The 72,089-nt window shown below is 36.8% G+C and overlaps 2 protein-coding genes and 3 pseudogenes across 2 annotated transcripts; 1 reads left to right on the forward strand and 4 right to left on the reverse strand.

The window, feature by feature from the left end:
* Positions 1-10,431: 10,431 nt before the first annotated feature.
* LOC149219225 (uncharacterized) lies at positions 10,432-11,547 on the reverse strand. The gene is made up of 2 exons (XM_089384304.1): positions 10,919-11,547; positions 10,432-10,825 (listed from the first exon to the last, which is right to left on the reverse strand). Exons 1-2 carry the CDS (start codon positions 11,351-11,353, stop codon positions 10,475-10,477), a joined length of 786 nt encoding a protein of 261 aa, XP_089240430.1. The 5' UTR covers positions 11,354-11,547; the 3' UTR covers positions 10,432-10,474.
* Positions 11,548-11,878: 331 nt separating this feature from the next.
* Positions 11,879-14,544, forward strand: LOC149219226 (ABC transporter B family member 25-like; annotated as a pseudogene).
* An 11,931-nt stretch (positions 14,545-26,475) lies between these two features.
* LOC149219227 (uncharacterized) lies at positions 26,476-27,528 on the reverse strand. The gene has a single exon (XM_089386754.1). It carries the CDS (start codon positions 27,526-27,528, stop codon positions 26,476-26,478), a length of 1,053 nt encoding a protein of 350 aa, XP_089242880.1.
* A 959-nt stretch (positions 27,529-28,487) lies between these two features.
* Positions 28,488-31,395, reverse strand: LOC149219228 (serine/threonine-protein kinase STY13 pseudogene; annotated as a pseudogene).
* Positions 31,396-70,390: 38,995 nt separating this feature from the next.
* Positions 70,391-72,089, reverse strand: part of LOC149219229 (protein EXORDIUM-like 3 pseudogene) — a 6,907-nt pseudogene continuing 5,208 nt past the window's right edge.

The raw sequence follows: 72,089 nt of genomic DNA on the forward strand, positions 1-72,089 counted from the left end.
TCTCCTCCCTATTTTTTTGTCTTCTTCCTCCTTATCTTTCATGCTGTTGTCCTATCTTGGTGTGGTGAAGTCTTGATCCTTTTCCAGATTCTTATCCCTGTCTCTTGAAGTCCCTCTGACAGATTCTAAAGGTTTCTTGTCTCTGCTAGTCACTGCCTACCTAGAGGAGGGAGTGGAGCTCCCCCCTTTGCACGCTTCCATGGTGCTCAGAAACCTGCAACCCTAGCTATTCTTCCGTTTTTCGCATTCCTCGACCGCCCCTTATACAATAATTCATATTCATATTAATATTAATATTAGTTTTAATATTAATATTAATATAAGCATATTGGCATATATCAGCCACATTTTTTAATCTGGTTGCGCTAATTACATATATTATAGATTTTCTACTAAGTCATAATTACATTGACATATAGAAGATGTTAAGGTAAAGAATTTTGTTCTTGTAAGGTCCAAGTAAGCCCATATTATTACTAAAATTTTCATTTCAGGTTAAACTATCTTACTAAGTTCGTTTCCTTATTGGGAGACTTAAAGCCATATACGTTTTAGTGAAAATAATAATAATGTATGGTCTTTTGAATGTGTAAGTTATTATATATTTGGGAGAAAATATATGTTTTGGTTTAGAATAAGAGATATGTGGTCTCATAACATTACAATAAAGGAAATAAAATAATATCTACATCAAAAAACTACAAAAAAAAATTTCAATATCGAACATAATTAGTAATAATAAAAATAATATTTCAATATCAAGCAGAAATAAAATATTTTAATGTTGATTATAAATAACGTAATTTTGCATGAATAATAAAAAAATATTTGAATATTGGTTATAAATAAAATATTTTAATGTTAATCTCAAATAACATGTTTTTAGATGAACTTTATATATCTAAAGAGATAAAATAATTAATAGAAAAAAAATTGTAATTTTCATTTTATTTTTTGATACAAGGAAGAAGTGTAACATGGAGTTTACATATTGCATGTAAAATTATATTGATATTACAACCTACTACCAAGGAAATGTGTTTCTCTTTCCATAGTCAACATAGACTTGACATGTGTGATTTAAAGAAATATTAATAAGAAAAAAAATATTTTAGTGTGAAACATTAAAACAAATATTTTAATTTTTATATTAATATAAAATTCTAATTTGGTTTTTAGTTTTTCATATCACGGAAAAGTGTAATATCGATTTTACATGTGATATCTAGAATAATTTTGATATTGTGTGATGTTTTCTTCCAGAGTTTTCACATCCATGATTTGTTTGTATCGGCGTTTCAAGCCCTCCACCGTGGCTCATCATCAGGATAGATCAGTAATTGTGTAGGACAGATCTCCTTGAGTTTAATAAATAGGGATGAGAGGTGCACAGGGAATGGAAGCCGACATTGTTTTTTATAAAATAATAATTTTAAATTGATTTAAAATATTTAATTATGTAATTGAATTGAATTGTTTAATTTTTGACTTATGTTTATATAGTTTGATTGATTAATTAATTCATTAATTAATTTTATTTATTTATTCATTTTTAGAAATGTTTAATTATGTAATAGAATTGTTTAATTTTTAATTATAGGTTCAAATAGTTTAATTAATTAAATAATTATTATTTAATTATTTATTTATTTTTAGAATTGAGTTAGTTAATTATGTGATTGAATTGTTTAATTTTTAATTTTATGTTTATATAGTTTGATTAATTAAACAATTAATTAATTAATTAACTAATTAATTAGTTATGTTTATTTATTTATTAGTTAAATAAATAAATAAATAAACATAACTAATTAATTAGTTAATTAGTTAATTAATTGATTAATTAATCAAACTGTATAAACATAAAATTAAAAGTTAAACAATTCAATTCAATTACACAATTAAATATTTTAAATCAATTTAAAATTATTATTTTATAAAAAACAATGTCGGCTTCCATTCCCTGTGCATCTCTCATCCCTATTTATTAAAACTCAAGGAGATCTGTCCTACACAATTACTGATCTATCCTGATGATGAGCCACGGTGGAGGGCTCGAAACATTGATACAAACAAATCATGGAAGCGAAAACTCCGAAAGAAAACAACACACAAAGCACTGATCGTAGAAGCCTCAAAACAATAATTTTGATATTATAACCTATTATGAAGGAGACATGGTACTCCTTCCAAAATGTGAATTTAAAAAATAAATGTTAATAAAAATATATATCCTATTGTTAATGATAAATAAAATATTTTAATTTTCATGTTAATATAATTTTATAGAAAGATAAAGAAATTGAATATACATTTTTTTCATATTTTTTTTTTCTAGTATGAGCTAGATGTGTTGAATGAAACATGTAAATATTCATGTTAACTAATATCTTAATAACAATTTTATTTATAAAGAGAGAAAAATATATTTTAATGTTGGCCATAAATAAAATATTTTCATTTTCATTTTATATAAAATAATTCTATGTATTGTAAAATCAAAGAAAAATAATTTATAGTAAAAAAATTCAATTGAATATGTGTATATATGAGAGAGATCTTGTTCCATGGATATATGTCTTTTACTTCTTGCTCGAGTGATATGTTAATTTAGAAAAATGCTAATATTCAAAAAAAAAATAGTGTCTAGAATGAGATCCATACATAAAAAAATTCAATGGCTATGTTGCATAAAATATTTCAATGTTAATTATGTAACAATTAAAAATTAAAAATATTTTATCACTAAACCATTTCTGTGATGTGTTATTGGAAATTATGGATATTAGGAATTATTTTTATACTTAAGGAGGAATTGACACATGGCACACATATTTTATGATTAAAGCATTTCATCGGTGTGTTACCGGAAATTATGGATAGTTGAATTTTTTTTTATACTTAAGGAGGAGTTGACACATGTCTCACACATGAGACACATATAACCAACATAAAGCCATCATAAGCGAGGCTATCTCAAGTACGGAAAAGGATCAAAACTTTTGAGATGTAAAAGTTTTATCAAATTTTACACTTAAAAAAAAGATTGCACCTTAAAAAATTTAATCCCTCTACTAGTCTAATATCATTTTTTATTTAAATATAATTTAAAAAAAATAAATATAATAAAAAAATAAATTCTACTTTACAAATACAAATATATATCTATATATATATATATATATATATATATATATATATATATATATAGATATATTTTGGGACGTAAGCGTCCACAGGAGATTTGAATGAGTGACCTATCGCAAGGAGTGCCTCAACGGTACACCCATTCACCTATTCCACAAATACTTATAATAATATAAAAATTAATTTGTAAAATGAAAACAATTTCAACCATGACAATTTATTTAATTTTTTATAAATTAATATCAACTCCAATATATATATATATATATATATATATATATATATATATATATATATATATATATATATATATATATATATATATATATATTGGAGTTGATATTAATTTATAAAAAATTAAATAAATTGTCATGGTTGAAATTGTTTTCATTTTACAAATTAATTTTTATATTATTATAAGTATTTGTGGAATAGGTGAATGGGTGTACCGTTGAGGCACTCCTTGCGATAGGTCACTCATTCAAATAGCCCCAAGGGTTAGCTCAGTTGGTCAAAAACCGTGCCTCGCCATCGGGAGGTCATAGGGTCGAATCCACCAGAAGCCCTTGGGGTCAGGTCTTGCAGTAGGCCGAAGGGCGATTTAGCCCAGCTATCGCCTAGATTTTTCCGTGGATGTAGCGATCGCTCACTGACCAGGGTGCTCATGAACCACATGCAAAAATATATATATATATATATATATATATATATATATATATATATATTATATTTCTAATATTATTAAAAAATAAACTTTTAATTTTTTAATATATTTTTAAAATTAGATTTATAAAAATATATATAGTATATATTTTTTTAATTATAAAATATAAACATTATTATAATTTTATTTAAAATTATTATTTTTTTAAAAAATCTGTATCAATTTTAGTAGACGCTAATGTCGTTATCATTATTATCTATATAAATTTTTAATAAGAGATAATTCTATAATCAATATACTTATTATAATCTCATCTTTTATAAACACTCTTTCTTTTTTACTTTTAAATAAAATTATATATTTCTATGTAATATGTAATATTTATTTTAATGGTATATAATTTTCATTTACATAAATTAATAAAACGTTTGGTACTTTGCCGGACTTTTTGTACCGTACTTGGCTCGGGCACGTATATATGATATTGCTATGGTGAGCATTTGCACCAGATGTTGCAAAGGAAACGCTGTAAGGCATAAATTTGAGAAGAATCATCAGATAAAGAAAGTCACTGAATAAAATTTAGTAAACAAAATTTCATTCAAAGCTTGATGATAAAGAGAAATCACTTACATTATACTTTTATACATTCGAGAAGAATAATGAGATATAGAAAATTACTAAATAAAAATTAATAGACAAAATTTCATTCAAAGTTTGAAGATAAAGAGAAATTACTTACATTATACCAACCCGTAATTAGTTAATAATAACGAAGTGAGACTTTAAATACATTCTTGGGTCAAGAATGTTAAAGTATGTTATGAGGGTTAAAAGAGGTTGAAAAATAAAGAAATTAACAAATGCAAACAAATACTTTTCTTTTTATTGAAATGATATAATTCGATAAAACGTGTTAAATTCAAACAAATTCTTTAAACTTTTGAATTCAAAAGATGTAGATATCAATTTCAATGAATATAATGTAATTTTCCTTTTTAGATTTTCGAAAAATAGCCTAGTATCATAAAATAGAAATGTGTCAAAGCAAAAAAGTCCACCTCAGAAACAATAATTTAAATTTTTTCCTATAAATTTTTTCTACTAAAATGTAATAAATAATGCATAAAGTAATGCTCTTTAATTGTTAATGAATGGAAATTTTCCCACCTTTGTTAGATAGATTCTTATATATCGAGAGGAAGGTTTAAAGAGGATGACAGTTTTGACACGAAACCAGAAAAGGTGGCAGCGTATTCGGTACAAGCTGTGATATTGCGCAATAAGCTAGTGAGCTAGTGAATAGATTCGCTCAAATGTTGTACTAGCAAGGCTAAGACATGACAAAAATGGTTGGTTAATGAAGGGCACTCTGCTTTATAGGTTTGATGTAGCTGGTTTTTTTTTATAACTATGACAATGAGAATCAACATGGTCAACAATCTTAGTACCTGTAAGTGTTCCATAACTCGATTTTAGCAGAGCATGGAGTTTTGATCGGTTGTATTAATTATATTTTGGATATTTTTAGTGTCGCATGAATATTTATGATATAATCTCTCCTAAGATCAAATTTTATTCCTATCAACAAATCCGAAACTATCTCCTTCCTCGGGAGAGAGCTTCTAGGACAACTTTTCAGAATTTGAGATATCTAATCTGCACAAATATTTTAAAAATTTGGTCATCTATGTATCCGCGGAAATGGGCGGTTTATATAATAGTTTCCGGCATGGAATTATTTTTTTAAAATATATAATATTTCAAAATATTCTAAGAATTTGGAATTCGTAAACGCAATGAGGAATTTATTTTTCTAAATATATAATATTTCAAAATATTCTAAGAATTTGGAATTCGTAAACGCAGTGAGGAATTTATTTTTCTAAATATATAATATTTCAAAATATTCTAAGAATTTGAAATCTAGTTAAATGCTTGGTAAATACAAAATAAAAAATTATTTTTCTAAATATATAATATTTCAAAATATTCTAAGAATTTCGTCACAAAGAAAATAGAAAACAGAGGAGAATGAAATGGGGGAAAAGAAAAATAGAGAGAGAAGGCAGAACAATATGACGAGAAGCAAATAGAAAACAGAGGAGAATGAAATGGGGAACAGAAAAAGAGAGAGAAAAGGCAGAACAATATGACGAGAAGTAAATAGTAAATAGGAGATAACAGTTGTAAAAGTTCAACTATTTCCCATAAATCTTTCAGAATTCAACTTTTTGAAAAACTTGACAAGTAAAATATACATTTTTTTCTCCAAACAAATTTAAAAATTTTGAACAATAGAGATAAGAATTCTGTACATTCATATTTCAGGGGAGAAATATGTCATTGCTTTAAACAAGGCCAAATATTATTCATAATATCAGTGTACAAAAAGACTGGCAGTCCGAATAATATCTTGGTGACCCAGATTCTCTACCAGAAATACATGTCACCTCTTGTTTGTTATTGACAAGGATTCACTCTGAATATCCAAGTAAAATAAATAGATGAACACTTTGTGGGATAAAAACATGATAAACCAAGGCATTTTTGTGTAGATATAATCCCAAAGATGACTAACACAATGATTTGAACAAAACCCTCCAAACTTCCATGCCCTAACTTCGTCCTTGATATCATTAAATTGTTAAAAAAAAAGCCTTTCAACCCATTAAAGTCAATAGAGCTAGCTCTTTTCTTGGCAAGCTTACCTTCAATTAGGGGCATTAGGTAAGGATGTTTATCAGTTATTAGGGCATATAGAAGGCATCATTAGGTTAAAAGGAAGTGTCCAGTCATGTAACATAATCTGTAAAAGTACTACTTCTTACATAAAACAAGATAATCATAATAGAGTAGTTATTTCCCTATTCCTTCTGCCTGCCACCAATAATAATCCATCAGTGATGGAAAGAAAAACCATCTAGAACTTCGTTGTGGAGGTTCCAGAAAGATTGCATCAGCATCATTACCTTGTATGCAGTATTTTTCCTTCATATAAAACATTCACAGCCGAGGGCAACCAGAATGTTAGAATCCACCAGTGGTCTCTCCCACATAGAAATGAACATGAATCCTCTGAAAGAACACGCAAGAACTTGCCCTATAGTAAATATTGTTGGTTTCCTTAAAGGGTCCATCTACCAAAAATGATATTTCACGTTCAACACTCAAAATGTCTATAAAATAAATTCTCTTTTGGAGAAACCATTGAGAAACCCTTAAGCCATCAAGAAATTGTTTAGCAACAAGAAACTCTAACTATTAATTTTTTCTTAACTATTAACTATTAATCTGACAGCCTCTTCTGATCTTTATACCCTCTTGGATTTCTTCTCTCTTTATGCTATAGGATTCATTTAAAGTTTAAACTTAACCAGTCCATGTGGTTGCTTCATTGGATCCTTGGTGTTAAGTAGAAATTCTGTGATGTAGGTCAAAGTTAATAGTAGCAATGCAGCTCCTCTCTACAAGTTCTTGAAGTTAGGCAAAGGTGGGCTTTTTGGTAATGGAATAAAGTGGAACTTCACTAAGTTTCTGGTGGACAAATATGGGAATGTTGTAGAACGATATGCACCCACTACGTCTCCATTGAGTATCAAAATCTTGGAAAAAATCTCTTTGTTAATTCCATGTATCATATATGAAGATCCTTGTTACCACTAGCTCACTATATAATTACTTTGGTGAAAACTTGTTTTTGTGTGGTCCAATGACACCAAACTTGAACTAAGGACACCCACAGGGAGATATGTTGTGAAGAGCATCACTCCTTGGAAAAAGCAAAGAGATTGTATGCAAATTGGCACACAGAATAAGCCATGACGTTGTCGAGAACAACATGCTGTTAAAAATTAAGTACCTTGTTCTTCAAATCGATGTATTTACATTGATGATGCAATAAACCATGATCTCCAGGGTGATGTAAGGCCTAATACCTATGTTGCATCATATGCAAATGCAGAAGAGAATCATATTTTAATTTGTATTGACCTTGCCAGTCATAAGGCCTATGTTTCAAATAGCTTATATAGATTATAATTGTATTCCACTGAACAAACAATTGTACAACTTGAGTTATGTTTGCCTCACAGCAAGAGCAGCATGGCTTGTTTTCTTGGCCTTTTATCTTCTGGTATTTCTCAGCACTCGTGGAAATACTAAGATGGCATGTATCTAGCAGTGAATAATTTAGTATAATTACTCAAATCCATATTAATGCATGATCTATGATGTGGTTAACGCTATCAAATTCCTTGATGCAACAATTTCAATGTTAAGATGGATGTGTTCTAGCATTCTTCTGAATAACTTCATATGACTGTCAGGTTGGATAACTAATAGGCAAGGTATATTTTTAAATAGTAGATATATAAGCCCTATTTGATAAACCTGACCTGAACTGTAGATGAATCCCCATTGCAAAATAAATTTATTGAAATGAATATCCAATTTTGCAATGACACTGAATTTCTCCCTTACGGTGTTTGTTGATTTTGTTGAATTTTTAGATTGATATTGGGGTTTAAGGAGACCATTTTTCTCCTTTGAATGGATGGGAATGAAAGCGATGCTTATTTTTGTCAGGGCAGCCCAGGCTATATTCCCAGCATTTGTTAATGGATGGTATTACGAAATGCCTAACAATACCTTGGTATGTATCTCTCTATCTTCATCATCGTTGTCACACTCTCTCAAACTCACACATGTCTCTCTTACAATTTCTTTCACTTGTAGCTTGTGCTGGAGAAGGCCAGGGAAACTGTTGCTAGTCAAAATTTGGGTTTTGTTGGACTAGAAGCTGCCAGTGCAGAAATCTCAGAATTGGCTTCAAAAGTGTCCAATGAATGCCTCAACAATGCTTTTTCTAGTTTCCTTGAAATGCCATCATTATACAAGTAGCATCAACATATGGTACATGTTATGCATAGCCTTAATCAGCAATTTCAAGTCACATAGTTTTCAATGGAGAGTTTTTTGACATCAACTGAGAGTTCTGAAAATAATTTAGTTCCGATTATGCAGAATGCTGGCAAGATAAGATTGAGAACATTACAGAATATAAATGTACCTTTTTGGCAGACTGACACTTCAACATCACTGATTGTTTTTAGTGAAGATAAGTACTTGTCTGCTCCTAGTGCAGTCTCTGAAAGAATGGCCTGTTGTAATATCTTGTCCCTCAAAAGCATATATGTTATCTCCCTCCTGATTTACTGTGCAACCATCTTGACTCTCCTTAGATGAGCCATGCATATAATCTGATTTTGTTTTGGGAATTTGCTAAATTTGGGTCCATGGGAGTACAGGTAATTCCGATTTGGGGTTCTGTTAAATTTGGGTCCAATGGAGTATTCGAAATGTTTGATAGTACAAAAGTTTAAAGAATGTATTGTTTTTGTCGTCTACGCATCAACCACGAGCGTGTGGAGGCACTGCTAGGTTGCAGGCAAAGACTATAGACTTGTTTGATGAGCTAGGAGTTGCACCATGTTTCGAATCAACAGTGAACGATGTGTCGATATTATCTACTATTTGTTCATCTATTACACCTGTTAATGCGGGTGCCTACTATAATCAGACATTTTTAGAAGATATAAACAAGGGGCAATCTATTTTCATGTTTACTATACTCGATTTTTCAGGGGAAAGTACCAACCTGGAAGCAAAATTGATTTTCATGAACTCATTTAAAACCAACTGGCAAATTTTGCAAGTAAGTATTGTGAGCCACGAACCTGTTCTTTTCAACTGCTCAGTAGTAGACAATATTCTATATGGACTGAAAGGCAGAGCCAGCACTGTTGACATTGAAAATGCTGCCGTACATTTCAAAAACCTTTAGACATGTTTTAAATCTCGTTTGATTTGAACTAGAAACATGCGACTTGTATTGTCAAATTGAGAGTACAATTAGTTGCTTTATTTGACTATTTCAATGAATATGGAATTCTCCTAAATTTGAAACATTGTCCACTTCTGACTCAACAAATACAGAGAATGGCCATTGCCCATGAGTTTGTATCAAATTTTCTGGAAGGGTACAATACACTTGTTGGACAGCATGGTGTGAAGTTGTCAGGGGGTCAAAAACAGCGGATTGGAATAGCAAGGGCATTACTGAGGAATCCTCGTGTACTTCTTTTGGATGAAGCTACGAGTGCTTTGGATGCAAAGAGTGAATACCTGGTTCAGGTGATACCATGACCCAAACCATGATAGCCTCTTTGTTCTTCTATTACTCTTGATTTTTCGTGTGATCTTATTTTCTTCCTTAACAATGCCCTTGCTTGTATTTAATCAGGATGCCATGGACCAATTGATAAAAGGACAGACGGTTTTAGTTATAGCACATAGACTTTCAGCAGTGTAAAGTGCAACTACCGTGGCAGTTGTGTCAGGCGGTCAGATAGTTGAAAGTGGTACTCATGAGGAATTGTTGAAAAAGAATGGTATCTATGCATCTCTAATTCGAAGGCAACTGCAAGGATCCAAAACTAAAAATTAAGTTTTCTTAGCCCGAACGAACATGGAGCAAACTACCCGAGTTGCGTTTCATAAATCCATACTACATTGATCGCTAATTACATCTAGTCTGAATCTCTGATACCAGAGTCACTAACACAGAAATTTGACGATTAACAATTGTTAGATGATCCTTGCTTATAATTTTATGGAAGGAAATCTTGTTGAGTATTTGCCCGGTGCACAGTACAAATGATAAGCAGAGTATGGAAAATGAGCTGTATCATTTCTGTAGACTTTGCTACCATTGGAATTCATGTGATAAGGTGGACAGACAGCAAGGTTATCAGGTCTACACCAGCTCGTCACCTCAGGATTTATGATCATCTCACTGTATCTAGTAACATCTGTTTCAACCTCACCATCACATGGCTGTCCATCATTCTTCCAGCAGCTACCGATATCAATCAAGTAAAACTGGCTATTTGAACCACCTCCGCATATAACATTGAGTGTCAATCTTACCTTGAAATTTGGTGACTCTGGCAACTAAACGAAAAATATTGAAGTGAGCATATGAAGTATGTTGAATGCATTTTCCTAAATACTAAACAGTAAGACAAATAAGGACTCAGGAAAGACCTTCAACATCATCCCACGAGTGTCGTAATGATATCCCCCAGAAAATCCTTCGGTGGCATCAGCACGCAAATACAGCATCAACCAAGGATATTTCTTGGACGTTTTCAATTTATGGGAAAATATCCATCTGCCTGTGCTAGCTTGCTTCTCCCAAACAACAGAAAAATAAGAAATATTATCAATGTCAGCTCCTAGACTTGCATTCAGATCATAAGTGCCATAGAAGCTTCCCCTTAAACTGGGTGATTGTGAATCACAGGAATAAATTGCATTTTCTTGAGGCTTTGTCCAGTTGTGGTACACAAGAGGCTGATTCATGCAGCCTTTCCCAAAACACGGAAAGGTCCTACTTGTAATGATCGGACTGACTTTTCTACCATTCTCTGGACACAATTCAGATTTAGTATCAAAGTTCCCATTCTTCAACATGATCATCCAAAACTGCCATGGATTTGATGAGTCCCTTACTTCACAGAGGGAACCAAGATATAGCTCTTTCTCCGCAGCATATTTGTCTGGATTACTCTGAGACTCAAAAGAGATATTTGGAAATTGATCCCCACTCCTTAGTTTATTGTCTACCTCAGTGACTTTCTGATTTACTATGCAACCATTTTGTTTTCCATAGAGGCAACCGCCCACAGGATCTGACATGAAATAAAATAAGAGGTTATTAAGCAGATTATAGAGAAAGCTAAAAATTACATAAAAATATCAAACATACTGTTCCTCAAATAAAAGGCCCTCTGTTTTGGCCTGTAAGGGTAGAAAGATAGGTAAGAGTTCACCTTGCTGTCACATTATCGAGACATCAGCTTCCCTGACCAAAGGGGCTGCAGTCTGGGTCCAAGCACGCTATCACCACTTACTGCTGAACTCAACTCATTGTCTTCAGAACAAAAAAGCCCATGATTGTGAATAGTTAAAAATAATTAGTCCTCTGAGAGATCAGATGTAGTCATGGCTGATGAGACAGTTCCAACAGATGTGGAAATTATGGAAATTGTGGGTGTCAAGGAAACCATAATACTAACTGGGTTTTGTGGAAAAATCAGAGAAAAACTAGTGTTGCAACTGTCTGAATACGTATTGACGCTAAGAATGCAGGTACTAGGAAGTAGACAATGTGACAACAGCTGGAACTAATTCTTGCACCAGAAATGGATTCTCCTCTGCTCGATCTGAAATTAACTGGGCTTTATCATTATGGTCATCATTCTGATTATTTTTTCAATTGCCCAGTTGATTTCTTCCATTGAATTCATCTTTTCCTGCTTTCATTTTTGGAATGGTGCATGAGGAAGTTGCAGCTTAAGCTTCTACATTAGCATTACAAGGACCTTCCTTTTGTTGGAAAGCTCACGATCACTTCCAAGATTCTGCAAGATGGTCACATGTATTATGCTTCTTGCTGGTTTCCAATCCAATCTCAATTTCTGAAGCTGGAGAAGATTTTAAGAGCATTCTTATAGGCTAAGTATGGAAGATAATGGGGTTTCTCTTCGCATCTCTGCATCATGCCAAAGCTAGAAGGTTGACAAGGGCTTATTGATATCGAAGATTTTGGCAACAATGTGGGTAGTAAGGAGTCTTGTTGGAGAGCCCCATTTGGAAAGCTTAACTCATCCACAGAGACTATGTAATGCAGTCATATCAGCAAAATTTAGGGTCACTTTTCACTATGTGGAATCATTTGTGCTCCTCAATACTTCAGAATATAGGAATTTCTTGTCCTCAAGAGTGTTTGAACTTTGGGAAGCCTGGAAGCCCATGACTAAGTGTATTTATTGGGACTTTATTGGCAATAGGAGGGGATCAGATCTCACCTTCCATCCTATTTAGATTTTGGAGAATGCAATAACAATGCATTAGAACTCACAAGATTTTAGCCAAGGGAACTCAACAAGAAGGGTGTTTTTCTGTGGCATGGTTTTTGGGATACTGATCAAAGGACATGGACAGAGTAGAGAACCCTTGCCTATTCTAAGAGTTTGTTTTCTTCCAATAGAATGATTATCAGAGAATTACATGCTACTATTGATGTCGAGGATCTGTCCAAAATGATCTTTCTAGAAGGGCAATTGGAGAGATTACGGATGATCTCTCTTTTTTTTAAATTTGAAAAATACTTCTTATATTTACAAAAATAGATATGTCAAGAGAAAACAAAAAATAGAAAGGTACATAAAATGGTATTTACATTACAGAATATAAATGTACCTTTTTGGCAGACTCACACTTCAACATCATTGATTGTTTTTAGTGAAGATAAGTACTTGTTTGCTCCTAGTGCAGTCTCTGAAAGAATGGCCTGTTGTAATATCTTGTCCCTCAAAAGCATATCTGTTATCTCCCTCCTGATTTACTGTGCAACCATCTTGACTCTCCTTGGATGAGCCATGCATATAATCTGATTTTGTTTTGGGAATTTGCTAAATTTGGGTCCATGGGAGTACAGGTAATTCCGATTTGGGGTTCTGTTAAATTTGGGTCCAATGGAGTATTCGAAATGTTTGAGAGTACACAAGTTTAAAGAATGTATTGTTTTTGTCGTCTACGCATCAACCACGAGTGTGTGGAGGCACTGCTGGGTTGCAGGCAATGACTATAGACTTGTTTGATGAGCTAGGAGTTGCACCATGTTTCGAATCAACAATGAACGATGTGTCGATATTATCTAATATTTGTTCATCTATTACACCTGTTAATGTGGGTGCCTACTATAATCAGACATTTTTAGAAGATATAAACAAGAGGCAATCTATTTTCATGTTTACTATACTCGATTTTTCAGGGGAAAGTACCAACCTGGAAGCAAAATTGATTTTCATGCACTCATTTAAAACCAACTGGAAAATTTTGCAAGTATTGTGAGCCACGAACCTGTTCTTTTCAACTGCTCAGTAGTAGACAATATTCTATATGGACTGAAAGGCAGAGCCAGCACTGTTGACATTGAAAATGCTGCCGTTAAATCTCGTTTGATTTGAACTAGAAACATGCGACTTGTATTGTCAAATTGAGAGTACAATTAGTTGCTTCATTTGACTATTTCAATGAATATGGAATTCTCCTAAATTTGAAACATTGTCCACTTCTGACTCAACAAATACAGAGAATGGCCAATGCCCATGAGTTTGTATCAAATTTTTTGGAAGGGTACAATACACTTGTTGGACAGCATGGTGTGAAGTTGTCAGGGGGTCAAAAACAGCGGATTGGAATAGCAAGGGAATTACTGAGGAATCCTCGTGTACTTCTTTTGGATGAAGCTACGAGTGCTTTGGATGCAAAGAGTGAATACCTGGTTCAGGTGATACCATGACCCAAACCATGATATCCTCTTTGTTCTTCTATTACTCTTGATTTTTCGTGTGATCTTATTTTCTTCCTTAACAATGCCCTTGCTTGTATTTAATCAGGATGCCATGGACCAATTGATAAAAGGACAGACGGTTTTAGTTATAGCACATAGACTTTCAGCAGTCTAAAGTGCAACTACCGTGGCAGTTGTGTCAGGCGGTCAGATAGTTGAAAGTGGTACTCATGAGGAATTGTTGAAAAAGAATGGTATCTATGCATCTCTAATTCGAAGGCAACTGCAAGGATCCAAAACTAAAATTTAAGTTTTCTTAGCCCGAACGAACATGGAGCAAACTACCTGAGTTGCGTTTCATAAATCCATACTACATTGATGGCTAATTACATCTAGTCTGAATCTCTGATACCAGAGTCACTCACACAGAAATTTGACGATTAACAATTGTTAGATGATCCTTGCTTATAATTTTATGGAAGGAAATCTTGTTGAGTATTTCATGTGTTTGTGGTTGTCTCCTGGACTTATTGCAAATCCTGCTTAGTATTTATTTTATACTTCTTAAAGAAGATAATGCTCTTAAAAATCATGGGAAACATAAATTGATCTTCTTATGCATGGACTAGTAAGAGATGTAATATATGGTTAATTCAGACTCTCAACTTCTCCATATTCTTTAACCCATCACACTGCATTCCAAAATATCTGAGGAAAAAGTTACCAAAACTTGTTTACAGTGCCACCCAGTGAAAGGCTGATGGAATCAAGGGTAAGAGAAAGTATCACGAGAGAATAACTATCTTGGCTGAAGAGCATGTTGCTAATTGCTTTTAAATTGTTGAATTCATTACAATGTAGTCACTGAAACTAACAGTAAAGTAGTCTGAAATCCTCTAAAAGCGTGTTATTGACAAGGATTCACTCTAAATATCCAAGTAAAATAAATGGATGAACACTTCGTGGAATAACAACATGATAAACCAAGGCATTTTTGTGTAGCTATAATCCCAAAGATGACTAACACAATGATTCGAACAAAACCCTCCAAACTTCCATGCCTTAACTTCTTGATATCATTAAATTGTTTAATAGTCCAGTCATGTAACATACTCTGTAAAAGTACTACTTTTTACATAAAACAAGATAATCATAATAGAGTAGTTATTCCCTTATTCCTTCTGCCTGCCACCAATAATAATCCATCAGTGATGGAAAGAAAAACCATCTGGAACTTCATTGTGGAGGTTCCAGAAAGATTGCATAAGCATCATTACCTTGTATGCAGTATTTTGCCTTCCTTCCGTTCTATGGTATAAAGATCAAAGAACTTGTCCTCCACTTATCACCAGGCGTTCTATTGCACACACAAGGCAAGATTAAAAAATAATAATTGCGCATATTGCAAAAAAACCATCAATATCATTTCCCACAACTTTGGTGAAAATTTGATTATCTCTTACAATATGCCAAAGAAATATGTTACATGCACAACCTTGAAATGAAACTGAGGTTACCCCAATGGAAGTCCTTATGCCCACCTTGCGATGCAAACTGCATGCATGACGCACTCTAAAACCATTAGCCCCGACGAACCAATAAACAAATCCATAACATTTTTTACTTGGTAGCAAAAGCCCAAATTGATTGACTTCCTCCACTTACAAATCTGATCTCGTAAGCTTGCTCATCAACATTATGAACTATTGAACACTCAAAGACAGTTTTTCCTACTCCCAGTGCTGATAATATCTGGCCTTGAAGAGTTTAATCAGAATGATGTCCATTTATACCTCAGGAATCAACACCCTGCCAAAATGCATGCCAATTTCTCCCATAAATGTCTATGTTGGTAATATCAACAAAATAACCCGCCAACACCTACTTCACCTTGTCGCAGCTCCTTTCTCCGCTACTCTTCTAAAGGATCTGGACTCTAAATAATCCGCCGCATTCGCCTAAAACCAAAAGCATATCTGATTATCCATGTAGCTACACAGTATGTTCATGATCTGCATATTGATCCAATAGCAATTTCCTTAATAATGCTAACAAATGACACAGCCATTAACAATTAAAGCATCGTACCTATCATGATCATGTCGAGCTAGATATGTTGGCATAAACTCTTTTGATTTTGGCAATGGAGCCTCCCTAAACCATTAATGCCTGAGGGATTCTTCTGATGTTATTCGTTGCACTTCATTGAACCACAATCAGCTTCAAAACAACATAATACCAAGCACTATTTAGTATTTATAACTAGGATCCCCAGAAGCAGTTAAGTAAATCAAAATAGAACAGAAAAAAACATGTAAAACAAAAATTATATGGGTTTCGAGAACGAGTCTATTGGAGGAATGCCACCATTGAAATCAAACTCCCAATAATTTTGAAAGGTATGTTTCAGAGATTTTCGAGAAAGCAATTAAATATTAACTAAATTTTTTGAGCTTGATGAAGTTTAGGGAAAATCCATATCAAGATAACTATGTGAGGGTCCAGAGGAAGAGGTGAACCTGTAAAGACTAAGCACTATGTTAAAGCCTCACGTAGTTGGAATACGTAGTTGGAATACTTAAGGATCACTAACACTGCGTCTCGTGGTTAGCCATGTGCAAAAAATGTCGTAGAACACGAAATCAAAAGACAGGGTAGCAAATGCTCTGCCATGGAGATGCAAAGGGTTTTCAAATTTCATGCCATGGGTAGCAAACCCTCCACCATGGAAGAAAGAGACAATGGGCAATGACTCTGCAGTCTCGACAGGAATGAAGAGAGGAACCTGCACTCCCGTTGGGGCATGGAGAAGAAATATAACACTACTCGACGCATATCCCATTCGCCTAAAACCAAAAGCATATCTGATTATCCATGTAGCTACACAGTATGTTCATGATCTGCATATTGATCCAATAGCAATTTCCTTAATAATGCTAACAAATGACACAGCCATTAACAATTAAAGCATCGTACCTATCATGATCATGTCGAGCTAGATATGTTGGCATAAACTCTTTTGATTTTGGCAATGGAGCCTCCCTAAACCATTAATGCCTGAGGGCTTCTTCTGATGTTATTCGCTGCACTTCATTGAACCACAATCAGCTTCAAAACAACATAATACCAAGCACTATTTAGTATTTATAACTAGGATCCCCAGAAGCAGTTAAGTAAATCAAAATAGAACATAAAAAAACATGTAAAACAAAAATTATATGGGTTTCCAGAACGAGTCTATTGGAGGAATTCCACCATTGAAATCAAACTCCCAATAATTTTGAAAGGTATGTTTCAGAGATTTTCGAGAAAGCAATTAAATATTAACTAAATTTTTTGAGCTTGATGAAGTTTAGGGAAAATCCGTATCAAGATAACTATGTCAGGGTCCAGAGGAAGAGGTGAACCTGTAAAGACTAAGCACTATGTTAAAGCCTCACGTAGTTGGAATACGTAGTTGGAATACTTAAGGATCACTAACACTGCGTCTCGTGGTTAGCCATGTGCAAAAAATGTCGTAGAACACGAAATCAGAAGACAGGGTAGCAAATGCTCTGCCATGGAGACGCAAAGGGTTTTCAAATTTCATGCCATGGGTAGCAAACCCTCCACCATGGAAGAAAGAGACAATGGGCAATGACTCTGCAGTCTCGAGAGGAATGAAGAGAGGAACTTGCACTCCCGTTGGGGCATGGAGGAGAAATATAACACTACTCGACGCATATCCAATACCAATTGTAGAGGGTACAGGGCTCTGTTGTTGGTAAGAAAAACAACTTAGGGTTAACTGAAAACTCTTACAGAGCATTTATATGGTAGTGAATGGCCCATTTGTCTGCAGAAAATGTCGTAGAACACGAAATCGGAAGACAGGGTAGAAAATGCTCTGCCATGGAGACGCAAAAGGTTTTCTGATTTCGTGCCATGGGCAGCAAACCCTCCACCATGGAAGAAGGATATGATGGGCAATGACTCTGCAACCTTGACATGAATGAAGAGAGGAACAATACCAATCGTAGAGGGTACAGGGCTCTGCCTTTCCGCTCCGCTCCTGTGGTCAAGCACCTGGAAGTAGAGGTGAACAAGAGCGATCCAGATAATGCCGAGAAGGGCAAGGGTCAAATTAATCGAATGGCTCACATTATTTTAATCGTCTAACACTAAAATCAAAGGCCCACAAATGTACACGTATATTGAGAGGAGAGTTGATTTCATAGAGGAACGCCTTACGGCGTAAAAATATTGAAATATAGCGTGTCCAATAAGGTTGTGTTGCGGAAGAGTTCCAACTCCAATAAGAAAACAATATCTCCATTGTGTCAACTTTCCCTCTCCCATGGAAATAAAATGGATTACTAGGCCAGTGTTCCTGAATCTCAGGTCATCCATATGAATTTCCACTTATAATTTGTACGACTCTGCGGACAATATGTGCTCTTAAAAGAGCAAAATTGTAGTTCAACTTTCTTAGATTTATAGATTTTGATTTTTGGGGTTTATTTTCTAGTTCCTTTTATTTGAAATTTGGTATAGTTAATTTTATTTGAAATTTGGCAAAGGTTTATTATATTTATAATGTGTTATTTTTTGTTTTTGTAATTGTAGTTCAGGATGCAATATTTTTTTAAATTAATATTAAGCTCATAATAATATTTTTCATATATTTTTAATTTTTTTTGGGCGTGTGTCAACTCAAAAGCATGTACATTGAGTTATTTGATATTTGAGTAAATATATAAGAAGATAAGGTGAAAATATAATTAAGAAAAAAAAATTCTTTTTTTCTGCAAAAATATTTGGTGACATCATCATTTTGAATCTTATTGAGTATTTTAGACTTTCATTTTATTAGTACCATTTTCGTTTTGAGACCCATTTTCGACCTCAAAATTTCAATAATGAATTTTTAGACCAAAATACACTTTGTTATATCCAAATATTCCTAGGACAAATAAGTGTCATTTTATGATGGTGATTTTAATCTAATTATAGACATTAAATCCATCCATGAACAAAATGATTCACTTCTCACACTCTCGGCAACAATTTAATTAATGAAGGGTGGGGAGAAATTTTCATTTGAAAAATCTTTGTATAGATCTAAAAATTCCATGCATACTCTAATAGTTCCTTGATTTTAATCTATGAGAAACGGATTAGAAACCCATTCAGTAAGAGGAACAACGTTGATGAAGCCTATCTTAAGTGGCTTCTCTACCTCTTTCTTTATCATTGTAGCTTTCTTTAAATTAACCAACCAATTTTTCTCTAGTAATATTTGCATTTTCATATGTCTTAATTTCATGTTGAGCAATTATGGGATGAATTCCATACATTCATTCATATGTCTAAGTAAAACATTATGGAACTCTTTTAAAAAAAGCAATGTAAATTCAAATCCCTTTAGCAAAAAATCCACTCAAATGAAAATGTTCTCCACCACGTAGGAGTTTTGAGAGATGTTGATCAATATTGCCTCGAAAATGTTAGCCGCATTTCCTTTAGAAAACACAAAGGCTACTTCCAATGGATTTGCGGACCAATTCTCACCTTCTAGCATGGTCGGTTGATATTCACTACTTTCTACTTTATTAAGTTTGGGGATGAAATAAGATATATGGCACATATCCTCCAAAGGTCTCTTAGGAAAAGTCATAACTTTGAGAATTGCGTCATTGGAAGGTAAAATTGTATCTAAGTGATCCATCAAGAGGGAAAATTTGGTAGCCCATATGGGAAACAAAAGATGATCTAACTCTTCCAAATGAGAGGAAATGGATCAAGTTATATGGAGGAATTCAAAATAAATTGAGAAGAAACATCAGCTATAGACAAAGGCATAACCCTTCCCACATAGTCACCCTTTTCCATTCAACTAGGAGGTGGTAACAATGATAGATCCTCAAGGTAAAGAATTATAAAATAACACATTCAAAAAACTAGAACTAAGGTTATTAGTGTAGTAGAGCTAGTGGAAATGGTGTTAATGTAAGTCATATGGGGGGAGAAATTATAGCTTCCCATCAATAAAAGATACATGCCAACCCCTAAATTACTTATTCCCTTATGGGATTTATCAACTAAGTGGACCAAAAATCCTATTGATGTAACTAGGTCATTGAGACAATAATCCATGTGCTTTATTATATTTATCTTACCTAATGAGGAATGTAAGGGACCCAAAGCAACATGAAAACCACGACTTTCATAATGTATACTTAGTTATATCCTAGTAGAAGATTATAATGAATCTTAGTGTAAAATATTTCCACTTTAATGGACACAATTTATCCTTCTATCTGAATGTGAAAATAGGAAATAATCTCATGATTGCAAAAAGGATTATCATTGAATGACATTAAAAATGTGGGAAATGGAGCTAACTTAGGAGAGCCAATGGATTTCCAACATGATAATTACATGTCACATGTCTAAGTTACCTCATTGATGACCATTTTGAAAATATACTTCACATGGTAAGTAACATGAATATGAAAGGATACATGATGAGGAAGATGCAATAGAATGTTATATATATATAAATCATAATAATTTGACATATATTTGGATCAACGACTAGAATGGTAAACAATAGTGCACTACTTTTTGTAGGAAATGTCTAGAGTGCTTCTAGGGTAGACATAATGCATAATGTGTAGACCAAATATTTCAAAATGGAAAATATTTGGATGGATCTAGAATTTGGATTACGTGTAAAACTCTTAAGAATATCTTTCTGCATATGTGGCACTGAATCAACCACAAGTTTCTCAATATGAAAAATATTTTATGCTTGTAGAGCATCCTTACCCTTAAAATACTCAAGGGTCTCATAATTATGCTCATGAGTTGAATTACCCACCTTTTATTTGAACATAGAGATGTTCACTAGAATGTACCCTTGATTGGGGCCACCCTGGATGACCTGTTACCTAGATCTACGATTATTTGAAGTACTAACAAATAATTGCTTCCCTTAATGGAAATGTTTATTAAAAACATCTTGTTGGCTCAAAGAGCCTCACCACACCAATAAGTATTGTGCTTCTTGCAACTTAGGGAAAAGGTGAGTCAGATGATATTCCGTACAAAGCTTGCGAGGAAACTTACCCATTTCTTTTCCTTTTTGGCCCCACCAGTAGTAGTACTGGTAATGTTTGCATTATTATTCTTCCCACCACCTTCTTTCTTGTTATATTTATTCTTCTTCTTTCATTTCAATTGTTGATTTCCTTCACAATTTGAAGATTGTATAGTGTTAACAATATAAATTTTTGTGAGGGGTTGCAATTGTCACTTGAGTCTAATTCAAGGTTGGATTATTTAAATAAGTCTAATACAATTCATTTGTAATGAGGTCAATAGTATAGATATTAACCTAAACAATAATATGATAAATGTGTGGTGCTGGCTTTGATGTTGTAAGATCACATTTTCAATCACAGTGTATTGGGAACGATTTCATAAGGGATATTGAGTGAGAATAAATCAAATCTATCTGTTGAGCCCCAAATATAGATTTATCTTTAGTGTACACTGCAAAAAGGTTACAACTTTCAAAATGTAATGCAACAAAGACTTTAGGAACCATTATTGGATAAATTCTTTAGGAATTTATGGAATTTATACCTTTATCATTCACCTTATTCTCCATCATTCTTGGATGTGTTTAAAGATATGGGAAGAATTATATTTATTAATATTTTCTAGGATCTCAATCCCACCATCATAAAAAATGGGTAATTGAAAGTGGTTGAGAAAAATAAATGCCAGAATATTAAAATTCTTAAATAAATCCCCTTTCGACTCAATATACCACTCCGTAGAAATCCTGAAAATGTTGTGTTCAAATAGCCTCAACGTAATGGAATCATGTGTCAGGAAATTTTTGGAACACCAAAGATGAAAAGTTGTAATATGATCAATGTTGTATTCCATAGATTTTCTTTGAAACTTTGGAATGTTCAAGGGAAGCTTGGTGTGGACTATATGCCATTTGGTATTATAAGATATTAAATTATTTGAGAGAGAGAGAGAGAGAGAGAGAGAGAGAGAGAGAGAGAGAGAGAGAGAGAGAGAGAGAGAGAGAGAGAGAGATAGTTGAGTGTTTCTAGAAAAGGTGGAGGAAAATGAGACATAAAATTTCAAATCCCAAAGGGAGGAGCCCCTAGTTGACTAGGATTAGGAAAAGAAAAATATGGTTGTGACTGGAACTAGCTTTCCCAGGATTGTTTATAGAAAAACAAAGTTTCATATTAAAAATTGAGTACCTTGGCCATAAGGAGGGAAACCTACACCTATTTTATTCTTAAAAGGTCATGAGGGGTTGCCCCTTTTTGACATCACATTTTGAGGAATGTTCCTTACATTTGACACTAGAAATTTTAAAAAGGCATGGACCCAAATGACATACCATAAGATGGGAACACATTACTTCCTTACTTGAAAAATAACAAAAAAAGGGATTTTTCTAGTTGATAAACTAGAGGATTGAAAATTTCAACCAATTTGACCCCAAAATTTGGGAAAGGATTCACTCCTGCAAAAGAACCCATAAATTGGAAAGCTCGAATTCTTATCAAGTGATTTGGAGGAACACATCATCTCCAAAATAGGTAACCCTAAAGAGGAGTTACAAAATTCCCAACGTTAGAAACAAAGCTTATGAAGCCATTGTCAAAATTTTAAGAGATAGTTGGATATTGAATTGATGGCATATTGAAAGAAAAATTAATCACCAAATGTGAAGTTGTGGATCAAGTGTCTCCACTATGACAAGGAATGTTGGTAACCCAAAATCATAGATAAAATTAACTACCCATTTGAGTGGTATAGATAGGAGGATTAACTTCCCTTCCAATGATGGAAGTTATGAAGGTTTATTTTCCCCTAATCCCAGTGGTATGACCATGATTGCTAATGTTGTAAAAATAAAAATAACTAGCCCATCAAGAACTTTTAATAAATTATTTGAAGGTGACAAGTCGAAGACCCCCTAAGGTAGATTATAAGTAAAGAGCACACCATTAAAAGGAAGAATCCAAAGAAAAATAAACGAACTACTCTCCTAAATTCTAACTCAGGGTGGCTATGAACTACCACAAGAATAAAGAAGAGTTAGATAAACTTCCTTCTAGAGGAAATCTTGGGATATTTAGGGCCCAAGATATAACAAAAAAGGTGTGAGAAATAGTTACACTAACCTCCAAACACATCCTTTACCGATATGATCTTTCTCACTTTGTGGGGAACCCTATAGGAGCACTATAATGGTGATGTAATTTTTATCTCAAGTAAAATAGTAATTCTCCCCTACAATCCCCTATCAGGAACCTATGACTGGGATATAAGGATTCCAACTCATAATAAACAATCGAGGGGGACAATTATCAACAAAAACCACGCACGTGGGCAAGTTATCCCTACCCAAAACATCACAAAGGGAAAATTCACAAAGGATCAAGCCCAACAGAAGTTGGTTTATGTATAGTAGTCCATAAACATCAATCTAAGCTAGAGAGGGGGTGTCTCCCTTCACATAGCCAAATGTAACCTTGTGTTTTACTTTTCTGTTAGAGGATCTTCCCCAACAACACCTATATGATGTTGGATTTTGACCACTTTTTAATGAAACTATGTTTTAGTTCGGTGGCCTTGGTGAGACTACTCTCTAATATTAGTCTAAAGCCATATAACTTGGACTATAATTTGATGTGTTAACTAATAATGGTCTAGTTAATTTTATATTAAACTACATATGTTTTAGGATTTCTATTACTCAAAGGTACTAGTATTTTTCAGACTCAATAGAATCAATTATAAGAACATTGACCATAAAAGTAAGTAGTTATTCTTAACTTATTAAGTTGATTTTGAACTCTTTAAAATTCTCTACAAACATTTTATAAATGATTTTTTCTTCTCTTTCCTCATAGTCAAATTGTACTTAATTATCTATCCTCGTAACGAAACTTTATAAAAGAAAAACCACATGACTACTAATATGAATGACTTTTTGAACAAACAAATAAGAAATGGGAAGGGAAACAATTCTACTAGGTACTTTTCTATTTTAAATCTGAATGCAAAAACATTGTGAAAAGATATGATTTATTAAAGAAAACATATATATATAAACCAAAACAAATGGAAAGGTAATGACCCCTCATGCAAAAATCAACTTTTTATCTTAAGTTCTTATAAAAACAATAGAAACAAAAAAAAAATAACAATGTTATAAGAGCAATCCTTGAGAACTAAGGAATTTAGAAATAGTAATCCAAAAGACAAAACAAATCAAAACCAAATGAAACCATATTCACAAAAGGAAAGGCTGGAAATTCAAAACCCACCAAAGACAAAAAAAAAAAAAACATTCAAAGCATTCCAATTGAAGACAAACTATTTTTCACACAGTTATAAAGTTCAGTCAAGACAACCACACACTAATCAAATCACTCAAAAGGAGAAACAATATAAACAAATAGGCCTTCAATTTTTTTAAGGTGGAATTTACCACTTACAAGACATATAATTGATCATCACTAAGGCAATATGCATGTGGACATGATATACAAACATATATACTATTATAACAAAAAATATGATTAATTAGACAAAATAATCATGGAAACATTTAGGGGCTAATATTTGCAGGTGAACTAATTTTTCATGATTTTTTGAAAATAAATTGCTAATTTTATTATTTATGAAAATTATTCACCCAAATTTTACAATATAAAATTATTTTACCTTAAACATTACCAACATTATATAGATAGTATATATAAAATCATTATAAATTTGAATAATTTTACAAATACATCAATAAATATTTTATAGTTTTCATATTAGGAGCTAGTGAGATTCGCCAATGTTTTTAAACTTCAAGCTAATTTTCCATATTTCAAATTTTCCCCAGCAAAATTGCTAGGATTATTGAAATACACTATGTTAGAATGAGCTTACCACATTAAAATGAATGTTCACATCAAAAACCCATAAAAATAACCTTATGAACCAAATCTTTTACATTATTTTAATCAATTCTATTCATTCACATAAAATAACCTACAAATTCACCAATCTAATGTTATTTTATTATTCTACCTATTCATGCGAAAGCAATTAACTTTTTTTCACCGAGTTGATAGTTTCACATGGAAGCAATTCAATCAATCATTTATTTATAAACTAATCTCATTAATTAAATTAAGAAAGCATTATTACTGAGTTACTTACCGGTAATAGATATCACTAATGCCAAGGTTATTGGAAACTTATATTAAGGTTTTAATAAACATTCAATATTAATTTATTTGTTATATTAAGATGTAGAGTAGAACCTTTCATTGTAATTGTACCTTTTTGTCTTCTATATATAATAAGGAGAGTTGTATCTTTTTACCGTATATATATATATATATATATATAACTAGTTTTATGGTCATCATAACATGTCTTGTGTATTGAATTTATTATAAAATGATTTTTCTTTTTTAAATAGACTGCAATTTTTTATTTCTTATCAATTTTAAGATGCATGGTTCATAACATTTAGTATTGGGCTTTGCTACTTCAAATTAATCATTGTAATTTTTTTGCTCTAATATTTTCTCCAAAATAGTTTAGGCTTTGAAATTTTAAAAATTTTGAATATAAATAATGAAATATTTTGCTATAATGTTTTCTGTAAAATAATTTAGACTTTGAAACTTTAAAAGATTTGAGTAAATAGAAAGAAATATTAAACATGCAAAGTGTTTTACCAGTTCTTGTGAGTAGTTAATCCTATATCTCTATTTACATTGAAAGTGAAGTTTTTTTCTTGAACTATATCTATCTGTCTATCTATATATATATATAGATATATAATTTATTAAAATAGTTATAAAGAATTAAATTATACAAATTACCGTACTAAAAGTTATAAGCCCAACGCATGTACCCAATTTTGACGAAAATGAACAAAAATGTCTCAGAATCATAGCGACAGAATTCTATTACGGTATTATATGACTTTTGGAAATATCTGTAACTTTGGGCATCCTTGTACAACCATATGGCTCAGCAGACATCTAGCTGCAAAATACAAGGTGATATCAAGACTGCCTCTGCTGACTAATAAAAGGATACGCAAGCTATTACATAAAAAGATCTCATCATATTACAGAAGAAGATGACAGGATACTTCCTACCCTCAAACAAGCCAATTCACGAAAATACCAGCTTATATCCAATCTCATAGCTCTGCATGTAGATGCTCCACTTGAATACCGCTGGTATTCAGAGGATCATACTCTCCCATGTCATGAACTTTGAAAAATGAATAATCATCTACACTCTCATGGTGGTGTAATTTATAGACAAAGTATAATACGCTCTGTGTCAACATCCACATCACATTAACAAAACAATGCAACCTAAGAAGAATTGCTCCATTCACAGCCCTCGTCGCTATCCTCAGTCCATGGCTACGCCCCTCCACGACTGCATACCCGAAAAGCCAAACAATAATTCCGTCAATGATTAAGAAAAATATAAGCAGCACCAAGGCCGTTATCCTCTTTCCTTTAATGAGGTTACTGCTCTTCACAACGGCGGCCGGGTCGTAATATTTGTCCTCCAAAATGGATACGACGCTGGAGAGGTGACACACCATAGTTATATAAATTTGGGGACAGGCGACGATCATAATTACAAGGATTAAATTGAAAACAAATAACCCCAATTTCAATTTATTGTCCGCTTCTACTCCCACAGAGGGACCATAGAGGATGGTGGGGAAGGAAAGGATGAGCAGAAGGCCGCTGGCTATCATGGAGAGCATCATAAAGCCGAAGGAGATTACGTAAAACCAGAGGAATGTTAACATCAGGCGTTTCCACACCCGGGGAACGTTGGTGCTGAAAACCCTCACATTCGACACTTTCAATTCCTTGGTCTTGTCCGTGTACATGGTGGCCACTGTGTACACCATCCACAAAACTAAAATGATGGCTATATCCGCTGCTAGGATCCCAACAAACTCCCTCCATTCCAAGCCCAATTGCTGCCAAGTCGTTTCACCGGGGCGGAGGACGGCATCGATTTGCTTCTGCTGGATCTTAAGGAGAATAGGGCCAAGGATGAAGTTCTGCCCCAAACTTGCAAAAGTGAGGGGGAGAAGCAGGGCAAGAGCGAATGCCCACAAAAGTTTACTACGGGAGCAGTGGAGGAGGATGTTGAAGGCCTCTCTCACCATGCCCATGGCACCTAATAACTGGAGTTCTAATTCTTGGTCCTCTTTCTCCATTTTTCAGAAATCTAAACCTTTCCTCTTCTACTTCTTTACAGGCAATTAAAAAACCTTGCCTGCCAGGTGTAATGTTGTGGGATTGTTATTATTATACACTACAGATGATGTTTTAAAGATGTAGGAATGGCTGGACTTGGTCAAGAGAGTTCCCATTCAAGCAAGATAATGAATGTATTAGCAGGACCTGTTCATTAATCAAATAAGCTTTCTCACACTCCGTTCATTGACCTTCAATGTCTAACGATCCTTTTGGCAAGTACATTCAATGTTGCACGATCCTTTGGGAAAGTACAAGAGCTCATTGTGCCAAAATAATGACATGAGATGGTGACGAGTGAACGTTCGTGAGAGCGACTTGCATAGCACGCTCAAAACGTCAACGACAGGTGTTAGTTTGTTTACGCTTGTGCATTGTTAAATTTCAGAATACGTCAATGTGGAGGATGGTGCTATTTTCAATAGGTTGCGTATGTCATCACATCAAGAAAACAAAAACAAAAACAAGGAAAATAGAAATGTGTAATCCAACATAAAAACATAAGATTACGCCATAGTGGAATATGTCAAATATATATCCAATATATAGCTAGCAATTGTACCGAGAGGTACAGAGGAAGGCAGAGAGGAGTGGAGAATGTGGAAAGCAATAGTTTATATATTATCATTTGTAATATTTTGAGTTTGGAGAAGTCAGAAATTATATATTATTTTATCATCTCAATATAATTATTGAAAATTTGTGAGCAAAGATTATGCATACTACTTTGTACCATTAAATTGACCATTCGATCAAAATGACAAATGCATAGATATAACATACTATCATGATTTAGTCGTATTGCCGTAACTGTGCATAAATTTGATAACAATATGAAATTCAATGAATTTTCCATACACTGCGTAAATGATACGGTCAACCTACTTTCCAATGCAACCCAAACACCTCAAAATTATTTTTAAAAGCCACTAAAAGAAACATATAAACCCTCCCAGCGGTACGTTCTAGTTTATGGAGTCATGCCCTCCATCTACATTTCAATTCTAACAACCTTCAAATCCGCAATCTTGGTAGACTTTTCTGTAGCTATGAGCAGATTACCAGACTTTATATCCCTGTGAATAAACCCAATATTTTGCAGATAATCCATATCCCTTGCCACATACAATGCCTACTTCACTACTAATTTTTAAGGCACTCGGAAGTTTTGTCTCTTACTATTTTTAAAGGCAGTGTGTAGTTTTGTCTCTTTGGCAAAGAGTACCTCACAGAACCCCCTTGGCATACTCCAATACACCAAACCACAGGTTTCTTACAATCCCCTATGAATCTCACAACATTCTCATGCCTTAGAGTGGCCAACATCCTAGTGTGCGAATTGCTAATTCTTGCTCCAAGATTTGGGCTATCTCTGTATTCGTCTCTGATCTCTCAAGGATCTTCACTGCAACATCCTCGCAATTGTACATACCTTTATAAATTTTACCAAATGCCCCCTGTGCAAAAGTAGGACCGGTGTTGAGTTTTTTTAAGTCAATGGTCCACTCATCATATTCCTCAAGGCCATCAGTAGGGCACCTATCATCTATAAATAGCAATGGAAGGCCATCTTCTCCAAGGGTATGAGTGGCTATGTTGTTATGGGCCACATTGTGGGCTATGGATCCTTAATCTAAAAAATAGAGAGAATTATTACAACATTTAAAATGAAAATGGGTGTGCCCTGGTCAGGTTCGGGTTCGAACCCCTGAAGCTTAACTAATTCTTTAAAATAACTTGAAGTAGGCCCTATCAAGAGTTTAAAAGATGGTATGAGCACCTACGTTTAAGAGAGAGCAAGGAATTTTGAGGAGTAGTTTAGTTCTTCTACATAATATTAGTATGCATGTATCCAAACCCTCGCGGAGGCATACCTACACCAAGGAAACAATATAGGATTAGTTTAACCCTTGTAAGAACTAGAATGAGGAATGGAAACTATGCCATAAGGAATTTTCTTTTAGCAATTTAAATAATTAGAAATGAGTAAAGGAGGACACCATACTTACGGGTGAAATCCAACCATTAACCCACAATTAGAATCCCTAAGGAAAGTGGCAAGTGCTAAATATAAAAAAGGTGATCAGAACGATATTGTTGAGCTGGAAGATGGAAGACCAAGCCCAGTGAAGCGAAATGTCTCCAAGTCTATCCTGGATAATGAAATTGTCGTGCAAGAAAATGCGGTTGGTGATGAGCTGAGCACTGAACAATTTTTTTGCCAACAAGCAGGTAAAACAAGAAAAGAGTACAATTCTTTTCTTCTACAAAATCTGTAGCAATGGCTTACAGTCATTAGAACAGTACTATTGAGTTGGAAGACCAGGGCTCGTGAAGCAAAATGTCTGCAAGTCTAGTTTGGAAAATGAAATGGCAGTGCAAGAAAATGTGCTTGGTGATGAGCTGAGCACTGAACAAAATCTAATAATGATTCTGAAGAGTTAATTGTAGTAAGGTTTTGAAAAATTACCCTACTAGGAGTCATGATGGCCATCTTTTGAACAACTTAAAAGATAAATTTTCTTTCTATGGAATCTAGAGAAAGATTCAAGTTGGAGAGTTTACAATACCTGCAAGCGAAATGAAAAGTCTTATAAATTGTTGTGTAAATGACATTAGAAGAAAAATTAAAACCCTCACAAGGCACACGCTGAATCACGCACAACCTTAGTGAATCTTACGAAAAAGAAAATGCACAGGTACATTGTCCTTTGAATGTTGAAACAACTCGTTGGATGTTGAATGTTGAAACAACTCGTTGGATGTTGAAGGTTAGACTACACAGAGCTGTCTAGAAGTATAGTAAAAATGACCAAAAACATGGAAGACTATGACCAACAGGGACCACCCCTGCTCTTGCTACTGTGCCGACTAGGCTCTATGGAACGATGCCGCGTTGAGGGCTTCAAAGGGTAGAGGGTAGATTTTATGCAGGTGGGAGTTGGGAGGCTAGGGCTGGAGAGGTGTCTTGGAGAGGCGGCGATGCTAGAGAGGCGTCAAGTAGAGGCCATGGAAGGTGTGTACATAGGGATGTATGAAAAGTGACCTCCACTCAACTTGTGCCACATGTGATATTTCTATTTTCCTGAGGGACAAAAATGAAATTTTTTTATTGATTGGGGTGAACAATGTTTTCCTACCCCAATCTGGCAAAGAAAACGCGTATGAGCCTAATAAATAAAAATTAATATTATTTTAATTATGATATTCTTAAACATTTTTTTTTATATATATTAACATTTTATTGTTTTTATATTTATTAATATTTTATTATTTTATTAAAATCAAATTATTATGATAAACATGGTTTATATTGGAATTGGGGAGGATGAATTTCGATTCTTTATAAATGAAAAATTGTCTGGATAGTTTTAATCACGTCGATAGGCATTGCCTTTGTTGGCTTTGGGTGGGAAAACATTGTTCACCCAACGAATCAGAATGCTTAGATTTTGCCCTTCTAGCAAATAGAATTGTGACATGTGTTTTCCCTTCATCTTGCCATTATCCAAACTCTCAAACTAGGTTTATGCACCATTTATTTCTCCTACACAGAACACTATCAAACTACGTTTCTGCAAAATTTATTTCTCCTCGAGGATTGTCAAAGAATTAAATTTTAATGATAGGTGATGCAGCCGTAAAATTCACTAAGTGTTTATGGTCTTACCTATTGTATGATATGACATGCCATTGATTCTCACTGTGATAGATATGGGTATATATGGTCCCATTAGCTTTTTCATTCATGTAATATTTGAGAATGGTGAATTAATTGAGAAAAAAAGGAGGTATTTTGGTGCGCATCTACCTTCCTTTACAACCATCCCGTGGAATTAGTGTTAGAGACACTTTATGCACCTTCTATCTTGACAAACATTCCCTACAATGAATGTTGTTTGCTAGGAGTACGCCATCCCAACATGGAGGGTTCTTACAGACATTTAACCAACATGGAACTATGCGTCTCTATCACATATCACCCCGGCATGGAGCTATGCGTCTCTATCACATATCGCACTAGCATGGAGCTATGTGTCTCTATGACACCAACATGGAGGAAAATAATGTCGAAGCAAAGTCTTATCACATGCCATCGAAACTCTTATAATGTAGTCCGTTGTAGCTTGCAAATAGTTTATGACCAAGTGAGTTGATAGGAAGAAGACTAGTTTCACGAAATCAGTCGGACTACTACCTTTCTTGCTTTCTGAAAACAAGTGGTACCTTTTGTCTACTTCCCTTTGTAGTATTTGGATTTCCTTAGTATTTGTTTTTCCTTCTTCTATTTCTTTTGTTTTGGCTTCCTCTATTTCCTTCAATCTTTATAGCATGTTTTATAGCGTTGCTACTTCATGTTTCTTTAAAACATACTCTACGTTGTTGGTTCATGTTTCTATAACCGGGATTTACTAATGCAACGTGTTTCATTCATTCAAGGAATATTATTAAAAAAGCATTTAATTTACATTATTACACAAATCTCATGGACTTGGAAAGCCTTTAGTGCTAGAATCGGGAATTTTGGGTGCTCTAGGAAACTAGAAGAGAATAGACTTCGTTGTCTCTCAGATATTTGAGAATTAGAAAAATAATAAAAAACTCAAATGGAGATCTTAAGGATTCAATCCATTTAGCCATTTAGATATTATATGGCAAACAACTATCCACTATATCTACTAAAACTTTCTGCAGATGTTGAGGGGCTTAAAACACCATTCAAAACAACTAATGCCATTCTTAAATCTTACAAGATGTATCCAAGCCTTGACCAGTAAAAAAGACACAGCATTGCCATAATTCTATAAGCCTAGCCACCATAAATGGAAATTCTAGTAAACATTGATGTGCATATAGAATTACTCCTCTACTTAATCAAAATAGATCTTAAAAATTCAAGAGACATGAATGTTCTCTGCTCGAGATTTCTGTGAATAGTCTAAATAGATAAAGCCATGTAGACAAATTCTCTTTGTTCAATATTTCTCTTAATAGTATAAATAGATAAAGTTTTATAGACACACACAAGCACACAGAGTGGGATGACCGTTAAAAGAAGAACAATCACTACATACTCTCAAGAAATAAAAATGGGATTACAACCTCCAATGTTCTAGAACACTTTTCTGCATTGTTTGGTGCAGTAATCATAAGTCATATTGAGGTCTATACCAATAAATAAGCCATGAATAGGCTATCTAGATCCCACCCACAAATAGAATTTGTGATATTAAGGCTTGAGAAGAACCCTTGAGTCTGACCATAAAACTAGCAAACCCATTTTCCACTAGCAAGAGTACTAGAGAACCTTCAACTGTCCAATGCATTTGGTCCCGAGCAGGCATTCAAAGTACACCGAAGAAATATGTCAATTAAAAGGTTAGTTAACAAAACTACCAAAATATTAACTTGTTATTTTTAGTATTTGTTAACACTCCAAACTAAATATATCGTGTTCCCTAGATTTCATATAAAAAAATTGGCACATCAACGAAAAAGAATTTGACCCAGATAAAAATATTTGCTCTCGAAGTGGTATGCATTCAAGGCTTAATCTGTCCCATGGTAACTCAATTTCATCCTTTGGATCAATTGATGGGTAAAATAGATTAATCTCTTTCATGGTTTCTTGGGGCATTGATGCAGCTAAGATATTTCCCACTTATTATTCTATACTAATTTCGTTGCAGAAATTCTATTGTTGAGTTACTATAGTAAAGGTTGCACCTTTCTTCTTCTTTCATGGTTTCTTGCGGCATTAATGTAGCTAAGATATTCCCCACTTATTACTCTATTCTAAATTCGTGGCATAACTTCTTTTGTTGAGTTACCATAGTAAAGGCTGCACTTTTCTGCCTTCTTGCATTTAATGGTGTTGAAAATAGCAACAATAAATGCTAAAAATAGAATTGCTAAAAGTACCACTGCTATAAATAGCAGTTCAGCCAGTGTTCATCTTAGCAACAATGGATGGAAAAATGGAAGTGCTAAAAATAGCATTCTATAAATAGCATTTCGAGATACCTTCCTATTTTAGTGAGTCCCTAAACTAAAATAGGGAAGTAAAATTCGAATTTGATCTTAGCAGCTGTTTGTAAAATAATTAATTAATTCATCTTGAGTTAATTAGTTAAAGAAAATCAAACATGAATTCTATGTGGGGACATGCAACAATTTCTCCATTAATTGAGGAATTTATCCATCAGTTAAAGAGATAAGGATGAGTTGTAATATTGAGTTGTAATTAGTTGGCTCAATTAACTTAGTCAAGTCCAGTTAGATTAATTCAAAAAAATTATTGAATTAATGTAAGTTCAGTTAGTTAATGCTTGCATGCATGTAACTATTGCACTTCAGGTAACTGAGTATTCTCTCATAAATAACTCATGCATGTCAGTTCAGACAGAGACCCAGTTGAGATCAGATGGAGGGACGGTGTACTATCAGTTGCTAGAATATTCCATTGTGAATATTCCTTGCATGTAGAAGGAATTCTTTCCTTAAGGATTGTGCAGTTACTTCTTCAGGTTTAGTGATTGTGATGAGGCCAATTCACACATGTGACATCATTGGACCCAAAGAAAAATTGCGCAAGGAAATAGGAGGCTTGCAGGGCTTGAGGAGGACATATTCTATGTCTATTCAGTCTGTGAGTTGTATTGTTTGATTGCAGAGAGAGCAGGATAGCTTGAGAGCCGATTCTTTTTGTAACTTGAACAATGTTTCCACTTGTATGATAATACAGAGATTGGGTTTTAGGCTGTTATGAAACCAGCTCACAAAAAGATAGAAAAGATAATTGAATGCCTTAGAATTAAGCCTCTTTCAGGGGAAACCTCCTTTACATTACACAAAAGAACAATTCTTAGATGATTCAAATGACAAAACCTCCTTTCCATATATTGGAGTCTAAGGGGTCACAATATAACCAAGTCGACCTAACAATAATAATATAAAGGCACAAAAATAACGATAGAGGCATTCTATGGGCCATAGTAATAACAATATGGGGACAATAGGGGCACAACAATATGAATAAGGGATACAACTAGAATATTAATGGGGGCATCACTAGCAATATAGGGACCTAACATGCCCCTCTCCTTCAAAAAAGTGTTGTCCTCAATGCTTGAGTAGTTCTGGATGCTTTTGTATAAAATTCTCATCCTCCCATGTGGAATCTTTAGCGGATAAGTTCTTCCCCTTAATGAGATACTCTATGACTGCATTCAGTTCCAATATAATTTTTCCTTCCTCGTCAAGTTATGGCAATATTGTTTGAACTAGGAGCTTGTCACCTATAACCTTCTTTAAACATGAAACATGGAAAACTGGGTGCACTCGAGAAGCTGCATGAAGCTACAATTTGTATGTCATAGTACCAATCTTTTGTGACACCTTGTATGGACCATAATACTTTGGTGACAATTTGTTATCTTTCTTAGCTTGCTTGAGGAACATTTGTTTATATGGTTGTAGCGGTAGGAATACCCAATCACCTACATCAAAACTTCTCTCACTGTGATGTTGATCTGCCTGTTGTTTCATTCTATTGTGTGCCAACATGAGGTTATCCTTTAAGAGTTGGAGAACTTGTTGTTGATGCTCAACGTGATGTTCCACTCCTTGAACCTTAGAATTTTCTCTTAAATATGATGTGATGGATGGTGGCTGATATCCATAAAGTGCCATAAATGGGGTCATTTTTGTTGCAGTATGGAAGGAAGTGTTATACCACCATTCAGCCAGAGGCAACCAATTGACCCATTATGTCTGTTTATCAGATAAAAAGCAACAAAGATATCCTTCCAAACATTTGTTCACTATCTCCATTTGCCCATCAGATTGAGGATGAAAGGATGAGCTATGAGCTAACTGAGTACCAAGACAAGAAAACAATTCTATCTAAAAATTTCTTGTAAAAATGGGATCTTTGTCACTTACAATAATCTTTGGGTTTCCATGTAGCTTTTGAATTGTTTCCATCAATGCCGTAGAAACTGTATTGGCTTTAAATGGATGTGATAATGCACAAAAGTGTGCATACTTGGTAAGTCTCTCAACTACCACCATGATGACTCTCTTTCCCTCAGACTTGGGTAAACCTGTGATAAAATCCATTGAAACCTCCTCCCAATGATGGCTTGGAATGGATAAAGGTTGTAATAGACCTGGTTTCTTAATTGTTTTAGCTTTATTTTTTTGGCATACCAAACATTATGCCACAAACTTTTGAATATCTGATTTAAGGCCATCCCAAAACAATTCCTTCTTAACTGTGTGGTAAGTTTTTAAAAATATTGAGTGCCCTCCTAAGGGAGAAGCATGTAATTCCAGAAGAATCTTTTGGTTCAGTTGGGAATTCTTACATAGGTATAAGCGATCTTTGTACCATAATGAATCATTTTTCTAGCTAAATGTATTAGATGTATTGGAATCTTGTAGTAACTTTCGAATAAGTTCCCACACTTGTTCGTCATTATTCCATTCCTCCCTTGCTTCATTTATTTGATCTAGTTGGATAATAGAAATGGTGCACAACAATGCTTCCACATCCTCATCCTTTCTTGAGAGTGTATCTGCCACAACATTTTGCTTCCCTTTTTTGTATATGATTTCAAAGTCATAACCCAACATCTTTGTGACCCATTTTTGTTGTTCTTCAGAGGATAATCTTTGTTTTAAAAAATATTTAAGGCTATCATGATCCGTTTTTACCCTGAAGTGTCTTCCCATTAGGTAGGGTCACCATTTCTTAAGTGCATGTAGTATTGCCAACATTTCCTTCTCATAAATAGCTTTCTGTAAATACTTTCCCTTGATTGGACGACTTTTGAAAGCAACGGGTCTTTCATCTTGCATTAAAATAGCACCAATTCCATTTCCGGAAACATCACATTCCATAATAAAGGTTTTTGTGAAGTCTGGTGTAGCTAAGACTGGTGCTTTGCACATTGCCTCTCTAAGATATTTGAAGGCCTTTGCTGCTTCTGGAGTCCATGAAAATGCATCTTTCTTCAACAATGTTGTTAGAGGTGCTACTATTTTTCCATAATTCTTAACAAACTTGCGATAATACCTTGTCAACCAGAGAAATCCTCGCAAATGCTTTATGGATGTGGGGATTTCCCATTCCTTAATGGTTTTAATTTTGCTAGGGTCTACGTTAACTCCTTCATGAGATACAATATGACCCAGATATTCCACCTCTTGTACTCCAAAGATGTTGGAAATGATACTGAGAGGGTGGAGGTGAATCATTATTATCAAATCAAATAACTTTTTCATTTCCATATTCAGATTCATATACGCTACTTCAGTTAAGGCAAACCACGTGTATACACAACTGTGTTTAAAGAAACAGGTGTATATCTAGTAAACTTATGATTCATTTAGTTGATCCTTAATGAGTGCATCAGAACATTATTAACCATATGAACATTAAACATGAGTAGTAAAACAAAACAGATCATCACACACAAGAAGCACACATGAACACCATGATATAAGGTGGAAACCCAATGTGGGTGAAAACCACCTGCTGCAAGTTGTCTTTATCTTCTTTTAATAAGAAACTTATTTTTACAATATTTCTGCACTGGTGCAGTCTTATACCAGTACACAGCCTTCTACCTGCAGAAGGCTATGACCTTCTCTCTGTTATAGACATTTTTGTGCCTTACAGCATGAAGCATGAAATTTCAATAATCTAAGGGATCCAAAGTCCCTAAACATGTTGTTCCTACCCCTAGAGGGACAAGGTCAGCAAACCACAGCACTAAAAATCAGTTCTCCACCTGAAAACACTCAAAAACAAGCTAATTCTGGATCATGTCAACTGCTCCACTGAGCATCTGCGCTGAATGTCAACTGCTCCACTCTGTACTTGCGCTGAATGTCAAAAGCAATGAAGGCTACCTACGCTGGGCGAGATTGGCCAAGTGGCACAGTCATTCTACAAGGTGTCAAATGCCCAGGAAGCTTCCAAAATGACACTTGGATCAGGGAATTCGCCTTGTGATGAGTAAGAGGATCTAGATCTCCAAGTGGAAGCAAGAAACTCCAAGTGGACTCAAGAACTGAAGTATAACTGAAGTGGGAGAGGACACTAGTCAGCTTCATGCCAGCCTCAAGCTGACTCATCCTTTCACCAAATCTCCTATATATAGAGCTCTCTGATGAGGTCTAGGGAGGCGGGAATTTTGTGAATGTAAGGAAGTGCTGTTGGTTTGTGCATAGAACTATTGGGTGATTGCTTTGAAGGAGGTGAAGAGGAGATTTCTTTCTGCTGGGAGGTGTTGCTGGATTGGGCCTCTTATGGTTGTAACACTCTCAGAACTGTACTTCTTCCATTAATAAAGCATTTGAGGTTCTTCTATATGCATGTGTCTCTGTGGCGTATTGATGCTTGTATATTTGATTTATTCTAATCCTTGAATCAATTATGGATGTATGCTTTTTGTAGTTTCCTTTTCTTGTGCTTTTGCAGGATCTCTGTGTAGCTGGGCCATTGAAAGAGCAAGGAGCTGGGAGCAAGCAGCAAAGAGGGAAGATTGGATCAACCATTAGCGGAAGATAACGGTTAGTGGATCTCTTTGTCCTCTCTCTTACATCTCATAAAGAAGTAATCTTGATTAGCTTTGCATTCGGTTGTTGCTGAGGTACTATCACCCTTAGAGTGGGATAGGGTCATTCCGTATTGGATACTTTTCCCTACAACAAACTGGCGACTCCGCTGGGGATCGTATCTTGTTGGTTGTTTGTGTTTTTGCTATTCATTTTATAAACACAGGGAGTACCGAATCGAACTGTATTTGAATCTTTCAAATGCAAAGTAGAGGGCAGCTACTCTAGCTCAGTTTCTGGGCAAGTTTATGATTTGAAGAGCTGATCCACAAGGACTCTAATAAGCTCTTAGTGATAGCTTTTCATCCTCCTTGTCATCCCTTAGTGTGTCCTTGACTGATAGCTTCTGATTTGAGCAAAAACTGTGAATTTTTGAGCAATCTGTGACCCGGAAACCAAGAGAAACGAAAGTTTCGTTCTTTAGTGCAGGCTTTACAAAGGTTGTCTCCGTTTCAGCGCAGTTCCCGAAGGGGCTACCTGCACTGAAGGTCAAACAGACAGTGTCCCACCTGCGCTGGACCAGTCTTGCCTTGTGCTACTGGGGTTTCCTGTTGTTTCTTGCCCTGTTTTCACTCTTGTTTTTGCTGCCTGTTACCAGTCAATGTGCCTATCTGAAACCAACTTTCCTTGTCACTATTCCGCCTCGGTTGTATAAAGAAATTGTGTTTGTTCTTTGTGTATTTCTTGTATCATTTACAGTTTCCCATAACGAAAGTGAACCAGTCTTGCTGTGGCCTCTTAGATCTAGACCTGTGATAAAGTGTCGTTTTAATCTTAAGAGTTAGTTTGATTGCTGTTCATAGCTGATTGAGCTTTTGCTTTCGTCATATGGTTTGAGTTTATATATTTCTAGTGTCGAAACAAGTAAATCTTAAGGTGTCTTTTGATTTTGGACAAGCTTGTTTGCTTTCACTTGAAATTGAATTCAAAGTTATACAACAGCTTTCTTTTTGTGTCGCACAAACATTAAGAAAGAGAAAAGAAATACTTGCATTTTGCATTTTGCATATAAGTTTGTATGTTGATTTAGGGAAAAGTGCATTAGTGTATGCTCTTTGATCTGTGTGAAAATATTTTATCTCTCTTTTCCCTCAGCAGTTAAGATTTTCATATATCGAAAAGATTGAAAAAGCTTGCTTCATATCTTAGACTGCATTTAGAAATTTGTATCAAAACATCTCGTGGTGAACCTTGAAAGGCAAACTTTGAAAAGATCAACTTAAAATATACTGAATGAACCTAACAACGCTTTGAAACATAACGCAAACATCTAGAGGTCTAAGCTAGAGACGTGTTCCGGCGTCATTAAACGTAGTGACTGTCGATCTCGACGAAGGTGGGTGATTCCTCCTGAGAGTCGGTGGCACTAATACGGACTTGTGCTCCCACGTACCGTCGCGTATATATTGGGAGACCCCTATAGGCATATATCTTTTATCCTTAGGAAGCCGTGTCGGCCGCCTTACTGATCGCAATGCAGTGAACACAGCATTCACGAAGATTGACCACCCATACCGTAAAACGTATTCTGTGGTTTTGCGAAAGGTTTGGCACACCCTCTGCCTAGATCTCCAGAGCAGTTTCTTTTGGCCTTTTTCAAACTCTATAACTGAAAAAGTCCAACTGAGCATTTGTCACTTCGGGCTCGTTAATACATCGAAGGAGACTAGAGTCATCTTTAGCTTTTTCTCGACTCTTAAAAAGTGAAAAAGCAAGTCGTGTCTAAAAGCGTCTAATAAAATTCATTCAGTTCGGAAACACAAATTTCCCCTTTTAATAATTTAGTTGATCGAGTAATCTGCAATCGTGGAAGAAAGTCAATTGAAACCCCGTCGTTCGCGGAGGCTTACGAGTCAACCGTCTTTGTCTCCGGAATCGAAAACAGTACGGGCAAAGTGAACTCGTTTAACCGGTTCAAAATCTCCTTTAAAAGTTAGAACAAGTGTTCCAACTACATCTGAGGTTCCGGTTACTCCAAACATTTCTGGAAACCCTGCCTCTATAGAAGAAGTTCAATAGCCACAGAAGGACAGTAATATTGATCCTAGTCTGGGGGCAAATACTTGTATAACTGAACCAGTTCCATTTGTAACCGGTCCAGAGAGTTTTGTTCCTCAAACAACTGTCGCTGTCGAAGCAACCACTTCTTCGGCACCAGAAATATTTTACGGACCTGACGGTATTCCTCTTCCACCGGGTTTGATTGCGATAGAGGAAATTGCAGAGGATCCGCAAGCAAGTACTCCAACCCATTTTGGAGTCGGGGTCACTCTATTTCCTTCATCAGAGGTTAATCCACCACAAGTGGAAGTCCCTGTAGAATCGCTAGGCAATCTATTGGATAGACTTAAAATGTCTGAACAACCGTCATCATCTAGGACTGTGTCAAATGACACAGCGACAGCAGAAGTCCCTTCCGTCAATCCGACGATGTTTGTCGGTATACCAGCTGTCCCAACTAGTTCTCAACAACTAGAAGGAGTCCACCAAGGGACTATTTCGACAGTATGGTCTGTTCCAGTTTGTTCATCCGGAGTAATACCCGGTAATTCTTATGTTGAAACTCGACAGATTGATCCTCATGGGAGTCAATTTGGGCCATCCAGTCCTCAAGGACTAACAATCCCTCTGAGTTCCGGATTGATACCGTATGGGGGGCAGTATGCCCTTTCACTACCGTCTTCAGGAGGATATCCATATGGCAGTTCTCAACAGTATTGAGGTTATACTGGAATTGCATCAGGTAGTTGGGTACCAATGCTACCTCAACAACCGAGGATTGTATATTCTATGCAACAGTGTGTACCTGTGATGAACATCCCAACCACACCGGCTATTGTAACCGTGTCGCAAGTTCAAGCGATACCTGTTACATGTCAACCTCAGATTTCTTAGGTTGTAATGCAACAGTCGCTTGACCATGGGTCACAACCACAATCGCCAACTGGAGGGACGACACAAGTACAGATGGGTACAATTACCCCACACCTTGGTCCAATGGTTAGCATGGCGCAACAGAACATGGCGTCACAACCATGGCTTGTGCAATACCAACAACTGCAGTTCCAACAAGTGTACCAAGGTTCTGAGTAGCAGATCTTTGCGAACAGTGGACAACCGTATATCCAAAACGGTCAAAACTAACCACTTTACAGTGGTCAAGTCCACCAACCGTATCAGTCATACCAACATCAATTACATTATGCTGGTATGCAAAGGCCCACTGCTCAAGCGATTCCATCGTACCCTGGTTACGCTTCGCCTAACCTGAATCAACAGTTACCATTCGTAGCAACTTTAGAGTTACCCGATTTACACCGATTAACCAACGATCCGATTGCTTATGCCCCTTGGTGGCTGGCAATTCCTCATAAACTTCCATCTGACATTCCTAAATTCAATGGAAATCCAGGTGAAGACCCATCGAATCACGTGATGAATTTTCATCTGTGGTGTTCGTCGAACACCCTAAACGACGGCTCGATAAGGCTTCGCCTTTTTCAGAGGACATTGACAGGTCCAGCAGCTAAATGGTATATTGAATTGCCAAGAGCCTCTTTCGACAATTTTACTTCCCTAGCCACGACTTTCTTAACCCACTTTCAATTACCAATAAGGTATGAAACGGGAACAGAAATATTAACCAAATTCAAACAGACAACAGCTACCCATATATCTGATCATATACATGAGTGGCGTCGTCGTCGTAGGATGGTGAAAACATATGTTCCCGATCAGCTATTAGCTGAATGGTTTATAAAGTCGTTACTTCCGGCTATTACGGAAGATGTGGCCAAGGGGGGAGTCGTAACAGAGGAGCAAGTGATTGCTCGTGCACAATATTTGGACTTAGTTTATACTCAGTCCGGCACACTCTATGACAAAATACCTGACGCCCCTAGACCAGAGTTTTCAATTCCTCCCCCTCCTAAATCAAATAGTGACTCTCATGCCGGTGACGGTGTGATTGGCACGGAAAACGCGAAATCGATAAAGGCTTCATCAAAGAAAGCCCGTAAGAATTCGGATCAAAATGCAAAAGAGGAAATTCTTGCTTCGGAAGTAAATGTCGTATCGGAAGATAAAGGCAAAGAAACCAATCAACCAGGAAGCAAGAAGAAACAAAACAAAGGGAAGAAGAAGAAATAGGGTGAGTCATCCCCCGGAAAGAATTCTTCAAACCCTCCTGGCAAAGGAAAACAAAATTATCCATGTCTAATATGTGATGATAAGGATCATACCACAAAGAATTGCCCGTTCAAAGCTGAGTTAAAGAGGTTCTTTAAAAGTTCCCAAACCTCAGCTGTGTTAACTGATCCATTTCCCAACCCAGGTCAAAATCTGGTTGATAGTGGAAATGCTTCCCCGTCTCAAGTGCTTATGTTGTCGGTTTCGAAACAGCAGGATGATGCTTTGATTTCGACGAGGAACAAAGATTATGGGAATCCTCAGCTGTCGAACGAAAAAGGTAAAGATCAACCAAGTAGTTCGACAACAACTTCATCAGAAGTTGTAACACCTACCATCCCTGAATTAACAATAAAACCGCCAAAGGGTGTAGTCCACAAGTCGACATTTAATCCTCGCGCCAGAGCGGCGCAGCATTATAACATAGTGGAAGATTTGGCACAATCGCCATCCGCTATGTCGACTCTTGAAGTACTACAAAATTGTCCAACCCAAAGGCAGGCTTTGTTATCAGCTATTGGTGGGGTTGACCCTAAGGATTCCAATCTTGTATCCTTTGATCACAAGGGATATGATCCTCAGTTACCAGCTCAGCTAGCTTTCCTTATTCAAGTGAAAGCACTCAACAAAACTGTTCACAGAACAATAATTGATGAGGGAGCCTCGACATGTATTATGTCAATGAGTTGCTGGAAAACTTTAGGATCTCCAACCTTGTCGCGATCTTCGACGACATTAAAAGCTTTCGACGGAATGACATATACCCCTTATGGTATCCTTAATAACTTGAAAGTTGAACTAGGAGGAAAAACAGTGGAAATTGATGTTGAGGTCATTGATGGAAATCTTGACTATAACATCCTACTGGGTAGACCATGGATTTATGCCATGGCAGCTGTCGTGTCAACTTATTTTAGGAAGATCACATTCCCGTTTGACGGAGGGATTACGATCGTCGACCAACAGAATTTCCTCCCTAATGGTTCACAAGTTACAGGAAGCATTCCCATGATCCATGAGAGCAACCATTCAATTCAAGATATCGGAGTAGGATTATTGAAAGACCCCACATTGATGGGAACTTTCGCGCTACCACCTCCTATTTATATAGGAAATGTACCATTTGTAGCAACCTGCAACATGATATCTTCCACGAAGGTCGACATGGATCATACAATGGTTTTTCCCCCAAGCCCTTTAGAAATATTGTAGCAATCAATGTTTCAAGCATGGGAGGCGAGCCCAAATCAACGCTCGTCAAGCGTTTGGGTAGATAGGTCTAAAGAATATGGTACTCCATTAGATCCTTGGTCGAAAGTACATGGGACTGACGAAGGAATCTTACAATCAATGATGATTGAGGGGACACCATGGAATGATCACCACCATCGTTCCCTTCTTCCGGAATATGAAGAAGACACTCAAAGTGACCTTTATCACCCTTCAGTATTTGAATTCCTAACAAATACTGTAAATACGGTGGATACCGAGCGAAACTTATCCAATATTGAAGAGACTATAGCCATAAATATCTCGACTAAAACAGATGTTGTAGAGAATATTTATGTCGGCAAAGGTTGTTCCCCTTCAGAACTGGAAATATATAACGCTCTTTTTCACGAATTTAGAGATGTCTTTGCTTGGTCATATGATGAAATGCCAGGCATTGACTCGAGTATCGTTGAACATGAAATTAAAATGTATCCTGATGTCAAACTAGTAAGACAGCGACTTCGGCAGGTGCACCCGAAGAAAGCCGTTGCCATTAAAGCAGAAGTTGAAAAACTTCTCCATGCTGGATTCATCTACCCGGTTCCTCTAACCGATTGGGTATTGAATATTGTCCCTGTTATGAAAAAACAAGGGACGATTAGAGTGTGTGTCGATTATAGGGATGTAAACCAAGCTTGTCCAAAGGACAACTACCCTACACCCTTCATCGACCAGATAATTGATGAATGCGCCGGATGTGAAATCTTTTCATTTATGGATGGATTTTCCGGGTATAATCAAATAAATATCCGCCCATAGGACCAGTCAAAGACTGCATTTATCTATCCGTGGGGCACATTCGCTTATCGAAAATTACCCTTTGGTTTAAAGAACGCAGGTGCGACGTTTCAGAGGGCAATGAATTATGCCTTCCATGACATCAAGAACATTGTTCAACCTTATCTCGATGATCTTCCGGCTCATTCGCGAAAGCGGACTGATCATCCGCAGCATTTAAGAGCAATATTTCTACGTTGCCGACACTACAAGATAAGACTAAATCCACACGAATGTGTGTTTTGCGTCAGTTCTGGTCGTTTACTTGGCTTTATAGTCTCTAAGGATGGGATTCGTCTCGACCCCTGTAAGGTTCAGGCAATCATTAATTTGCCTCCACCTTCAAATTTGCTTCAGATTCAGAAACTCCAAGGGAAAGCAAACTTTCTGAGGAGGTTCATTCCAAATTATGCAGAACTTGCTAAAGGTTATACTCGTCTTTTGAAAAAGGATGTACCTTTTATCTGGGACCAGGTGGCGCAAGCTTCCTTTGATGCTCTGAAAGTTTGTCTAGTAAAAGCATCATTAATGTATGCCCCGGACTATCAAAGAGATTTTAACCTGTATCTAGCTGCAGCAGATATGACCATTGCGATGGTTTTAGTTCAAGAAGTCGATGGAATTGAACATCCTATCTATTATTTAAGTAAAAACTTAAACGATACAGAAAGTAAATATTCTTATGTGGAAAAACTAGCGCTTGCAGCTGTTCAAGAGATTCAAAGATTTCGACATTATGTCCTCTTTCGGAAAACTACCATCTTGTCAGATTGCAACCCCATGACTTATATACTGTCGCGACAGTTGCTGGGGGGCAAATATTCAAAATGGATAGCGATCCTTCAAGAGTTTGATCTGGAATTTGTGAAATCCAAATCAAAGAAAGCTCTAGTTTTCGCAGAATTATTGTGCGATCTCCCATCATCGTCCAACGATGAAACATCAGAAGAGTCAATCGTGGATGCAAGTTTGTTTCTAATATCTGTAAGCGATGAGTGGTATGGAGATATCATAGTTTATCTCCAAACCCAAAAGTTTAGGCCTAACACCTCTCGCTCCGAACAAAAACGTATACGATACCAAGAAAAAGATTACATGATCGTCGGTGATGCACTTTACTATCGTGGTGTCGATACAGTTCTGAGGAGGTGCCTTATCCATGAGGAGGCCGAAAAAGCCCTGAATGATTGTCATTCAGGCGCGTGTGGGGGGCATCAGTTTGGATATGCAACAACACAAAGAATCTTACGAGCAGGATACTTCTGGCCAACCATGTTCAAAGATTGCATAACCGCAGTCAGAAGTTGCCATGCTTGTCAAATTTTTGATAGCAAAACCAGACGACCACCCGCACCTTTACAGCCGATAGTTGCTGTTGGGCCCTTCGCCAAGTGGGGCATCGATTTCATGCAATGTAACCCCACCTCGACCGGGGGGCATGGGTATATTATAGTCGCTGTTGACTATTTTACCAAATGGGCCGAGGTGATGCCTACATTGGATAACACTGGTGAAACAGCTGCCCTTTTCTTTTTCAATCATGTAGTCGCCAGGTTCGGTGTACCACAGGCTATAGTTATAGATCATGGGTCACATTTTTGCAATCACATGATGGTCGAATTAGCTGCCAAGCTAGGGCTATCTCACGACAGCTCTACCCCATATTATCCGCAAGCCAACGGACAAGTTGAGGCAATCAACAAGGTCCTGAAGCGTATGTTGCAAAGGATGATTGGGGTTCATAAAAGAAGGTGGCACCTAATCCTGTACTCAGCCTTGTGGGCTTACCGAACGTCGGTAAAGAACGCAACCGGGTTCACACCTTTTCAACTGGTGTATGGCCTGGAAGCAGTCTCGCCAATCCAGTGCGAAATTTCGTCGCTTAAACTCGCAATCGATCTTCTCCGCGGAACTTCAAAAGAAGAGGCTCGTTTCTTGGAATTGATCCAGTTGGATGAAACCTGTCGTGATGCCGCTTTGGCTAACGAGGCCCATAAGAAACGAGTCAAGGCTCAGTTCGACAAAAATGTCAAACCCCGTGTCTTCTCAGAAGGTGATTTGGTCTTGCTTTATGACCAAGAATCCGATAAATTGGGAGCAGGAAAATTCAAGTCCTTATGGATGGGCCCCTATATTGTTAAGAGGGTGTTAGCAAAAGGAGCCTACGAGTTAATGGATTACGACGGAATTCCGCTGGCGCAGCCCCGCAACGGGCTGTACCTCAAGCGTTACTATGCTTAAGTAGTAACCTGTATGCTTTTGTTGTATTTTGTTTTCGCTAAAGTGTTTGTTCTGGTCGAGTGATCCACCTTTTTCGTTCGTTGCAGATGTCGAACCTTATGGAGACATGTGTTGGATATGCCGACGGAGCAAGTCGTAGTTCGCGGAACCTATCCTCTGCAGCCTGGGCCATTTTTGATCCAAGCGGCGAGTTAGTAAGTTTCAGAGGTGTATGTCTTGGGCAGTCAACGAATAACATCGCTGAGTATAGCGCGTTGATAGAACTACTCTCTGATGCCATCACACGTCGCATACGCCGACTAATTGTCAGGCTAGACTCACAGCTCGTAATACTACAACTCAATGGTATATATTCTGTGCGCAATCCAGCTATTTATCGCATGTTCCTAAGGGTTAAGATCTTGGAAAGACGATTTGATTCAATTCAATATCAACATATTTCAAGAAACTTAAACACATTAACTGACTCATTAGCAAACTATGTGTTAGATAGACATTTGCAACATTTTTAAAAAGGACACATCATCAAAGATTGTACATATGGATCACGCAAATCAACCAGAATAAAAACTCGAAAATCAAAATATATATAAGCTGTTTATAAAGTTCATACATAATGTTCTGTAACCAAGACAAAATTGGTCATATGACCTAAAACTCAAAAAGATGCTAGGGGGCACCCTAGCCTAGTGGTGCTCATGATAGTACATCACGGCCTGTGCAATCATGCGCAAGAGACGAGTCCATCGTCTAGGCACACCAATAGTATGCCGCTGCAGCTGTAAAGGTAGCTCGTCAATCTGTACATCCAGAAGACCACGAGTAAGGCTCTCAACCTGCTCCTGCATAGCTGTAAGGGTCTCAGTATCGTCAAGATCGCGAATAACAACTCTCCTAGCAGGCTCTGCTGCCGGGGCAGCAACTGCCGATCTCGGACGAACTGCGGGACAAACAGGACCAATATCTGCATGCACCCAAGAGTACAATTAAAAGTCTTGATAGCATAAAGCACAGCAACATTATGAATAAGAAAAGTAAACAGTAATATGGTCAAGGAATTTACCAATGGCACCCCACTGTTCGCCATCCGGTAGCACCAAATCCGGATCACCTCGGAAATCCATACCCACATATGGATACTCGGAAAACGCCAGCTCCTGGCGCTCGAACCACCTAAAGAAGGCCTCAGTAAAAGTAATCTGAGGTTGACCAGCATGCCTAGACATGTGGTCGACCCACCTCTGCATGCGTGGCTCGGTCAGAGAAGGCAAGTCGAGTATGATGTACTGAGGTTGCATCAGTGGGATTTTCTCCAAGGCGAAAGCAGTCAGAATAGAACCAAATCCAAAGTTCTTCAGCTTCCCGTCCTTTACCTTGGTCAATTGACTTTTCATCTGAACAAGTACTGCATCACACCAGTTGAATACTTTCGGTTGGAGACATTCCAAGGCGTGCTGCATATAAGATCTATTGGCAACATGTAAAGCTGCGCTGCCGGCCATCCTACCAATAGTGAACAGAATGGACCTGAGAGCCCGATCAGTAATCTCACAGATAACAATCTTGCCGTCTCTGCTCGGCTGAGAACCTTCCCTGCAATACTGGCGGACATAATCTCTGGTGGAATCAGTCCCTCGGGCCGTACCTGACAAGGAAATGGGGGCACCTCGTCTTGACAGTCCAGTCAAGAAGTACATGTCCTCTATGGTCAAGGGGATGGCCTTTCCCCTAATCTGGAACACTTGGTTAACAAGATCCCAAGCATCAAGCATGTACTGCAGCAAAGAAATCTGTGCTCTCATACTAGAGATACGAAAGAACTTCAGCAGGCCACAGTTCCGCAGCGCATTCACCGTAACAGGGTCATGGAGGGCAATCATGTCCTCTTCTTCATGTTCTCGTTCTCGCCATGTAAGGGACATTTTGTTCAAAATTCCCTGCAAAGCAAACAAGAGAAGGAGTAAGTTCCTGATTTTGATGAAAAACTGGCGAAAAAATCATCAAAAAATGACCTTAAAAACTCAGTTTCTGAGCCCAGCGCAAGCAGAGAGTCTCCCACTTGCGCTGAGGGTCAGGCTGCCTTAAGGCAGCTTGACCTTCAGCGCAAGTTTCGAAAGGGGAACCTGCGCTGATCCTAGGGCGCCCTGGCAAAACCCCAGGGGCTCAGAAACACTGGAAAACAGGCATGAAACAGGAAAAGGAAACCATGAAAAGAAAGAGCTAGGGTTTAGCTCCTACCTGGTCCAGACGGCGCCGAAAATCGTCCGCAGAATCTCCCGGAATCAGCTGATGAAAATCAAGGGGGAAGAGGCACCTCCAGAGCTCCAACAAACCAAATGCAAATGAAATGGTAAATGAGAGGTAAAAACACCTTTTAATGGCTTTTTACACAGTTTAAAGTGAAATATTAGGGTTATAATCTCATTTTCATGCAAATATTATTCATTTCTAACAAAGTTTGTTGTAGCAATTGAAAAACTCAGTACTATATTTGAAAAGAGAAAAGCTAATAATGGTAAAAAATCAAAATTTGACCATATGATCGAGCAGTTTTACCGCGGAATTTATGCTCGTTAAAAAATAGAAAAGCGAGATCCGAGCAGTTTTAGCGTCATAGTTCATGCTCGTTAAAAAATAAACATAAGCTTTTGAGCAAGTTTAAGCTCGTTAAAAAATGAACCTATTCCGGTAAATAACCATTGTGATCGTAAAATTATTAGCCATAAAAGCCTTGGTCGTGTTTGCACCCGCCACCTCCATTCCATTTGGCCAATCGTTCATCTCCATATGATTGTTTACCCATTTTGAGGAACAGCTGTGAAGAGTCATTTCACCTAGCCATCCTTGTGACACTGCCGTGATTGGAAAATTCCAACCTGTACCTGGAATCTGCTGCTATCCCCGTTTATCACTCGTTCCTCAAAAGACGAGTCTTCTTTGAGCTCTTTTCATCTGACTCGTAAAATATGAAAAGTTTGCCGAGTTTTGGCCTTCCAGCTCGTTAGAAGGACCAGAAGAGCTATCCCTCCCATAGATTTTAATCTTTTTGGACTTGAGGGATTATTGCACAAAAAGGTCGAGCGCTTGTTTTATTCGGCTCGTTAAAATTATCGAAAACTCATCCCTTCTATATTGTTTTATACTTTTTCGGACTTAAGGGATTAGATGACGAAAAAGGAATTTTGGAGTTAACTTTGTGTACCTTTTCAGACTCTCTAAAAATGAAAAGGACCGAGTTTTCCTTGTCGTTAGACTCGTTAAAATGATTAAATAGCGACAAACTTGTCTTTAGACGAGAACGAGTTTCCCTATCGCTAGGCTCGTTAAAACATAGCGATGGGCTTGCCCGAAGGGCAGGTTATAGAACAGGCATATGTTATCCTCCTCAAGCTTGACAAAAATAAAGAGGTACTGGTCAGAAATGACTGGGGAAAAATTGGGAGAACCTCAAAGCTTTAATGGTAGCAAGTCGCTCTTGAACATGACACTTTGTCCTCCGTATCACATCGGGTTGGGTTGTTTCATTCACCGGTCTCATCACCATGGTCCTCGCCAAACCATCCACATTTGGGGTAATGCTACCGATCCATCACATCAGTGTCGTTATATGTTCAAGAGATGTTGTTCAGAAAGAGTCAACCGTGTCCCATCCACTGCCATACATTATCATTCATCCACCCATGATCGCCACCCTGAATCATATTTCACAGATTGTTTTCACCTCCACTAAAATCATTAGCTCCGTTCCGTGTCATTGATGTGGGATTCATTAAGGCCCTCCTTTGACGGATCACTTCTTGTCAACTTCAGTTCATTATCCAAGAAGTTGATCTAGGAACAACCCCCTCAGTACTTTGAAGCTTGCATGCCTCAATGGCAAGTTTCTCACTTCTGGCGACAGGTATACATTAATGACCTTCGACCAGAAGATTTTGCGTGGTTTTCGACGCCAAGTCCTTTATTCACACCACGTAAATTGTACTGCAGTACCTTGAGGGTCATTGTCATTATTGGTGATTCCTCTCGCGCTTGTTAACGGTTTACATTATTGACCAGTAATCAAGCGATGTCTTTCCATGTTCGACTTTAGCACAATTCTCACATGGATCGACTTGTACTTAGAGTGAAGATCGAACGAGTTTGAAGACCCCAGATTTAGTTTCATCCATCCGGGCTGCGATATATATTCAGGAAATATAAAGACATTTGTTATGTACATCATTGCAGCAGATGATCATCCTACTCAAAGGATGATAATTTCAGCAGAGAATTATCAGTCTACCATCAGACGATCGTCTGTTCTATGTACCAAAATGAATTTATAAAGCTGAGCATGGGAATGCCCGCCTCAGCTAGATCATGAAAGCAGAATGAAAAATAATGTATTGTATTGTATTTTATTACAGGGCACCTCTCAGCGATTGAATGAACTTCGGATCCTCCTGATAAAGCATTTCACCCGATAAACGACCTCATACTTTAGGGGGCAACTGTTATAGACATTTTTGTGCCTTACAGCATGAAGCATGAAATGTCAATAATCTAAGGGATCCAAAGTCCCTAAACATGTTGTTCCTACCCCTAGAGGAACAAGGTCAGCAAACCACAGCACTAAAAATCAGTTCTCCACCTGAAAACACTCAAAAACAAGCTAATTCTGGATCATGTCAACTGCTCCACTGAGCATCTGCGCTGAATGTCAACTGCTCCACTCTGTACTTGCACTGAATGTCAAAAGCAATGAAGGCTACCTGCGCTGGGCGAGATTGGCCAAGTGGCACAGTCATTCTGCAAGGTGTCAAATGCCCAGGAAGCTTCCAAAATGACACTTGGATCAGGGAATTCGCCTTGTGATGAGTAAGAGGATCTAGATCTCCAAGTGGAAGCAAGAAAATCCAAGTGGACTCAAGAACTGAAGTATAACTAAAGTGGGAGAGGACACTAGTCAGCTTCATGCCAGCCTCAAGCTGACTCATCCTTTCTCCAAATCTCCTATATATAGAGCTCTCTCATGAGGTCTAGGGAGGCGGGAATTTTGTGAATGTAAGGAAGTGTTGTTGGTTTGTGCATAGAACTATTGGGTGATTGCTTTGAAGGAGGTGAAGAGGAGATTTCTTTCTGCTGGGAGGTGTTGCTGGATTGGGCCTCTTATGGTTGTAACACTCTCAGAACTGTACTTCTTCCATTAATAAAGCATTTGAGGTTCTTCTATATGCATGTGTCTCTGTGGCGTATTGATGCTTGTATATTTGATTTATTCTAATCCTTGAATCAATTATGGATGTATGCTTCTTGTAGTTTCCTTTTCTTGTGCTTTTGCAGGATCTTTGTGTAGCTGGGCCAGTGAAAGAGCAAGGAGCTGGGAGCAAGCAGCAAAGAGGCAAGATTGGATCAACCATTAGCGGAAGATAACGGTTAGTGGATCTCTTTCTCCTCTCTCTTACATCTCATAAAGAAGTAATCTTGATTAGCTTTGCATTCGGTTGTTGCTGAGGTACTATCACCCTTAGAGTGGGATAGGGTCATTCCGTATTGGATACTTTTCCCTACAACACTCTCGTTCTCCAGCTTCTCCCGGAAGGGAGCTACAACCCCCTTTGCTCTTGTACTAGCTGATCGTTTTACTAGTACGTAGGTGTCGGCCTACTGAATGCTCCAACCTTCACTCGTTTTCCAGCTGCTACCGGAAGGGAGCTACCACCCCCTTACCTCTTGTACTAGCTGATGTACTAGTACGTAGGTGTCGACCTACAGAATGATACAACCTTCTCTTTCTTCCTCTAGGTAGCACGTTTCATAAATTTTCCGATTGGATACTCCTGAAGCACAACACCATAATCTGAAAGGCCACGTTTCATCCAATTTTCATACTGGACCCATTAATATCATTGAAGCACACAATCAATCAACACTAGCATCATCAATCTCTGAATCACCCAATACTGAATCACTGAAACCCAGTCAACAAACTGCAATCACCAGAACACAGAGCAGAGCACAAAACTCTGCAACAATATTTAGAACCAACTGTAACATCAGAAATCATGCATACGCTACTTGGAAGAGCCGAACCGGCGTGTATACACAACTTCACCAAATTGAACTAGTGTATATGTCAACAATTACTTACTGATAACTTCGTTGCACTTCCTGACTTCAGACATAACTAGATCATTACATATACAAGGATAATACATATGTTAGCAACCAGATCTAGTCCATCAGATCACATAAAGATAAGTCATTATGATCCTGATCCATTATAGATCTCATCCATCAAACTGAAGCTAAACATAATCAACCCATCTGAATATGCAGAATACAAACACTAGTAAATAGTCACTAGAACTCAGACTTTGCATCAGTAACCAGAACCACCTGTAACTTCAAAAATCATAGTTCATATTGTATACGCTACTTAGATGTATCTAACCTGCGTATGTACGCACTTTTATCAAAGTCAACCAGCGTAAACATCTGTAACTATTCATTCATGTTTTGCAGCTATTTCAATCTTAAGTTATACCTAGATCAGAACATTACATGCGTCAGTATACAAATCTAGAACAAGCATGATCAAACCATATAGAGATGATCTATTCCAAACAATTTGATCCCGATCTATCCTTAGATCTTGTTCTCCATCAACTGCTGAGATTCCTCCTTAGATTAGATCAAGCAAAGCATCATGAACCCATAACCTACTTACTAGATCTCATATGTCATCAGATATTCAAGAGTTTCTCAATGCATTTGCCTAATGATCCTCTTCTCCTTTTATAGTCCTAGGCCTTACTCAATACCATGGTCCAAAACCATTGAGAACCAATAGTAGGGACCCAACACCTGGGTTCAACACTTCGGATGCAATACCAAGGACCAAAACCATAGGTATAAATACCACGGACCCAAAAATAAGCTTTCCCACATGTATGCGCTTTTCCATGCATGAAAGTGCGTGCATACGCATACACGACTTTTGATCAGCAATCCCATGTGTATACGCACCTTTGTATATAGTGAACCTGCATGTATACCCTACTTGGTATATAGCGAACCTGCATATATACACGACTTGGTACATAGTGAACCTACATATATCCTGCATATGTACGCGACTTGGTATATAGTGAACCTGCGTATATACTCTTCTTTCTTCATTCTTTGTAGTCTGATCATCAACTCTTTGCTACTGACCTACTGCACTGTGATCTGTCATCTGTGTGAGTTGCCATCAAGGATAACACTTGTATCATAATGCCAACAATCTCCCCCTTTCGACTTGATAGCAAAGCTAACTTGTCGTACTGAGAACTGTCATCTGATTCCTTTGAGCTATCCTGCATCCTATGTATTCTGTCACATATGATATCTCTTTTGTAGATTCATCTAGTTATATATAAGTGAGTTGTTCTTCTACTAGTGGGTTGCCATCAAGTACAACACATGCATCATAATGCCAACAATCTCCCCCTTTGGACTTGATGGCAACAACACCAAATCACTCTCTGCCTTTGACATTAAGGGCAAAGGGTGAACGAAGATATTCTCTTTCCTTGATGAACATACCACTGTCCATACTCCCCCTAAGTACCTGCTGAAATCTTTGAATGAGCTACCCCTTTGTATATGCCAAGGTGTACCAATATGTCCATGCTCCCTCTGAGTACATGCTGAAATCTCTGCTCTGCTGAAGTGTGTTGTTCATGCTCCCCCTAAGTGTAAGCAAGGTCTGCCTATCATAAATGACATTCCTATCACCAAAGACTCATACATACATCCATCTCCCAAACAAGTGGGGATACACCAATATTGACTCATCCACCCAACCAAGTGGGGATACACCAGATACCAATTGTTTATACATGACTGAAACATTACATCATTTTTCCCATGCATAGTGGGGGTACAAATTACATCATATGACCAAAAGGGATTCATCAAATGACTACAATAGATAGAGACAAACTATTACATCATGAGTCTTGATATGACCTTTACATGATATTTATAACAGAGACCAAACATCTAAATAAGACCATGATAGTCATCAACAACTATCATACACAATGTATGATCTGCTCCATAAGCATCTGTCAACATCATCTAGACCAACAACCCGTATATGTCCATTAGTGTATAAGTCATCAACCTATAACAAGGTATGTTTGTATCAACTCATCCTTTTGAACAAAATTTTGCATGACATACAAAATCATTCACATTATATCATATGTGAAAAACACCATAGCCGTCTCATCAAGATCTGCATGATCCAAGTATCATCACTTTGGGAACATCTGCATCAATCAACATATGTAAGTATCAACCTATCATCATATAGGTAAGAACTCATCATCATCATGTCTCCAACAATGCAACTTTGAGTAATCATTCATGTATCTAGCACTATGTATCTTGAGCTCAAGATCATTTGTCAAGACTTCTTGACATCAAAAACAACAACAATCCTCATCCACATGAGTGCCAAGAACTATAGGAATCCTGCATCATAATTGTACTATATGATCTTTATGCATATAATGACAGTGGCATATGAGTGACTCATCATCAAGTGTATTCAAGCTTTGCACTTCTCCTTATCCTTATGAATATCACCATGTAAGCACCATATATGCATCCACAAATCAGATCAGAACACCAACTATGTAAACCCAAGAATCATATGAGATTTTTTCATGGAAAACTCATAACCATACCATAGCAAGATGTATCATTTAGCCATATAAGCATCATCACTAAGGACTACTAACCATAATGCCAACAATGTATTATCAAAAGCATATGCTCCCCCTGAACCTGTGCAATCTTGCTTACTCTCAGATCTGATCATGCATATATCAGCAAGAAGTATCATCATCCACAAGTTAAGATCAAATCATTCCTAAACATCCTACAAGTCTCAAGACATTTCCACACAACATCAACAGATTGTAACCATTTTGAAACAGAGCAAATAATGGAAAGAATCATATCAAACCCCTTTTCCTGAGCCTGTCCCACTGCTTTTCCTCAAACTAACATATACGCGTATATACGTGATTTCCCTTTATGAAACTTGTGTATGAGATTTAGGACACTGATGTTTTGCACTTTCAGGTCCCTCTAAATCTGTTATGTCTATATATTGTGTTGTGCCACATCTTTCTCAATGTACTTCCTTCTTCTTCCATATCTTCAAGTGTGACGATTTTTTCTCCTTCTGGTATGGTGCCCGTACTTTGTTCCTACATTCCTTTGCTGTATCTCCAAGATTTTTACATGCATAACATCTTACATGTTTCATATTCCTTCTATAGGAATCAACAGCTCTATGACCAAACATATTGAAAGCAAAGAAATATCCCTTAAAGTACCTGGAACGTGATGATCTTTCTGAGTGACAGTCTTGAACCATTCTTCTTCTACATCTGGCTGGAACATGTCCAAGATTATGACATACATAACGTTCAACATTATTCATTTGAGGAATTGACCGACTATTATTTCCATAGTTAGGAATAAAAGATTTTCTTTGAAGAATTTCTTTCCTTGGTTGTTGATGGGATTGACCTCTCATCTCCTTGTTGAGCACTTCAGATTTTACATTAGAGTCCCTTGCCTTACTTTGTGAACTAGATTCTCCTTCAACAGATTCATGAAAACCAAGACCCGTTTTGATAGCAGGAGACGTTTGACTACTAAGAATATCATCCAAGATCTTAATACTATCTTGAAATCGTAAGAGCTTATCCTTTTCTTCTAAGTTATCTTTAAGAATATTTACCTCAACCTGATGTTGCTCCTCCTGTTCATGATACTGCTTCTTCATGTTTTCTTCAGCTTTTCTTCCTTCTTCCAACTGATGTATTAGTTCAAGAACTTTGTTTTCTTGTTTTTCAAGAGCTTGGAGTAGTTCTTTATTCTGCCTTTTCGATTCTTCAAGATCTTCTTTTAGCGAGAGGATCGTAGCTTCAAGACTTTCATAGTAACTGGATCTATCTTTGAGTTTCTTGATTGTTGTGCTCCTTTCATTGACTTCATTTCTTAATGATGTCACCTCATCCCGCAACTTTTGGCATTGATCTTCCTTGTCCTTGAATAACTTCCTTACCTTGTTTCCTTCCTCTAGTTGAGCTTTTAGTTTGGTAGCTTCTTCTTTGAGGGCACATTCCCTTTTGTTCAATAGATCTTGTTGATCTCTAATTTTGTCTGTAAGCCTTTTAAATTCTACCTCTATTTGATATCTTTCTTGCTTACCCATAAGAGCAAATTCAGTTGTTTCACTATCACTTTCATCATCTTCAAAAGGATGGATAAATGTATCACCAGAGTATAACAAATTCATACTTGCTAGTTCTTTTGCTTGTTCATCTTCATTCTGAAGTGATTCTGAATCTGAAGAACTTCTTCCACATATTCCCCAATCGATTCTCCCATTTTCATAGGTCTTCTGAGATGTCTTCTTCTTCTTAGGCGCTTTCTTCTTAAGCTTCTTTCCCATTGATCTACGGATCTCCTTCAAGCGATCAAGCTTCTACCAAAGGACCTTCTCTGATACCAATTGTTGGAAATAATAATGAGAGGGAGGGGCTGAATTAGTATTATCAAATCAATATAACTTTTTCATTTCCATATTTAGATTCATATACGGTACTTCAGTTAAGGCAAACTGCGTGTATATGCAACTGTGTTTAAAGAAACAGACGTATATCTAGTAAACTTATGTTTCTGTTAGTTGATCCTTAATGAGTGCATTAGAACATTATTAACCATATGACCAGTAAACAGGAGCAGTAAAATATAACAGATCATCACAGACAAGAAGCACACATGAACAACATGATATAAGGTGGAAACCCAATGTGGGTGAAATCAACCTGTTGCAAGTCGTCTCTATCTTCTTTTAATAAGAAACTTCTTTTTACAATATTTCTGCATTGGTGCAGTCTTATACCAGTACACAGGCTTCTACCTGTAGAAGGCTACAACCTTCTCTCATTCTCCGGCTTGTCCTGGAAGGGAGCTACTACCCCCTTTGCTCTTGTACTAGCTGATCCTTTTACTAGTACGTAGGTGCTAGCCTATTGAGTGCTCCAACCTTCACTCATTTTCCAGCTACTACTGGTAGGGAGTTACCGCCCCCTTAGCTCTTGTACTAGCTAATGTACTAGTATGTAGGTGCCAACCTACAGAAGGCTACAACCTTCTCTTTCTTCCTCTAGGTAACACGTTTCATAAATTTTCAGACTGGATACTCCTAAAGAACAACACCATAATCTGAAAGGCCCCGCTTAATCCAATTTTCATACTGGACCCATTAATATCATTGAAGCACATAATCTATCAGCACTAACATCATCAATCTCTAAATCACCCAATACTCAATTACTGAAACCCAGTCAACAAACTGCAATCACCAGAATGCAGAGCAAAGCATAGAACTCTGCAACAATATTCAGAACCAACTCTATCATCAGAAATCATGCATACGCTACTTTGAAGAGCCAAACCAGCATGTATACACAACTTCACCAAAGTGAACTAGCGTATATGTCAACAATTATTTACTGATAACATCGTTGCACTTCCTGACTTCAGACATACCCAGATCATTACATATACAAGGATGATAGATATGTTAGCAACTATATCTAGTCCATCAGATCACATAAAGATAAATCATTATGATCCTGATCCATTATATATCTCATCCATTAAACTGAAGCTAAACATAATCAACCAATCTGAATATGCAGAATACTGACACCAGTAAACAGTCACCAGAACTCAGACTTTGTATCAACCACCAGAACCACCTGTAACTTCAAACATCATAGTTCATATTGTATACGCTACTTAGATGTATCTGACCTACGTATGTACGCACTTTTATCAAAGTCAACCAGCGTATACATCTGTAAATATTCATTCATGTTTTGCAGCTATTCCAATCTTAAGTTATACCCAGATTAGAACATTACATCCGTCAGTATACAAATCTAGAACAAGCATGATCAAACCATATAGAGATGATTCATTCCAAACCATTTGATCCCGATCTATCCTTAGATCTTGTTCTCCATCAACTAATGAGATTCCTCCTTAGCTCAGATTAAGCAAAGCATCATGAACCCATAACCTGCATACTAGATCTCATACTTCATCATATATTCAAGACTTTCTCAATGCATTTTCCTAATGATCTTCTTCTCCTTTTATATCCTAGGCCTTACTCAATACCATGGTCCAAAACCATTGAGAACCAATACTAGGGACCCAATACCTGGGTTCAACACTTCGGACGCAATACCAAGGACCAAAACGATAGGTCTAAATACCACGGACCCAAAAATAAGCTTTCACACATGTACGTGCTTTTCCGTGCATGAAAGTGCGTGCATACGCATACGCGACTTTTGATCAGCAATCTCGCGTGTATACGCGCCTTTGTATATAGTGAACTTGCATGTATAACTTGCGTGTATACCCTACTTGGTATATAGCGAACCTGCGTATATATGCGACTTGGTACATAGTGAACCTACGTATAACCTGCATATGTACGCGACTTGGTATATAATGAACCTGCGTATATACTCTTCTTTCTTCATTCTTTGTAGTCGGATCATCAACTCTTTGCTACTGACTTGCTGCACTGTGATCTGTCATCTATGTGAGTTGCCATCAAGGACAACACTTGTATCATACTGAGAACTATCATCTGATTCCTTTGAGCTGTCCTGCATCCCATGTATTCTGTCACATTTGATATCTCTTCTGTAGATTCGTCTAGTTATATATAAGTGAGTTGTTCTTCTATGAGTGGGTTTCCATCAAGTACAACACATGCATCATAATGCCAACAAAATAAACATTTGGATCGTTTTGCATATAATTGTTTCTCCTCAATAGTTGTAGCACCCTGTCAATGTGTTCAACATGATCCTTCCAAGTCTTGCTATAGATTAGTATATCATCAAAAAATAGTAACACAAATTTTATAAGGAAGGGTTTTAAAATGGAATTCATCAAACTTTGAAATGTAAAAGGTGCATTGGTAAGGCCAAAAGGCATGGCCAAAAACTCATAGTGACCCTCATGAGTTCTAAATGTTATTTTCGGAATGTCTTGAGTCTTCATTCTAATTTGATGATATCCTAAACAAAGATCTAACATGGTCAAGTAAATTGATCCATGCAATTGATCCAATAATTCATCAATGACATGAATGGGAAACTTATGTTTAATAGTGAGCTTGTTGAGCTCCCTATAATTTGGACACATGTGCCATGATCCATCCTTCTTGTGCACCAATACTACTAGAGCAAAGAAAGAACTTTGGCTAGGTTGAATTATACCAACCTCAAGAATTTCTGCAACCATACGTTCAATTTCACTCTTTCGGGCATAGGGATCTCTACGGCCTGATGTTTGGAGGAACACTTCCTAGAATCAAATGAATAGCATGATCATGATCACGAATAGGTGGGAGACCTTTGGGAGTATCAAATACCTTGGAATGATTGTACAAGACTTTTTGGAGATCTAGACAAATAGATGATTTCGATGTGGAAACATCTAGCGAACATAATTGTGCAATTACACCTCGTTGTTCCTTTTTTAGAAGCTTTGTCATACCGTTAGAGCTTATTATCTTTCTCGGTTTCCATGCAATACCCCTTAATTCAACTTCCTTTCCTTCCACATAAAATTTCATGAAAAGTTCTTGAAAGTTAAAAGCTATTGTACCCAAGGATTGTAGCCATTGGACTCATAGTACAACATCAACACCTCGCATTGGAATGGAAAGCATTGGGCTTTTCAATACATATTCTCCCATGGATAGCTTGATATTATGGCACTTTCTAGAGCAATTTATCATTCCTCCATTTGCAACCATCACTTGACACTCTGGTGCTGGATATAGGAAGCGGTTCAATTCTTTTGCTATCTTACAATGAATAAAATTGTGGGTCCTTCCTGAATCAATCAACACAATTACCTTTTTCTTCTTGATTTGTCCTTCTATCTTGATGGTTTGAGGAGTGGCGATTCTAGCCAATGCATTAAAAGATATGGTCGTATTCATTTCTTCTTTATCTAGGCTTTTTGACTGGAGTATATCCTCTTATTTTGACCTTTCTTGCTCCTTTTCTTCTTCCTCTTCACAATCTATGTAGAATAATTTCTTCTCAGCACACTTATGACCTTTAGTGTAATTGCTATCAAAACTGTAACAAAGCCCTTTTTCTCTTTTTTCTTCCAATTGTTGAGGTGTCAACCTTATAGGTTGTGGAAGGCTAGGGGCAAAAACACTTCCATCTTTATAGTTGTGAGTGGTATGCTTCCTGGTTGCCATAATTTTTCTTTCCATTTTTCTTGAAAACCTGAATGCCTTCTCTAATGGATCGGGTTCCCAAAGGAGAACATCATGTTGGATATTATCCTTTAAAGTCCCTATGAGAACATCAATCCTATGCTCCTCTGGAATACTTTTTTGCCTTATGTTCAATTTTTGGAACTCCTCAATGTGCTCCATTATTGAACCCTTTTGTTTGAGACTTATCAATTGGCTAAGAAAAGTGTTTCTTTTTGTATCCTCATATTGTGCTATCAATTCTTCCATAAAAATTGCCCAAGTGATAGTTTGTTTACAAGAGCAAAGTCATTGATACCATACAAACTGATTTGGTTCCAAATATAAAGTTGAAATACGTACCTTTTGTGTGTTTTGCACATTATTGATATTGAAAAATTGCTCCATCTATAAGATCCATGTTGCGAGATCCTTGCCATCAAACTTCCTCATTTCGATTTCTGGAATATGGTGGGTCTTCGATCCAACATTAGAGTCTATGGAATCATGATTAGCATTTCTTTTTTTCTCATCATGAGTTTCCTTTACTACCCTTTCACCATTACTGACCATTTCTTGTAGCAACTTATTCAAATTTATATTCAATTCTTCCATCTTATCATCCATGCCATCCATTTTAGCGTCCATGCCATTCATCTTAGCGTCCATGCCATTCATCTTAGTGTCCATGCCATTCATCTTAGCTTCCATGCCATCCATCTTAGCTTCTACGACTTTCTTTAAACAATCCATCTTAGCTTCTACACCTTTCTTTAAACCATCCATCTTGGCTTCTACATCTTTCTTTAAACCGTCCATCTCAGATTTTGTTACTTTTTGTGCAAGTGACACTTGTTGCACTTGGTCTCGTAATTTTGATATATCATGTTGCACTTCTTCCTCTTCTTCATGAGTCATGCTAGAGCTTTCAGGTTGCTTACTAGGTGTTTGAATTTTCTTTCCTCAGGGCATCAATTACTGATAATAATGCTTTACTATGCCCTTTGAATTCCTTCAAACTAATTTTCAAAGCAGGCTTATGCAAAAAAAAAAAAAAAAAACTACACACCTTTTTTCACTTTGTAGGAGCTTAATATTGAATTTGATGTATCTCTGTAATTTTAGATCATGCAGTTCCAAAATTATGACCTGTATTAGCCCGCTACGTCCTCTTTCCAATGTCACCAGTCTGATCCAAATTGGATTCTCCAAGGAAGAGTTATGCACACTCTCCCAAGATGACTTGATTATAGGCATTTCCAGAAGAGCGAATTTGTATGAAGTGTCATGTGTCACTATTTCGACCTTTGGCTCTGAAAAGTATATACAAGAAACTACTATCTATCCTCTTTTTGTACCTTCTTACAAAATTTCAATCTGATGCTTAGAGAGAAAGTTATCAATTTGGAATGTAATTCAGGAGTCTGCAAAAAGACCAACTTCCTCATATCATATCTCTGCAAATATAGCGCGAAAAGCGTTGAAATTTGGACCCGAGGTTCAGTGATATTTCATCTCAAATGGTTTTTTTTTGCTTCTGAAACATCGCAGAAAAAAGTTATTGCGAAAATGCCATGATGACCTATTTGGAGCAGCAAAACCCTAGAATCCAAAGCTCTGATACCAAATGTTATGAAACCAACTCACAAATAGATAGAAAAGATAGTTGAACGCCTTAGAATTCAGCCTCTTCGAGGGGGCAACCTCCTTTACATTACACAAAAGAACAATTCTTGGATGATTCAAATGACAAAACCTCCTTTCTATATATAGGAGTCTAAGGGGTCACAATATAACCAAGTTGACCTAACAATAATAATATAAAGACACAAAAATAACAATAGAGGGATTCTATGGGGCACAGTAATAACAATATGGGGACAATAGGGGCACAACAATATTAATAAGGGATACAACTACAATATTAATTGAGGCATCACTATTATTATAGGGACCTAACATATGCTGAGTCTTTCACCGGTTTATTTTTTATGTGTTATGTGTGATTTATTTCTCATTCTCAGTTGTATGGGTTCTCTTGATCTTGCTCAATTCAATTAAGCTTCAGCAAAGTGTTGTAGAAATAGATCTTGTATTGTGTTTTAGTATATTGCATACTTTGTTGATCTACAGTGGGTATTTCTACATGGTATCGGAGCAAAGGTGATCAAGGCGAAGAACAATATACAAGAAGGATAAGTTCAAAGTTTGTGGTTCTTAAATATAGAAATCGAGTTCTTATCACATCTCAATTTCTCCTATGGTGTTCAGTGGTTTAAGACTCGAGTATGCCCTTGGTGGTAGCTCGAATTATATAGCCTAGAAGGATCACATGGAGGAAGTATTAGAGGATAACGGTTTAAACGACTTCATTGATCAAGAAGTCCCCAAGCCGATTGATGCTACTCAACTGGTGGAATGGAAGAAATGTGTGGCTAGAGTAAGGAGAATCCTCCTGGATGGAGTTTGAGACCACATTGTCTCGAGCCTCCATGGGAAGGAGACACTATTTTCGATGTGCAAGGATGATCTTGGAAGTGTAGGGATCACCACTGCTGATGATGACATGGTGATTCTTGCACTCCTCGGTCCTCCTAATAGGTGGCATAGCTACCAAGACTTGGTTAATGGAAGAGAAAAACTGCCGGTTTGGGAACGACTTTGGTCGGATCTGATGCATGAGGAAATAAGAAGAAGCACCAGAGGTGGATCCTCATCGAAGTAAGATGATGAGGAAAGTCTAGCCTTAGCAATTAAGGTGAGGAAAGGGAAAGGTAAGGCGTCCCATTCCAAATCCAATTTTTCCCATGGTGGGAAGAAGATTGACAAATCGAAAGTGTGATGCTTTCATTGTCATGAAGTGGGCCATTATGCTAAAAATTGTCCACAGAAGAAATCCAAGAAGGGTTCCTCGAAGGGATCTTATGGTGAGGCACTGGCCTTAGAGTTTGAGTTGGATTTCTTTCTTATCGCATGCATGGCTTCATCCATGATGGGATTTGTGTGGTATTTGGATAGTGGAGCTTCATTCCACATGTTAGGTGACAAGAATCTTTTTAGTACCTTGGAGGAGAAGGATCTCCAGATGTAGATCAAGATGGGTGATGATGGAAAGTACCGTGTTTTAGGTGAAGGTACGGTTATGTTTCAGATGGAGCATGGAGCTCCCCTCACCTTGACTAATGTAAAGTATGTACCAGGTCTGAAGAAGAATCTTTTGTCTGTTGCTATGCTAGAAGATAAAGGCTATGATGTAGTCTTTAGTCAAGGAAAGGTATCCTTGAGGCATATCGGTACTGGACAGACAAAGCGAATAGGGATTCGAGTTAAGAATCTTTACAAGCTAGAGGTAGACAACTATTCTACTTTGAGTTCCAAAACTGAGATGGTGTAGAGCCAAGATATTAGCGAGCTATGGCATAGAAGACTGGGCCTCTTACACCATGGAGTCCTGAAGATCATGCAACAAATTTCTACCGGATTACACAAGGGAAAGCTTGAGCAGACGACCACATGCAAAGGTTGTACCCTGGGTAAGTATGCGAAATCTTCCTTTCCATATCGAGACAATAGAGTTGGAGCAATCCTTGAGCGAGTTAACTTAGATGTTTGTGGACCATTCTCTATAGCCTCCACTGCTAAACAAAGGTACTATGTTATTTTTATTGATGATTTTTCTCGTAGATGCTGGATCTACTTTATGCAAAAGAAGGATCAGACCTTCTTGAGGTTTTGTGAGATTAAAGCCTTGGCAGAGAAAGAATTTGGAAAGAAAATAAAAGCCTTGCATAGAGACAATGGTGGAGAGTATGTCTCCCAATAGTTTAAAGACTTCTATGCTACAGAAGGTATTAAACGAGAATTGATAGCACCCCATAACCCACAGTAGTATGTGGTGGCCGAAAGGAAGAATAGATCGATTGTGGGTGTAGCTCGAGCAATGTTGCATGACCAAATCCTACCACTACATTTGTGGCCTGAGGCATGCCATACAATAGTATACTTGCAGAATAGAAGCCTGCACCATATACAGGGAATGAAGACACCTATGGAGGCCTATTCCCGGAAGCGACCTGATGTAAGTCACTTCCGAATATTTGGATCATCGGTTTACTATCATGTGACCAAATATTCTAGGAAGAAGCTGGACCCAACAGTTGAGTTGGGAACACTTGTGGGGTACATGGATACACCCCACAACTATGAGATGTACCTGCCTTCCACTCAAAGGATAGTGGTACGTAGTGATCTAAAATTCAACGAACAGAAACCCATGCACTTATCACTTGAGAGGGAGCTTGAGTTCCATGCAGATGAGAAACCTTTAGTTCCTAAGGAGGAGGAATGTCAGATTGATGCGGAGTAGCCACATGCAGATGATTCAAGAGTGGATACATCCACTCATGCTGAGACTTCCAGAGATGCACGGAAATTCTCAAGGGAAGCTGACAGGTTGATTCTGGATGTGTGGGAAAATGTGGGACAACCATCTTCTCAGCGCAGACAGAGGAGATCACCTGAGAGGTACACTGGGTGCATGGCCCTGGTTGGGGAGTGTGTAGATACTGAACCTTCTTCATTCAAGGAGGTAGTGCAACAACCAGTTTGGGTTGATGCAATGGTAGAGGAGTATGACTCTATCATTCAGAACAGTGTGTGGGATGTTGTCCCAAGGCCTCAAGGCAAGTCAGTAGTGAGTTCCAGATGGCTTTACAAGGTAAAGCAGATAGCTTATGGCAGTGTTGAGAAACATAAGGCAAGGTTTGTTGCTCGGGGTTTCTCACAGGTCGAGGGGATCGACTATGATGAGATTTTTGCTCCCGTAGTAATGTACTCTTTGATTAGATCGATATTGGCACTATCAGATCAAATGGGGTGGAAGATCCACCAGATGGATGTGAAGACAACATCCCTCAATGGGAATATTGAGGAGGAGGTGTACATTGAGCAGCTAGAAGGTTTCGAAACCTTCGATCGTGAGTCGCATGTGAGCAAACTCAAGATGGCTCCATATGGGCTGAAGCAAGCACCCCATGCTTGGTACACCAAGCTTGATAGCTATTTCACCAGTTTGGGCTTCACCAAGAGTGAAGCAGATCTGAACCTTCACCACATCATGGTAGAATGTAAACCATTGATCCTTGTTCTTTATGTTGATGATCTGATTTTGACAGGTGATGATCAGCTGATACAATCTTATAAGAAGGACCTTGCAAGAGAGTTCAAGATGAAGGACATGGGCCTTATACACTACTTTCTAGGCATGGAGGTGTGGCAGAAAGATGGGGAATTATTTGTGTCTCAAGGTAGGTATGCCAATGAGATACTCAGGCGCTTTCACATGGAGAAGTGCAAGCCCATGCAAACTCCTCTAGTTGGGAACTAAAGGAAGGAGGATGCTACTTCAGGTGAGGTAGTAGTTGCTACCGTTTATCGGCGGCTAGTGGGTTCACTTATGTATCTGGTGAACACACGACCCAACTTATGCTTTGCGGTGTATCAGCTAAGTCAAGCCATGGTTCAACCTACCAAGCTGTTTTGGAAGGTAGCAAAGCATGTACTGAGATACCTCAAAGGTACATCTCGGTTTGGATTGTGGTACAGATGGACAGAGGGAGTGAAGCTTCAGGGCTTCATAAATGCAAATTAGGTAGGGAATCAATCATATTGGAAGAACACTTCTGGAGGAATCTTCAACCTTGGTTCAGCTGCAGTTTCCTGGTACAATAGGAAACAAAGATCAGTTGCACTTAGCTCAGCAGGGGCTGAATACATGGCTACTAGTTAGGCTGCATGTGAGGCCATTTGGATGCGGAAGATTCTAGTGGGATTGTTTGGTCAAATGATGGATCCTACAGTGATCTACTACGATAACTATAGTTGTATCAAACTCTTGGAGAATCCAGTTCTTCATGATAGGTCCAAGCACATTGATATCCGGTATCACCATCTTCGAGACTATGTGGTCAAGAGGATCATGTGGTTGTTGTATGTTTCAACCGAGGAACAAGATGCAGATATTTTGACTAAGGCATTTTCAAAATGCAAGTTCGAGTTCCATAGAGTCAGGATTGGGGTTAATGATAATCCCTTTCTTGTTGAGGGAGTGTTGAAAATAGCAACAAGAAATGCTAAAAATAGAATTGCTAAAAATAACACTGCTATAAATAACAGTTCAGCCAGTGTTCATCTTAGCAACAATGGATGGAAAAATGGAAGTGCTAAAAATAGCATTCTATAACTAGCATTTCGAGATACCTTCCTATTTTAGTCAGTCCCTAAACTAAAATAGTGAAGTAAAATTCGAATTTGATCTTAGTAGCTATTTGTAAAATAATTAATTAATTCATCTTGAGTTAATTAGTTAAGGAAAATCAAACATGAAGTCTATGTGGGGACATGGAACAATTTCTCCATTAATTGAGGAATTTATCCATCAGTTAAAGAGATAAGGATGAGTTGTAATTAGTTGGCTCAGTTAATTGAGTCAAGTCCAGTTAGATTAATTCAAAGAGTTTGTTGAATTAATTTAAGTTCAGTTAGTTAATGCTTGCATGCATGTAACTACTACAATCCAGATAACTGAGTATTCTCTCATAAATAACTCATGCATGTCAGTTCAGATAGAGACCCAGTTGAGATCAGATGGAGGGGAAGTGTACTATCAGTTGCTAGAATATTCCATTGTGAATATTCCTTGCACGCAGAAGGAATTCTTTCATTGAGGATTACATAGTTACTTCTTCAGGTTTAGTGAGTGTGATGAGTCCAATTCACACATGTGACGTCATTGGACCCCAAGAAAAATTGTGCAAGTAAATAGGAGGCTTGGAGGGCTTGAGGAGGACATATACTATGTCTATTGAGCCTGTAAGCTGTAATGTTTGATTGCAAAGAGAGAAGCATAGCTTGACAGCTGATTCTTTTTGTAACTTGAACAAGATTTCCACTTGTATGATAATACAGAGATTGGGGTTTTAGGCCGAGGCTTTCCTCGAGTTATTTCTTCTGTGTTATGTGTGATTGATTTCTCATTCTCAGTTATATGCGTTCTCTTGATCTCACTCAATTTGATTAATCTTCTACAAACTGTTGTAGAAATAGATCTTGTATTGTGTTTTAGTATATTTCATAATCTGTTGATCTACAGTGGGAATTTCTACAAAAGGATGGCTAGTTTATGGGTAACTTATTCATTAGAGTCCAATATGGGTGCCATAACTTGGTGACTTGTATCCTCAAATCCTTCAGTAGGCTGGTAATGTCTCTAGACAATGGCAAGAGGTTTCTGCAACAAATATCTTGGGGAAATATTCCCATCTATCATGTATATCATATGGGCAATGAGCATTAAGCTTGGGTCCTTCGTTTTAGTTTTCTTGGTATATTAAAAGAAAAAAATTTCCATGCTTTGCAGGGAATTTTACTCATTCTTTTAACAAGGACACGGTCATCTACTAGTCTCTAGATAAGAAAAGATTAGAAAAGGGACATTGTTTTCAAGTTCTACCCCTTTTTCTTCATATACAAGCATCTATATATGTTCCATCGAAGGAGGTGTTCCCATCATATTTATTATTTTCCATTTTAAATCCTTATCGAGGGTTTTTCGTCTTTGTTAGAAAGCCATGTTTGCAGATTCAATCTCAAAAGGATAAGACTAACATATGTTATGTCAACTGGAAGTGGAAAATTATAAATTCCATCTGGATGCAGTGAGCCAAAATGTTGAAATAAATATAAACATTCAACTTTATGGAACAATAAACATTCACATTAAACCACTCTTGAGTAGGTCATATTTTAGGAGCAGTTTCTATGAGATTGTTTCAATGCTTATTTTTTTCTACATGGCTGATCTGAAACAACTAAAACCATATCCAATGAGCAAGGTACATGTTATTGACTCTAAGGATGTATCAATGAATTCCCTCCAAACTAACATAAGAACTCTTGAAAAACATGGGATTAAACATGAATTTGGAAGTATGTTAAAATTTAAGCATGTATCTCCAGCTAAACACTATTATATCAATAATTTGTCTTCTTTTGTTCAATCATATGTTAAAATTGCCTATCGTTATGATTGTCAATTGAAATGAACTTACTTCTACTATACACTCTAATACTGGAGCTCTTGCATTTCAAAATGTAAACATGGGCATCTTAGAAGATTTCACATCTTGGGTTTTGCAATAGTCTCATCCAAATTGTATTCACATCATAAGCCTTGATGTGTATCTATTAACTTAATGATGAAAATATCATATAGAAAAAAGGATCTTTATAAATAATGCAGTTAGGGCCTAAAATTTATAATTTTTTGTCCAAGACATGCTATGTGGTATATTGTTTCTTATTTCTTCTCTTTTATATCTAAGCTATAAATTTCTTATTTTGTTCATTGTTCCTCCTTTCTTCATTGTTCCTCCTTTTTTCATTCCAAGTATTAATATATATTACTCTCATGACAACATCTTATTTTTGGAATAGATTTCAATCACGTAATCCAAGGTTTGAGATGCGAAGGCCAATACACACCATACAATGGAATTTGAAATCTTTGTCAAGCTTAGCATAGATTCGAGAATGGCATAGGATTAGTTTCAACCTTCAGGTTCCATTAACATCACATAAATAAATATTTGGGTTGTATGGAGATCTTAAGGGTTCAATCCATTTGGCCATTTAGATCCTATATGTCAAACAATGATCCACTATATCTACTATAAATTTATGCAGATGTTGAGGGCTTAAAACACCATTTAAAATAACAAATGCCATTTGTAAATTTTAGAAGATGTATCCAATTGAGCCTTGACCAACGAAAAAGACCCAACATTGACATCATTCTAGAAACCTAGTCACCATAAATGGAAATTCTGGTAAACTTTGATGTGCATATAGAATTACTCCTATACTTAATTAAAATAGAACTTAAAAATTCAACAGACATGAATGCTCTCTGCTTGATATTTCTCTGAATAGTCTAAATAGATAAAGTTGTGTAGACAAATTCTCTTTGTTCAAGATTCATCTGAATAGTCTAAATAGATAAAGTTGTATAGACACACGCAAGAACATAGAGTGGGATGACCATTAAAATAAGAACAGTCACTACATACTATCAAGAAATAAAAATTGGATTAGAACCTCCAGTGTTCCAGAACACTTTGCTGCATTATTGGGTACAATAATCCTAAGAAATATTGAGGTCTATACCAATAAAGAAGCCATGAATAAGCTATCTACAACCAACCCATAAATAGAATTTGTGATAGTAAGGCTTGAGAACAACCCTCGAGTCTGACCATAACACTAGCAACCCCATTTCCACTAACAAGAGCACTAGAGAACCTTTAGATGTCCAATGCATTTGGTCTTGAGCAGGCATTCAAAATAGGACTCCATATCCATTGCACTAAATTCTTCCTCTTAATTCCATTGACATTGTAATAAGTGCCAAATTTATTTTTCATGACTTGTCCAGTCTAAGTTCCACTGCCTCCAGTCCCATAAAGACCTTCACAAATATCTACAATCTTAGTAGGAGAAGTAGGATCATCACCAGCATACCAGGAATTGATCAGGGGATTTGACAAAAGATCAACAAATTAATGGTCAATCACACTTATCATCCCATCGATACCAACATTGCCATTAGGTGCCTTGAGTGCCTTCATTCCAATCATTAACTTGCCAATACAAAAGTATAAGCACAGACTTCCCGACACTATTTTCCAGAATGGCCAACCGATGCATAAGGCAGTGTGTATCCTACAATGGATGGGAATGTAAAATAATGAAATCCATAGACTTCTCTGTAGAAGTCCAGGACAGAAACATCACTAGAAGTGAGGAGGAGGTAAACACCATTCTTGGGATCAATGGGAATGGGACTACTCTAGGCAGTTATGGTATTTTTGTCACTTCCTGGACACTAAGCCTACTCCTTACCCTACCATGGGATTAGTAATCATCGTGTTTACTAGTAGTCACTATGTTTATGCTATTATTAGCACCAAGCTGATTAGTATATAGCTGCACTTTTTTCCACCACTGACCCACAGAAGGGCTCTTTGTATTATTAGAAATAGATATAACATAAAATCATTGATAAGCCTCTTCTCCTTCTTACTCCACCCACTATACCAAATTGTATGGACATTCATAGCATAAGTCAACACAAGCCCCATGTCGTACTTCATATTCACATATGGCGAGGACCCTTCATTCTTCTTCGAAGTCCCAAACTGCAAATCTACCTTATTGGATTGTTGTCCCAGTCACACAATAGTAGTATTCTGATTTAAATATTGAGGCCATGTCCTCCATGCTTCAACTAAGGCTAACACAATGAAAAAACAAACCTACACATGCAAACATACCCATTTTCTCTCTGGAACAACACACCAAGCAAACAATGCAATGAGATTCAATGGTTTCTTCTTCATGAGATGCATGCACAAGGAAATACATGTACCCTTCTCTTTATCTATATACAACAACATAGAAGTAGAGAGTTCGAGATAACTATCAGGGATTGAAAACAACCCTCAATTGGCATCACATACTATAGTTTTAGAAGTACAGAGTTTTAAAATGAACAAGAAAATTTAGATAAAAGAATAAAAAACTTTGTTTTTCAATTATTTAAATTTTCAACCATTTAAACGAAATTTAATAACAATGTCAATTTATCGTATTTAGTTCTACCTATAATGGAAACGAATTATTTCTGTATTAAACATTACAAAATTAAGCTACATGTGGACCAGATCTGAAGTTGGAATGAAAGTCATTCCCCTAGATTTGAACTCTTATCATATCCAAAATTAAGATTGCCCAAGTAGTAGAACATAAGCTCTAAAAGGGATTAACCTTTCCTACCTTATTCATTATTGAGTTCAATTAATCCAATGATAAGGGAATTGAGACCTACCAATCTTCTTTAATCAAAGAAATATATGATTTCACACAACAATGTATGCAACAAAACCAAACCACCCTGAAACACCTGTTCATATGCCTAAGAGATCATCCTTAGCATTAAAAACT

The sequence above is a fragment of the Pinus tabuliformis genome, chromosome Q (assembly GCF_031772625.1).
Source record: "Pinus tabuliformis cultivar Carrire ecotype Pingquan chromosome Q, CPIR1, whole genome shotgun sequence".
NCBI lineage: Eukaryota > Viridiplantae > Streptophyta > Pinopsida > Pinales > Pinaceae > Pinus > Pinus tabuliformis.

Bases quoted from the DNA above. Each gene is read 5' to 3' on its own strand.
- LOC149219225 (XM_089384304.1), bottom strand. From the start codon at position 11,353: ATGATCATGTTGAAGAATGGGAACTTTGATACTAAATCTGAATTGTGT. The intron at 10,826-10,918 runs GTCTTTCCTGAG...TTTTTCGTTTAG, and splicing joins CTCGTGGGATGATGTTGAAG to TTGCCAGAGTCACCAAATTT.
- LOC149219227 (XM_089386754.1), bottom strand. From the start codon at position 27,528: ATGGAGAAAGAGGACCAAGAATTAGAACTCCAGTTATTAGGTGCCATG.